The sequence below is a fragment of the Aplidium turbinatum genome, chromosome 3 (genome assembly GCF_918807975.1).
Source record: "Aplidium turbinatum chromosome 3, kaAplTurb1.1, whole genome shotgun sequence".
In the NCBI taxonomy this organism is placed as follows: domain Eukaryota; kingdom Metazoa; phylum Chordata; class Ascidiacea; order Aplousobranchia; family Polyclinidae; genus Aplidium; species Aplidium turbinatum.
In genome coordinates, this window is record NC_137474.1 from 39,528,068 (window position 1) to 39,589,015 (window position 60,948).

Below are 60,948 nucleotides of genomic sequence, written 5' to 3' on the forward strand. Positions count from 1 at the left end.
CACCCCCTTTGCAAAGTCAAATAAACTCGATAACGCAAATACGGAAAGCTTAGAGTGTTCTTCTTTCCAATCTGGTACAAATGAACCAGTGTCTTTATTCACTTTAGCAGCAAGTAATGCAAAACTCGAGTCTTCAAGTTCTCAATCAAATCCTTTCCTATCTTTTAGTTTGGACCCTGACAAAATTAAAGTTGCGTCCACTCAAGATATTGATAAGTTACATCGTCCTGATCAACAAACTTCAAAAGCAAACGATAACAACGTTTCGGATCAATCCAGTCATCACTCAATGGATACAAAAAAGCATTTGGAAAGCTCCGCAAAAGAGGTCTACATTAGTTCTTCAAAAGAGTCACACGTTGGGTTCCGGCAAACTGAAACAGAATTAGCAAGGAATGCGCCGTGTGGAGAGAAGTATCCAACAGAAAAGGATATTCTGATGGCCATGATGATGAATCAACAACGCCTCTTAACGGGAGCTGAAAGTGGTGATGCAGCAACTATCGATGTCATCAAACAACTGCGACTGTGTGCCACTGCGAATGCAGTCAACCCATCGCTTTCAAATTGGATGTTACCTTCTGCCATGATGATGCTTCAACAACAGAGAATGGCAGAGAGACCCTCTACTCCTGCTGAGTTCTATTTGAGCGGTAATTCAAGTGAAGATGAAGAAGAGGTTTTGGATCGAAATAAAACGTCGAGCTTCCCCATAAATAATATAAACATCACTTCGGATGTTGGAAAACGAGAAATGTCATCACTAAACCATGCCACTGATTTTGATAAAGACGAAATAAAGAGCAAGGACATGACAAGGAAGAAGATTGCAGAGCATCCTTGTGAAGACTCAACCAGACGAACCAGTGATAATCTCAAAGATAACAGCCACCAAAAGGAGCTCAACATCTTTCAAAACTATTCTGTAGGAAAAACTGAGAACAGCTTTCACAACTACGACAGCTACCCTTCCACATTCTTGAATCAATTGCATGAGGCAGAAAATGTTGCAAAACCAGGTAATGGTTCAAATAGAAAACGCACAAAGGTTTAATCCTAGGCTAATACATGTAACTATAAGTACTACACTGAACTATAATCTCCAGAAAGTTGATTTTAGGGCCGAAAAAGGATAGCAAATTTAATCGTATGCTGTGACAGTGAGATTTATTGCATTTTTTGTAAACATTTTGTATCGTGATTAATTAATTATTTTTGTGTGTCTCAAATCTTGCTTCATCATATTGTAGTATGGCTACCATGATGGTAGATAGACAAGATTAATTTCTTGTTCAAACAACAAATGATTATTGTTTTATACATTTACGTACAGCCTTCTCAACAAATTACAAATTTCTCTACATCTCATAGTAGCATAGGTTACTTTGGTTTAAATCACAAAACCTTAAAAAACAAAAAATATCATTATTGTCATGCAAGAACAAAAAATAAAAATTCAAAGAAATAACTTGAGTTTTTTCGGCACTATAGAGACAGAAACGTTGGGGTATCAATTATTCTGCAAAGTCATGTCGTATTCTACTGTATGTCAGTGTTGCCAGACTTCTCGTATTAATTTATAGCTTTGAAATTTCTTTTAATAATTGTAACATCAATTTACCATCACATTTTGAACGCAAACCTTTGCATTTATCCCTCAAACTTAAGGTTATCTCGACATCAGTGGTTCTTAACCTTTTACCTTGTCGGCACCATCTTGAAATTACCAACTAGTTCTCGCACCCCCTAATAGGATTGGCTGAAACGTAATAGTCGCCTACAGTTCGAAATTTTTGTTGAAATCTTCTAAAATCAACTTTGCTTCTTACGTCGTATTATAGCAAATCTTGATAATTCAGCGTCCCCGCACCGCCTAGGAATAGGTCTCGCACCCCTGGTTAACAACCCCTGCTCTAAATAGTCTTTACCTCATTTTGATGTTGCTTGTCCGCCAATTTCAATGTAATTTCAAACAAAAAACGTTATTGATCTTTTTAACGCTTTTTTTGCAAAGTTTTTCATCAGAGCCTTTCTCTACGCTCTTTCTTTTCAAAACCTAAAAACTTCTCTAATAACAATTTTTCCTTTCAAACGACAACGAAACTTTCTTAAAGCTTTCAAAACTGGCGAAAAAAAATACCATCTGGCAACACCGCCTTGTAGTAACGCTTTGTTTGATGTGTTTGTAATTTCATAGTCGAGTATAAACTGAGCTTTAACTCAAGTTTCAATTTCTTCAACAGACATGGAGAAGAGATTTTGGGAAGAGGAATCCAAAAACCCTCAATCTTCAATAAAAAGAAATTGCCGATCCTCCTACGAAGATTTAGGTAATTTATTGAGTGACAATATTTTTTGTTGTAATAATGCGGGTTTTCTGCATTACATAAGAACAGTGGAAATAATTTGTCGAGATTTTCTAACTTCAAATTTACATCAATAAAAACGTTTGGATATATTGCATTTAAATAGTTCAGGTGGCAAATAGTTGAGTGATTAAATGTCGTTTGATTAAAAACCTTTGCAACCAGTAAATGCTGACGTTTTTTTTTACAACAGGTAGGCTTTCGAAGCCGTTGGATGACTCTAAAAAGAAGAACCGTCGCAACCGCACGACATTTTCAACGATGCAGCTTTTCGAATTGGAGAGGGCGTTTGAAGACGGTCACTATCCTGATATTTTTTGTCGGGAGGATATTGCAAAGAGAACTAACTTGGAGGAAGTCAGAGTCCAGGTGGACATCTTTATTGCGTTTTTTTTTTGAATTGTTTGAAGTAAAAATTTTTCTTTTTGTCACATTGCTTCATTTGAAAATTTAGCATTTAATGAGGAATTTTGATTTTGTTTGTTGAGCGAATTTGAAGTTTCTTTTATACTTCAATAAATTTTCTTTAAACCATTTTTACTCTTGTACTGTGTTGCCACCAAAACTGTGGCCCATCAATAAACAAGAACGTGTCAAAATTTGAACTAAATTTTCGTCTTTTTAAAAAAAGTAAACTTTCGCAAATAAACTTTTGTAAACCTTCAAAATAAATTTTGAAATAAAGTTTTCAAACCACCTCCCCGACACTTCTCATTGAACAATGCAAATTAGGTTTCACCCATGCAAAATCATCGGCTATAAACATCTGACTAGGAGCTAAACAAATTGAGTAGAACTCTCCTTTGCAATTAACCATATAGTGGTACAAACATATTGTTGTTGTAAACAGCAAAATAAACTTAAAACTGGCAAAAACGACTCAAAGATCAATTTTATGTTGCAGCATTTTTACCATTGTTTATGGTTGATGCAAAAAAGTACTGTCATGAAAATGTTTCATCCCCTGACATTAGGATATGTGGATATTGAGATGCAACGATACAGCATATACAATGTTGTACATGTGCAGTTTACTATATTCGTTTAATACATATTTCTTGAACGCTGACCAATTTAACGCAAGAATTTTTGGCCTGCTGCCACGTATAACAAAATGACAATTGGCTTAATTTTCTTTTACATTTGCGGCTTTGGGTTGTTAGCCGAAGCTTAAGTTGAAACACGATAAAAATGCATCCCATCATTAGATTGACATAATCTCTATGAAATCAGTTTAAGCAACTCGAATTTAAACAACTTTGTGTTTTAGCCATTAGAACGTGGAGGTAAGTGTTCTCCATAATAACAAAGATGCATAATTAAAGTCTCAATGATTCAAGACCCTTATCATGACCTTCTTCAATACATTGTATCTGATGCCCTCACTGCTATCAAACGTTTTTCGACATCGAAAGAACGTACTAGTTGTAGTTTAAATGGACTTGAGACTTTTTTTATGAAGACTGTGCATTACTTTTTGCTATGCCGCCGATGATACATTCTTGGGGATAATGCTAAATCTTTATTGTAGCAATCTTTTGCATTAACAAACAACTTTTAAAACTTGTTGTGCATAATTCATTGTGTGTCTATTTCAAGTGAGGCTAAACAGCAATAAACAAGCAAAGAGATAATTAAATTTTCCCTTTCTGAAATTGAAAAAAAATATTGCGATGCAGAGACAGATAGTAGGCATATAATGTGAACTTATTATTAATTCATTTTTGTTGTAGGTTAAGCAGTTAAAATTGTCATTTCCCTACTGCAGACAAAGGAATGCATTCTTTTGAAAAATTAAAGAGTCTTTAGGCAGTTTCAATAGTTTTAAACGTTAAAACCATAAAAGTGTGTGTTTATTACAATAAACAATTAATTTCTCCTTCGTTTCAAAGTAGCTGTTTTCGCCAAATTGAAAAGGAGAGTAGAAAGCGATGGCTTAAAAAATGACTTCATTTGTCACCAACAACAAATACTTTAAATTTAATTAGTCTTTATGCAATTTTAAAATTTTTCTAAACAAAAAGATATCATAAGAATTTTATCAAGAAAATAAAGTGTCTTCTGACAGGTGTCAAACGCACAACAATGCTTGATATGAACGACTCGGTGTCCGACAAATTGTTCGTAAGCAATTGTTCGTAAAGCAATTGTTCGTAAAACAATTGTTCGTAAAATTAATTTTTCGAAAACAATTCTTCCTCAAGCATTTTTTCGTGCATGCAGTTAAAATTTGATGTATATGAAGAAATGCTTTACGAAGAATTGTTTTACGGATTTCATTTTACGAAAAACAGTTTACGAACAATTGTTTTACGAACAATTGCTTACGAACAATTGTTTTACGAACAATTGTTTTACGAACAATAGCTTACGAACAATTTGCCTATAACCAAACGACTCGGTTGATGTCTTGTAATGCTGACTCGTGTGAAAATAAATTCCTTTGCATAAGAATTTTAACGTTCTTTTTCGTTTGCAAGAAGAGTTACATTATAATCTATCCCCACATTTCTCGGATAACAGTTTTTCGATAATAATCAATAAAATCTTAGATTCGACAAAAACATTGTCATTGCTAACAAAACAAAAGTCCTTTTAAAATGCTATGTCATTTCATTGCTGAGTTTAACTTTCTAAAAGCATATATTTAGGCTACATGGCTTCATTACAGTGGCGGATCTAGGGGAGGGGTGGGGGGTGACTAAGGCGATCGCCTCCACTAAAACTCAGGAAAGTGACTGTATTTACCCAGTATTTGCGAAGTCGGATTAATGTAACATTCTAGGTTGGCCCCTGTTTTATTGAGTATCATTATTGAATTCAATGTTCTATAATATGTTATTGTCATATTTTTACTGCATTAAATTATGTCAGACTTGCTTTGACGGGTCATTGTTGTATTTGCTTGGGTCTGCATGGATATCAAGCCACACAAATATGTCGTATAATTATGTAGGTCTGGTTCCAAAATCGCCGAGCTAAATTCCGAAGACAAAGTGCCGGTAAAAGTGAGGACTGTCTCGAGAAAGATGGCCGCCACCATCAAGCCACAACCTTGAGTAAGAAACTTGTGCAACTTTCACAGTAACCTGTTATGTATACACAGACCTTACCAACGTGCGAACTTATAATAACTGGAGGCTGATGTTATTTTTTTATTTTAACTTTTAATACTAGGCTAACCGTACTTTGAATCTCTTTGAAAAGATAGTTTTGAAAGTTTAAGTTAGCAAAGTGTGATTCTGAATCTCAATTCACTACAAGGCTATTAGTTTTACTTGAAAAGATAAAATATCTTTCTGTTGCTAGTGTTGCCAAATGCTCTTTGTATTTTAGAAGGCAACATAAGGGCCAAAATCGACTTCATTGTTTGTATGGTCACAATAGCGTGCAAGTAGCTCAAAATACACACAGATGCATTTATTAACTGGTATTCAGACTATTAAGCTATACTATCCACTCTGACTGCTCTCAAACATAGAAGATTATCCTCCAGTCAAATTTGAAACTTTCCCATTAGTGTATCATCCGCATATGGATCACCATAACTGCGTTCAATGTTTTAGTGACCCTCCGCAATTAAAAAAAACAAAAAAACTTCATAAACTTTTACGATACATTCGCATTGGGATGACCCAGAGCATAACAATCAAAAATAGCTGCACATTTTGAAAACTTTAATATTTTAAATGTAACTTATGCAATTTGCTGTTCACTTCTTCACAAGGGTGCAGAAAGTTATTATTCGGTCTTTTGTTTCAAATTGTTCAGCAGATTTATGCTAAACGAAATTAACTTTGGTTTTATTTAAGTTATGAAACGTAACTTTATTTTTACAGAAGCAAGCCTGTCTTCTAAATCTGGATCAAGTATAAGAAATAATTCCAATTTTCATTTCGATTCGGAAGTGGAGAAGCAAACGTCATCATCTCACTCGTTTTTTCCTTCTGTTGGAAGAAGTTTTCAAAATCCTCACTTGGCGAATGTATCAGGCCAGAAAGGACTGTTTCCAACTCCTCTTTTGTCAGGAATGTTTTCAAATGCTCATGATTCAATTTTCTCTGCTCTGACCCCTTCACAAGCCCAAATAAATGCAATGCTGAGCTCTCTTAAGTCATCTAGCAGAGAATCTTTACAAAACGAAGCAGCGCTATATGGTGCGTTTGAGCAGCACCTCCGAACTATCCAATCGTCACAGGCAATTCCTTTTTCTTTACTCCATGGAAATTCAGCGCTTTCACCGAATAAATTTACGGAATACTTATCGAAACACTATTTTCGCTGTAACAAAGAAGAGTTGCACAAGCCGTCTGATGACAAAATTGAGTCCGCGGACAAACATTCTAAACTTAACATCGCAAAAGAAGAAAGTCAACAAACAACGCCCATAAGAGAGTCATCCAAAGTAGCCGTTTTTTCGAGTCCATAATACGAGTGAAATTAATTGTTTAAGAAGACTAGATGTTTTTGGAAATATATGAAAAAATATTTGTGTAGATGCTGTATAATGAGATTAATTTAGTTTTACTTTTTGTGTTCTATCTCCAAAGCTCAAACTTAGCCAATTTCTGCAACAAAATGAAATCGTTTGACCTGGTTTTAACACTTGCAAATATAATTCTAAACGATTTGATAGCTAGAAAATAAACAATTTTTTAATGTTGGTTCATGGTGTTTGAAGTAATATAATTTTTAAAAGCTATAAATAAATGGTTCATAGTAATAAATATTCTCCCCCTGCCCATCATATTTGCAGTATTTTTCACTATTTGTGGTGGGATGGCGCAGCGAATAAGACATTGGCTTTCCAATAATGCAAACCTGGTTCGACACTCACCTTAAGCTTAAGCTAACACCGACCCCCTTAATACCTGGGGTAAAACCGTGTAATAAACTGGGTGAAGGTAGTTGCTGAAAGAAGGCGGTCAAGAGAAAGAATCTAGCTCTTCTGCCTTTATTAGTTCCAAAGAATTAGTGCGATGAAAACTTTATCTTCTCGTTCCTTGAAGCTCGGTAACTGAGTATGAGACCACCCATACCTTTACAATATTTGTACACGCAGTGTTTGCATGAAAAATATTGTTTGAATCCAGGATCGTGGATAACTTGAGGTAAAATAGAAAAATATTTTCCTCGACCACTCGAGTGTTAAAAGGGGACCCTTTCTGCTTTCATTTCGCATTGAAAGCGTGACACTTGCATCAAATATTCTGCCTATGAGCTTCTTATTACTATATGTTTGCCTCTCTCACGCAAACCTAAACTATCTCATAGTTGCAAGCTTACCTCAAAGCTTCGAGATAATTTTTCTGACTTTTGAATATTACATTAACTTTATAAAAGAGAATTGTAAAACTAAATGCATTTTGTCTTGAATTAGTAGCCTATTATAGTATATATATTTCTTGTTAATTACTTAAAGTTCGTTGTATTGTAGGCCTATGTAGACTATTTTGTAAAGTATAGTAACTCTAATGTGTTGTTATAGTTTGTCTTAAACTGTCATAATACTCTGTTTTACCTGTGAAATGTAGGTCTAAGTACAAAACAATAATAATGTTAAGCACTCATGAGAGAGCAAGCATGAAACAAGCAGTGTATTGCTGAAAAACGGAATTTCTTTTCTCATTGTTTTTCTTTCGACTTTAGGTCTTAGAAGATGGTATATGTTCATCGTGTGATGTTGTAAACCACCATCAAAAATAAATGTGTTGAAAACCATGGTACTAATTATTACAACTGCATATGGATTAGATTAGATTAGTACAAACCACCATTTCTTAATGCTGGATGCTATTCTGCTCTTTGAGGCACGGTTGAAGTAATCCGTAGACCATGCCTCAACAATAGTTTTAAAATAGCCTTATAAAATAGATTATTTTTTGTTTGAAGATTTTCTATCCACACTTTTGTTTCTTATTCCTCAGGATGAAAGAGCGCTGTAGTAATGAGCCAGTGAATATGTGTGACCAGAGAAGTTATGCCCCTTCTTGTAGCGTATGCGCTTGAAGCAGCTTGTAGCCCTTGAAGCGCTTTGAAGAGCTTTACTTTTACAAACTTGACAATTTTTGTTTTAATAATTTACCGAAACACCTCCTAACGCCGCAACGTTTACGTAGAATGACTTTATGAAGAGCAATGGAGGTCCATCTCTTCCAAATTTCCAATGATCTTCCGCATTACAAAACACAAAATGAGATTTCATCTAAAGTTTGTTGAGACGCAAAAGTTGGTCACAGCAAAGTATCGGTAGGACAGGATGCCCATGAATACTTAAAGAAATAAAACATTTGAAAAATAAAGAATCGCTTTTTTTGTTATGCTCCTGCTCCCCTGTGTGCAGTAGGCCTACCCAGGGCCTTTAAAAGAACAATTTGGGTTCAGTACCAATTAGATCTTTGGGTCCCAAGTCAAGATACTTTCAAGAAAAACGCACTACTGTATATCTAAAGAGTATTTCGTCAAGTTTCAAGTTCTTCAGTTTTTTCAATTTTCCTCTCTTAAAAAGATTGCCGCCAAGAAATGTCTAAAGTTGCCTAATATCATCCCGGGCTTAAAAGTACCCCTGGACCTCCCTGTCAACGACATTTACATCCGCTATCAGGTATTGCAGTAGTTGCCAGTATGAATAGATGAATCAAATGGTTGATATTTTTACGCCAAGTCAGCTTTTTTTTTGCATTTTCCACAATGATGTGCCGCCAAGAAATGTCTGTAAATGAAACGTGTTGTGCTTTTGAAACGTGTACTATGGGAATTATAACAGATGGTGTCTTGACAAAACTCCCACGGTCCGCTTCACGCTGTGCTATAACTAAAATCAGTCATAATATTTGACCAGCCTTAGTAGATGAAGTCTAAAATTAAAACTTAATTCATCTTAAAAATTCGAATTTCACTTATTGATCCTTAGACTGCTGCAGTAACTTCGACCTACCTAAAATTGTGCTAATATTAAACCAGCCAGTTTTGTTGGCTTATGATTATACAGTAACTTGAGATACAGGTTGATTAGAAAGACTATCTTCAGCTAATTCGCAATTGACTTTTACGAGGATGGCCTGAATAAAACAAACAAAGTTGGTTACATGTTGTTACCGGAGAAACAAAAAGAAAAACATAAGATCACAACTGGAAGCAATTGACAACCAACCTTCGATGCAGGGATGATGATGATGTGTGGCATGACAACAGCGTACTCGTATATTGTGCAATGATTTCTTTATGTTTTTCCAAAAACTGAAGAAGCGTGTCTTCATTGTTTCTTCTTTGACAGGTCATAGTCTCTGGTTGTTGGGAGGCAATATCATCATCTTTTAGTCGAGCCATGTATAAATGGTCTTCCAACAACTGCATTTACAACGTCAACTTTGACTGATGATGAACTATTGGGACGGATAAAGCTTATTATTTCAATGATGGCATTGCACGATATTGCATGTCTGCCATGATTCCCCGTAGTCAAAAGGGCGTGAACAAGACAGCATGAATTACATTCCAATCTTTGGAGACAAACAAAACATAATTGTGAAATCAGGCTGCACGTGCGTTTTTTTAGTCAAACAGTTTTTATTTTAAAACCAAGTACTGCCTACGAATTAGTCACACCACTAAGAGAGATTACCGTTTCATGGTACAGCAGAAGCTGCATATAGGTGGTACTTTTTTCTGCTTTTTTAGTAAGATCGACGTCAGCATATGCAAAGCAATGGATGGAAAAATTTTACATAGATGAATGAAATTATTGGTTGTAAAAGGCAGAGCTTTTCGACCCTCAGAGTAACAACGAAAATAAAGATTCATACAAAGAAAAAGAAGAAATATGCCTAACTATATCTAGGGGCCATCTTAGAAATTCCTGGATCCATCGTTAAAAAGCAAACTCAATAACAATGACGATTATGTTAAAATAACTTCATTTTGTATATAGGAATATTGGATGAGTTTATATTTAATAACAACTACTGTAACACATTTTATTTTTAACTCTAGGGCAAAAGTTCTCCAATAAATTATGAAAACGAGCAATCTTAGATTCTTGCTTACCTACTTGAGTAATAATAAAAGCAATAAGGTAAAGCTTGATTATTAACTTTTCCTGAGCAAACAAAATGATTTCTTGCGAGAGCAAGAACACCTTGTGTTGTAGCTGGACCTGTATTGTATAAAAAATACAAAGGCCCGTCTTGTCGTCTCTATTTATTCCTATCATAGTTTACCAAAGACCAACAAACCCACGTTGTGTTAGCTTAAGTCAATACGGGCACTGGCTCAGCACACCGCGTTCTCCTGAGCACGATGCAGTTCTGTTTGCTTCTGCGATGAGGCGGTTTTCTGCTGAGAAAACGTGATCTGTTCAGATTGATGAAACGTCCCAAGACGTTAAGTTAATAAATGTAATGCAATTTTTTTTTGTGTTACTTGAACCTCGTGGAAAAGGCAACATTTTCCTGATGAGAACCCAACACGTGGCAGCCTTAACTGTGCCTATAAGAATGAGAAACTGGGTAAGGAAATTTATTTAAGCTCTTAAAACTGGTTAAGGCATTTACGATGATGCCTGGTGTCCACTTTAAGAGCATTCAGATTTCAGTAAAAGATATGTTGGAATCAACAGAAAAATGAATCGTAAGTACGTATGACATAATACCTAGCTGTTTAGCGTTACTCTTCAAGTGAAAAAAAAACAATAATTTGTGTGGTTTTACAAAGGTTTGAAAGCTAAAAAACAATCCAGCCAATCTTTTTGGAATGGAAAATTTTCTGTTAAAGTTATGATCTAACCTGATAAATTGATAATACAGTTTTCACCATCATTTTAGTGACTTTCATTTTCAAAAACTTTTAACATACAGCAAAATTTGTTTCAGGGCTTAAACGACTATATATATTTTAATTTGCAATTCAATGATTCTTGCACCAAAAATTAACTAGTTACCAAACCCGGTTACCTTTGGCACCCCAAAACCTTTTTAATTCAACGAATATGCTTTAAGCTTGATGGCACAACTTAAGAGAATAAGTGAAAAATAGACATAAGTGAAAGTAGTTCAGAAACGAGTCACGTCAATCAGCTCTTCGCTCCATATGCACAACACATTCGATCCTTCACGAGAAGTGTAATGTCTATGGAAGCAGTGGGCTGATGACACTTACAGCGATTTATGTAGCAAGTTTTGTAGCAAGGAAAAAACTTGGACAAGCACCTCTTCTTCAAAAGCATACTGACTATCGATGCTTTCTGTTGCTTGATAGTAACTTTACTTTAATTGTTACTGTGTTTGAAAAGTTTTAATGAGTCATACATTGTCTTTTGCATGAAAGATTACAAGACACCAATTTCCTGGCCACTTTGAAGGACGTTTCTTAAAGTCACATGACCTGGAGGAGACGAACCGATGCTTTTCATATCCGAGAGATATTTTCCCAGTAGGCCACGTATGTCTACCATGCAGCAAACTCAGTAAATTGAACAGTAACTTTGCAGCGAAAAAAATTACTGACTTACGACATCTAGCGGCAATATTACTTTCATAATTAAATTATAAGATAGCTCAGCTGATTGGCTCAGTTGGTTAGCGCGTGACTTCTGCAGCGAAGAATCGTCAAGATCAAGCGGCGCTGGTTTGACTTTCGGGGTGTGAACTTGAGCAATGTACGTTGACTGCTCTCCATTCAGCGGCACCTAATGGATGAATAATTCCCCGCAACAAGACTGCAACAATCGGAAACTTCACCCTGTCAATCTCGGTGACCGGGACACGAAGTTTTTTTTTCCCACGAACTTTCTGTTACTTCGCATAGAGTTTGTATTAATACCGTGTGAATGCAAACATTTTTCGTTGGCTTGTTTTGTTTAGTGGTTTCATTTAGTGCCCCTTATGAACGGTTCGATGCCCATCGAAGTCATTTTTTTTTCTTTAAATTAATTTTTGCGCTGCACAAAAGCGTTTCAAAAAGAGTAGGGTTAGCATTAATTTTTAATCAATTCGGAAAATCTTGCTTTGAGAGTGACCAGAATTAATTTCTTTTTTCAATTTTTTTAAACTTGACTAGACAAGGTGTGTCTCCAGGCTACGCTTTTTTTCAAGTTCAATGTTTAGATTTGAACCTGGAAGGAGAAAATTCGCTGCTAACTTTGAAAACCGTGCCAAAAAAATGAATCGGTAAAAACAGTTACGTGCGGTAACCAGTAATGGCTACACTTACAGAAATATGCAAATGAGGCAGAAAGTTTGTGAGAAAAAAATTTTGCAACCAGGCCTGCGTCAGTGATTTAGGCTAAAGCCTCTACAAGTATTGCCAGGATGGCAGGATTAAGCCTTGCAAGAAGTTTTTCTAGTCCGGGGATAAAGATTCAATCAATTAATTAACTGCACCGTTTGGTAAAATGATGACAACACGTTTGACAGGTTCAACAGATTGTCGCTCTGACAAGTGGAAAAAATACGGGGTTTTATCCAAGTAAGCACAATAGCACATGGTAGGAGTTTTTAGAGTGATTAAGCAACTTGAATTTTGATTTGGCTCTTGTTTGTCGCTTTGTGTGATTCTTTGTCACATGTTCGACCTAGGAAAATACTATGATGTCGATGTAATATTCAACGTGGTGACCTGCTGTGCGATGGTCTGACGTCTGATATCTGACCCGCTGTCACTGGCACGTTGGTGCTTTCAAGCGAATCAGGTCTTTTTTTTTAAACCATGTATTTGATTCAAAATGGTTGACAAATTGAAAAGTCAAGGCAGAAATTATAAATTAAAACTTTGCCAAAAACCGAGTAAAAGCATGCAGCGCTGAAGATAGACTTAGGAAAGTAAAACGAATAGTTGGAATCGGTAAAAACCGTCGGTTATATAATTTCCATTTTCAAACACGTACAATTTTTAAAAATTCCCTTATTCTCAAGATCTCATTGTTATTTCTATGACTATGTTTGTTTGTCGTATCCAGGCCTACGCCCGGTGATTGAAGATTTACATTAAGTGGACGGGAAGGCAAGGAAGCCAATCTTCGTGAATCTTCAGGCAGTGTGAAGCCAATTTTCAGGCATGCCTTTAAGCAGGAGCGGCTCGCTAGTGTGTGCTGCGGTGCTGCAGCACTCCCATGAAAGTTTTATCAAGAAATTTCTCAAATATCTTAGCATTTCTTCTGCCCAAAATGCATTTTATGTTCTCTGTTCACAGAATTGCTGACTGTTATAAGTGTAAATTATATTTGGAAACTCTGCGCGCTGCGAAATATTTTGCGCAAGGTTACAGCAAAAGAGACACTCGACTGTGATGTCATAGAGCCGCGTGATTTCTTAAATTGCCTGTACAAGCGAATAGGAAAGCGATGTGCTGTGTTTGAAGCAGCACATCGGCAAAAAGGCAAACGTTGAGGAAAAAAGGCGATGAGTGTCTGGCGTCGTGGTAACGTCAAAAGCAGGTTACGGCGCAATAGCGACACCAGTTTGAATCCGCCTTTACGTTGTGAAATTACACATTATTAAAGTGTTACGCAATAAACCAATTAGAAGTCTACATTTTCGCTGATTAGTGTTATGTTACAATGTTAGTTACAGAAGAACGCAAATAGGGAGGCACAAGAAGAACTGATACTTTTTGGGATAGGTCTACTTCCCATCTTTGGAAAAAAACTGCTTGAATTTAATATATCATGCAATAAGCAACGTATCTACATCCAAAATGTAAAGTGACATAGACCACGGGAGTCCGCAGCACCCCCATTTCTAGGACTCATCAGCCGCCACTGCCTTTAAGTGTCTTGCCAAAGACACAGCCGCATGCTCATGAGCGGTGTCGAACCGGCGCCCTTTCGAACATCGTTCCAAGGCTCTCACCACTCGGCAATGCAGCCGACCGAATCAGGTATCACAGTAAATCAGCGCCGCATATCAGAACGCGCTCTCTAGTGACCAAAATTACTCAAACTCTTAGACACTAGATGGCAGCAATAAATTACTAAAGCACTTCAATGAAAACAGTTTCATCGACGATGCAGAGGAATGAATGCAGTGGTTTTAAAGCAGTTTGCGATGGAAAATGCCGTTGTTCCTTGCCTTTGTCTTATTAATTTTTTTATACTCAAAACAAAATCAGAACGGTCGGAGATTAAAAAATTTACACCTGTTAATTATGACGCTTCAATAACGTATTAAAACAGAACAAAAACGCATTAGATCTTCTTCTTCTTCTTGCTTATGAGGATGGAGTTGCATAGAGCTTTGTGAGCTATAATTAATGTCTTGATTTGTTGTCTTTCGCTTGATTGCAAGAATCAATTACCAGGGCTCACTACTAGGAGGTTGACAACTTGAGCCCCAATGCATTAGATAATAGGATTAAACTTTAAAAAATATGATATCACTATTGGTGAGAGTTGAAAGGTCATATTGTGACATGCAGATTGAGTCAGCGACAAACATTACATTTGGATGAAGAAGGGGTGGATAAAACATAAAAATGGCATGTGGCATTTGAAGTCTTTCATTAAATTGTATTTAGTCCTGCGATAAATATAAAAAATCTCTTGACACGATGCAAATAGACGAAAAAAGATTAAGTCGAGTTTGCAACTTATTGTTAAGGTAGGATTTCTAACAGGTACAGGACACATGTTTAAAGCGCTTTAACTTAACTTAGATACTAGATTATGATTGAAACCAACGTTGAAGGCAATTTGTTTATAGCCTAGATTTAAATCTTAATGCACGCGGGTGCCGTTTGGTATAGGTTACTGTAGCCTACGTCTCTAATCATCTACAAACAAAAAACCTTAAAGAAGGAACGGATTCAGCATGTAGCTTTAGGAGAGGTGATTCCAACAAAACACAAAGATATGCAGGTCTACATTAATCCGACTTTGCAAATACGCCCATCAGTTGTATTACGCTTTGTGATGCTTTAATAACTTAATTGTGTCTTTATATAACGCTCTGTTGATCGTAGATAGCTATCTTTATTCTCACGCTTTTACAAAATAGGTAGTTGTCGGCGGAGTAACCGTAAAGACGTAGCTGAAGCCATTATCACGCTAACCATAGCATCAGTCTAACTAAATTCAAGCATGGACGAAGCCTCACGACATTTTGGTTAAGTTATTGCTTGGCGATTGATATGACTTGACGCCTGACGGGATATCTAACTCATATCTGCAGAAATGGACAGCTTATTGACTTAAATGAGTCTTCACTGCAAAGAGCTACTTACATATTGACTTAGAGTTTGCATTTTTTGAAGATGCTAAAAAGGTTTAAAAGAATAGATGTCAAATTTACATCATGTGCTCGATAAAAGAAATGTATCAAAAAAAATTGGCAAAAAAAATAATAACCAATAATAAAATAGTAATTAAAACAGTAGACGACAAATGTGACAAAAGCTATCAGATGGTATCACGCTACGACTGATGCACATTTCAAGGGTAGATGTGAATCTTGTGGTTTCCTAAGCGTCTGAGGTTAACTGCTCCTCTCTCGGGTTAAAATCACTAATTTTTTTGCACGTTTACGTTGTCGGGCAATTGAGGGTCAATTGGTGTGAAAGTAGGCTGCTGAATATGAATCGCAGTTTTTCTTTTTCTATTTATAGCACGACTGTTCTATTTCTTTTGTTAAACTTAACACCTATCATTAAATATAACCAAATTTAGAATAAAGCGTTTATGTTGACAAATTACTTCAATACTGTTTTTATGATCTGATTAGTGATTAATTCTGAAATAAACTAGATAACTATTATCAATCCTAATAAATGATATTTATTTTTAATGTTCTGCAAAGTGTTTAATCTTCATTTTTCCGCTGTCATGACTTTGGTTCTCATTGTTTAGATAAAAGTATAGGCTATAATGGCACAACAAAGATTCACGCAGTGTTTGGTTTCAGGAAACTTCATTATTGCAACAAAAATATCTCCCCAAAACGCCTTCGTTTCAAGACAAATCTTTGTGATTTTTTTTTGAAGTCGTTGTCTAGACTTCAAATCGGCATGCAGTCGTAAATGCTTTTCTTGGTATTATGAGTCATACGACTGAGCATGGCCACCCGCAAAAGGAAGTAAGTGATCTTACTGTTCTCCAAATCAATCGCAACCAACTTGAAAAACTTCAAAGACGATACCTTCCTTCCTAATTCCGGACATAAAACCACAAAGCCAAAAAAGAGAATGGCAACACTGACGATATAAACATCCGTTTGGTCTTTCAGTTCATTTATCAGTGAAGTGCACAATATAGCGCCTCATTGGAATACAAAAGTACGCTTACAGAAAATTGATAGGCCTTTGTTCTATTAATAGGTCATTGCACAATTTGTAAGCTGAAATTGACTTTTGCTTGATAAGGTAATGTGACAGAGATCTCTTGTTTCTAAAAACTGGATTTCCTTATCCCGGGTCAAATTTAATAAAAAAATTTATTCAAATACGAAAAAAACGCAAAGCATTACGGCTTCACTGAGGCACGTAGCCAATTGAGGGTTAGGGTTAGAAGAGCAATCGCAACCCTAAAAAAAGGTTATTTAGCCCCTCTAAACAAATAGGTTTTTAATCTTATTACAACGTTTTAATGACATTGTATCACATGTTGAATGACGTTCGATAAATGTTTGGCTGCATTCAGCAGCTTTATTTTGAACAAACCCTTGATTTTAAATATTAAAATGTTTGCCCCCCCCAAAAAGTTGCTTTCGCTCCCCTAATTTTTTTTAAACTACGTCACTGGCTTCTGTGATTCATTTTGCTTTTTTCGCAAACCTTTGTCGTGTGTTTCTGAGCACGGCGCTTTGTTCCTCAAGCATTCTACTCAGTTAATTATTGCCTTGTTTTCTACACGCTTTGGTTCTTCGCTTTCTTCAAAAATTCATTCTTTTAGTCCTGTTGTTGCAGCGTTGTGTACTGTAGGAAGGAGTTATTTATGTATTCTTTTCATTTGCAGAAGTAGTTGCCTTTTATTTTAATAAAGCCTAATCCAGGTTGTTATACATTTATACAAGCGTATTAAGTTCACTTCGACCTTACAAACCAGTAGCCAATATAGACACAAACACATAGACTTACGTATTGTTGTAAAACTCCGACACTGCAACTTCAATTGGAGCAGAAAAAATTCGCCGTGTGATCTGGCTGCAGATTCATATAAATTAAAATTTTATGTAGTTGTCAAAAGTAATTCGCTACATATTTTGTTGTGTGGCTATAAAGTTCCCAAAGTTACTTTCAACAAAAGCCGGAAAGTTGAACAAAGATTTCAGCAAAACTGCCGAGTGGTCACACTCACACGGACAGTATTTTAATTGCAGCATGTCATGCTCTGGACAACAAAATATCAGAAAAAACCCAAGCTTTAATATTTAGTTTGTTAAAGGGCACTTGTTCCTTACGCTCTATCATTTATGCCAGGGGTGGGGAACTTTTTTAGTATTGCGGGCCACATAAAATGAGAAATAACACAGGCGGCCACTAAAAATTTCGAAATTTTATTTACAGATAAAAAATGCCAATCTTAAATTCCAATCTTTCTGGAACATTCTGCTTTCATCACCAATCTTTCTTTTCTTTCCAGAAGCTATTATACAACGTAAAATTTTGCTAATTTGAGAAGTAGGCTACTCTGCAAACCACTTTTCACGAATGGCATAACTGACCGATTCACAATAACTGGTCACATTGTGACGGTCACAAGGTGACGTACACATTGTGACGTACACATTGTTGTTACAAATGGCCTTCTATGATGAATTAACTAGTCATAGAAGGCCATTCGCAATATACCGAGAATGCAGAGCCTACTCTTTTTTGAGCTGTTGTTTCAATATGTTTTGGGTAAAGAAATTTTGACGCGGGCCACATAGAACAATCACACGGGCCGCATTCGGACCGCGGGCCGCAGGTTCCCCACCCCTGATTTATGCCATTCGTTGCACGCTGCACTTATTTAAGAAGAAAAGTGTCAAATTCATCTCACTAATACGTCAAATACATGGTAATTCGATGACGTAGAACTAACAGGTCAAGTGAGTGCTTTCTCTAAATGCATTTTCAACAATAAAATTTTAAGATTAGATCGACAAATATTAATACAACCTAACATTTGTTTTCATTACAATGCTAAATTGATTTGATTTTTTTCATATCTCATGTTCAGCTCACACGGACCGAAATTCATAGTGTGAATTATTGACTGAACAGTTCTGAATTATTAATTATTGAAAACACAAAAATGAGAGTTCACTCTCAACATTTCTTCTGCTCTACATTGCCACAACACCGTGAAATCAACAAACTACTGCAGATTACTGTTAAACGTAAAGAGAAATGACATCTCGAAGAAATCAAAGTTGCAGCGGTCGCCTCAGTTCGATGAAAGCAGTTAGTCGGAACCAAACATAAGGTTTTGGTAAAAAAACGGAATTGATCATAATGGTGGATCTACCAGCGCTTAATTTCATGTGGAACAAGGAATTTCAGTCCAGAACTTCCGGTGTTGTGACGGAAGCTTTTCCTTCTGAATGTTGTTAAATTTAACAGTTATCACAAGTACTGCAATAATGTGGTGATGTTTAAATGATGTGCTTATATTTTGATAAGGAAATATTGTGCATCTGGCAAGAACAAGTGCTTGGATAAACCAAGCTAGCTATGAAGAACTTTTTCAAACTCATGTAATGTAAAAACTAAATAATGTAAAAACCTTTTTTTTTCCTTGTGATGGTTAGAAATAAAACAAATTGAACTGGACCGAAGTTACCAAAATCAATAGGCTATTGTAATTTGATGGTAGTTGATGGCACATGATTGGCATATCTTCTTTGCAAAACAGAACACTTCCGATAACATATCCTCGTTTGAAATAGTTTCAACTTGCTAAGGAATGATTTAAGTTTGACATTTCTTCTATACTTTGGATCTGTTTTTTCTGCAGACTGCTATTTTTTGCAGTTTTAATTGGTTATTATGTTCTGGTTGGGACACAGCGCAGTGCCGAAAACAATCGAATTTGTTGCGTGTCAGTTCTACAAAGTTTGATTAATGTGACTCACCCGATTACTTCATCGTCAATCACCTGTTCACGCACGGAACAGCAAAATTACTTCTCTCACAAAGTGAGGAAAACTTAATTTTATGCTTGTTGCTAACATCCTGAGGCATCGTGGGATCTGAGTTCATCTGATAGTTTCTTTTTCCGCCATCCTAAGTAGCAAAATGTAGCATTGATTCAACGTCTACAGACGTTGATTCAGTGTCAAAGGCACGAATTTTGAGCTGGAAAGACGAAGATAAATCCGATCTTTTCAAATAACTTTTTGTTTCTGTTTAAGACACAAGTGGCTGCTTTGTTTAGCGCCATGTCGTAATCAAGATACGAAACCACCTGGACGATGAATCGGCTTGGAAAAAGTGGAAGTGAAACGAATGCAAGAGACCATTTGCCAAGTTGACCTTTGACCCTAAGCAACAAGGAAAGGTCAAGAGGACGATCACCTTCCCTAAAAGGAAGTGAAAACAAACTCAATCTGATGAGCTTGGAATTGAAAGGTCTTTGTCTTCTTTAGTTTTAGAAATTATACTTACGTTTTTTTCGTCAGCGTCAATTTTTTTAAACTTACCCGACATTAAATATGTATATTTATTGTCTATACTCTATGACGTTCATGCTCAATCTCGACTCTACCTAGAGGAAAAAGAAAGCTGCCATTGTTGAACTGCTATTACGTTATGTCAACAAATGTGGTCAAAATGCCTTCAACATTTCTCTCGAAGAGAGACATGGTCTTTACTCTGTTCCTATTGCCAACTATCAAACTTAAATTGTAGTTATACGTGAAACGTTGTATTGTCATACCACAAAATATTTCATATTTTCAAAATCATAACTTTGTATTGTACGTTAATGTTGCATTGAATCATCATCAAGTTCCTTCCTCTCGTCGAGAGTAGGAGGTAATAAAGGGTCAAGTTTCTCTGTTGTGAAGTTTTGTAATTGCAGTTTTGTTATAATTTTGTAATGTGTTTAAAAACAATTGAGTATGTGGATCTATTGTTTTGACTTAATAAACGAGAGACTGATTTCTCACAAGAAAAAGTTTTTGGAAATCATTTTATTTCCATCAATTGACTCCAGAAGATCATCATGCAATATGGCACTATTGGTTTTGTTTTTGAAGAGGAAAATTAAATAATCTGATTGAAAACTGATTGTTTCGCAAAATATTTTGAAAATATAAGCTACGTATCATCGTTGTTGGCACTGTTGCTGAATTGCAATGGTTACTTGTGTAATTACCAGACTTGCGTGAATGATCAGCGAAAAAGTATTGTACTTTAGCTTTTTGATGGCCAGTTAAATGTACTGTGTCTATAATCAAGCCATTTATACTTGCTAGAGAAAATTGATACTTTCTAGTTAAAATCCAGACAGCAAAAAATCATTTTACATTGATTCAACCTGTGCAGACGTTGAATCAATGCAAAAGTGACCGACTTTGCTGTCTGGAAAGTTCTTTCTAGCCAAAAGAGTAGTATCACCAGAAGTCTATCAATTATTACAGTATCAACACTGAAAATATCAATATTATTGTAATTGTTGCCTTGGCTTCTTGGTTTCTATAAAACTAACCACGCTGCGACAGAAAATCGACATCCGATTTTCAAGTGAGCTGGTGTTTATCTAAGCAGCTTGGCAACTGTCAAGACGCCTTGGGGGAACAGACAATCAGACAGGCGGCCTCTAACAATGCCCGTCCACGAGCAATTTTGGTCACTGTTATTATTATTGACATCCGATGGTTTCCTTTTTCAAATTGAACAAAACTCGCCCAACCATGACAAACGCCGGTATATAAACGGGCTCGAAAAGTTTTTTCTTTAATTGAGAGAAAACAGTGCAGCAGTAAAATCGACATCACAAAGCAAAAAGAGTGTGTAAGATTGTTTTGGCAAATAATTAGGAGGCAGGTTATTTGTTTCCAGGATTTGAGCAAATTAATTTTCTGTATGACGAAAACACCTTGTACACCAGGAAACTGCATTGCTTCAAATAAACATCATACATGTAACGTTTTGAACAGCATGCAGATGCAGGCAGTTGGAAAAGCCCAAAAAGTGTTTCTTTTGTCAGGAGGCAAGTTGAAGATGACATCTCTCAACCCCCGTTCAGTAAGCTTCTTGACATAAACCCATGTGCTAGTAGACCAGACCCACAGCTAGAGCATGATGTTAAAGGGGTAATGAGTTTTTCAGGTGTTAGAAAGTCTCAAAATACAAAAAAAAATGTAAGTAAGAAAGAAGGGCAAAGCAAATTTTTAATACAGTAACTGTTGAAAATCATCAACCGCTAGACGTTGAAATACGATTGCATGAATTAAAAGCTAACCAAACTTCCAAAACAAACTTGCTTGGAGTTTTTTAGTTTTCTTTTTAACTTGCTTTGAGTGATTCGAAAAAGATAATGTGTCTGTTTTTATGTGACGAAGCAAAGTGCAATTGACATACAAAGACATACTGGAGTGTAGAGTCTACAATTCTCAAATCGCCTGCAATCAGACATATTTATTGAAAACAATTTCCTGACAGCTAAATTTGACGTTTTTACATAGTTTCAACGTGATTCGACAATCCACAAAACTTGCTCGTCTAGTATAGTGCCTATCTTTGGTCTGAGGCCAACTAGCTTTTTTGAAAAAAGCCCCGACAACTGTGAGATGCTCTTGAGCCGCATAATCTGGCACGAGGCCCGTAACATAATAGTGATCTCTGTCAGGCTAACTAGGCGTAGCTAAACTAACAGGTTTAAATCTTCCCGATGGTTTTCATCTCTGTCATCTTTCGAAATCGCAATGTTTACTGTGATGAGCAGCAATGCAACTGCCTGCTTGTAGAGTAACAATCTAAACGCCTGATGAAACATTGCCTCTTCCGTTATTCGTTTGGTTCTCGGATTATTTTCCAAGTTTGGATTCTAAACAACTGTTTTTGAAACCTTTCCTAATTAGTTACTTACGGAGGCCTTTGTTATTAGACTATCAGATATTTTGAAGTCATTAGGATATACAAAGCTCGAAGATTTTAGAGCCTATATCACTAACATTGCGCATATTAACGTACAGTACCCAGACAAATCAATTGCTTATAACAGAGCTCGATGAGTCAAAATGTGGGTGAGTGTTACATGATTGTTCATATTTAACCGCAACTTCATCCTCATTCAAGTAACGCGATGATTAAATGTTTCTGTCTGGTACGAGTTTGTGTGTAAATAAATAAATAAGCGCCAAGCGGAGGATGATTTAATCATTTATGCAGAAGCTTGTTTGATTGGATTGTTTCTTATGATTTCATTTACGTTAATTGAAACAAAACTATTTGGAACAAATTTAGCCCCGTTTCGAAGCACAAGTCCTTGTTTAGTTGCATTTCTGCCCAGACAGCAAAATCCGTCATTTTTACATTGATTGAACGTCTGGTCAGATGTTGAATCAATGTAAAAATGACACATTTTTCTGTCTGGGCAATTCCGCTTCGTTTTTCGAAATGATAGCGATGTGGTTTTGCGCTCGTAAAGAAACAAGGGAGGGTCACCGACTTGATGATGCGCATGACAACTGCGTGATCTTGTATTATGTTCTTCAAAGAAGTTGCAATTTTTCAGACAAAGGAATATTCGAACACTTAAGCAGTTGATTTTTTTTATACGAAACGAAATTATTTTGTGATGACACAAAATGTTTTACATTGATTTGGGTTCGATTCAATTTATGTGGAACATCATTTTGTTTCCTTTCAAACTACAACTCATAGAGTAAAATTTCGATCAAATTCTTTCTTTTCGAACAACCCCAACTTGCAATCAACCTCATTCAATTTGACTCTGAGCTCTGAGTGTTGGCGCGAGAAAAAAAAATCGATCGAACCAATTGTCTGTGGTCGGATCAAGCAAACGATCAGTGGCGATGACAGAAGGGTCCAGAAGGTACTTTTGACCCCGGGCCAGGTATGATTTTAGGAGCCGAAAATTTAACAAATTACTTCGTATTCCTTGGATATGGTGCATTTTTTTAGAAGTACGTTTGTTTGAAGTCATGGTGTCATTGGTACCGGGCCCGAATTCTTCTCAACGACCTTGCAAACGATGATTAGATTAGCTCAGGGATCGGGAACCCATGGCTCGCGAGCCATACGTGCAGGGCCGGATTTAGCTGATCGGGGGCCCGGGGCACTTTTAGATCGGGGGGCCCCCATGCAAAAAATTTTTTGCGCCTACGGCGCGAAAAATCATCTTTACGTCTACAGTAGCATCAGTTCAGTACTGCACAGCATTTTGCAGAAACTTTAAAGGCCAAAAGGAAAAAAAATAACACAAAATCACATTTTAACCACATAGGGGGGCCCTTCAAAAGTCGGGGGCCCGGGACAACTGCCCCCTCTGCCCCCCCTAAATCCGGGCCTGCATACGTGGCTCTTTTGATGACGGCATGTAGCTCGTAGATAAATCTAATCTTTTAAAGTATAAAACACGAAAGCTTTATTTTAACTTTTCATTACCATTTAGAGCTGAAAATACGCTTAGAATGTACCAAATTAAATGTATTTTTTTAATTTTTTTATAGTGGAGACCCCCAGACCCCCCGCTGTTTTTCCCGCCTCACTTTTACAACTCACCAGCTGCCACGACATGTTAGTTGTAATAAGTGTTTAAACATTATATAGCTCTCACGGAAATACATTTCCAAAAATGTAGCTTTTATGGCTTTCTTACCTAAAAAGGTTGCCGACCCCTAGATTAGTTTCATGATCGTAATCCTCAAATGCCTCAATGTGGAGATAAACTAGTTATCAATACAGGAGATCTAGAAAAAAATGAAGGTACCACGACCTTGGTTCCTAAATGCGCGTTGCAAGTAAGGGCAGAGTAAATGCCAAGGACGCTGAATGGTAAAAATTGAGCATTTACCTGAGAGGTATAATGCCATGCACCTACACAAGGTATACCCTTATCTTTTCTCATTCCATAACATAGGCTACTGTATGAAGTTTGTGCTCTTTTCCTTTCGGTCCAATGCGTATTTGTCAATAAGGTTTGTTAATGAAGCTATATCGCAATTACAAGAGAAGTCTATGCCACAGCTTACAGAGTTGTGAGTGCATGCATGTTGTAGAGCTGTTTGAAATCATGATTCTTATCGAAACGAAATTAAACGAATTTTTTGCAAAAAGTAATAATTCAAGAGCCCAAATTGAGTCAAAACAAGAACTACCGGTACCTTGAAACACTGTATGTTTGTTTCAAGCAACCATCGCTTATTGTAGCCTAAAATTAATCCTGACTTTTTTTGCTGGATTTCAAAGCTTTCTGGCTTATCCAAGATAAGGGACAGATCCAGGTGTCATGACGCATTTTTAATTAAGACTGACTCTTCAAAAATACACTGTGAAATCCTCAAACGAAATTGAAGCTATTCATATAGCGAGCAAACATTGGTCATTTTGCTTTAAAGAAAACCGTTTCAACGTAGTAGCATAGTTTTAAGCACAAATCACAACATGTTAATCATTTAAGCCACAAAAAATTACCGGTCCACTTCAATGCTTTGGGGTGATTATGCAGATTGTTTCCAGACTATTTATTGTGTCGTTATTTATTTTAAACGAGGATTTTGCATGACCTGTCCTTCTCAAAGATGAACTGACACAAAACATAGATCGTTTGATTTCTATCAATATCTTTGAATTAAATCTGTCTAACAGATATTATGATAACAGAGAATAACAAGACATGATTTAGCCACCTAAACCACAAATATGTTGAATTGCTCACGTTGTCATACCATGACGCTGATTTATACAAAGTAAAGAAATTTCGAGCCTAAAAGCAAATTCGAAGTAGATTTTGTTCATTTCTGCTTGGTATTGCTCTGCGAAGTGATAGAAAAAGGAATAGTCTGAAATCTCTTTTTTGGTAGAATGTATCAACCAACGCAGGGAAGACAAAGAAATGCGCAATCAGCGAACAGACTTGGTGACTGATAACGCAGTTTGGCAACAGTGACGCTGTTTTGTGGTGCATTGATACCTCACAATGCTGTGCAGTGCAAGTCAACTTGAAGACCACTTCGAGCAAACTATTTCTCTTCTCTGTGACACTGACAGCGTTTACTCGATTACAGTTGACAAGTCAGGCAAGAATGCGAAGTAAGCTTTGTTTGTAAATAAGACGTCTATTGAAGTTGCAGCGTGCGCCATGTCAACAGTTTTCAAGCTCAGCATGTTGTGCTAGGTTAGTCAGCAAATGATAAAGTGGAAAGACAAGGCTGTTTCAAGAAATATTATTTAAGTGTGTTAATTCAACGACAAAAGATGCTGAATTTTACTTTTGAAAAGTCAAATCAACTGGCCTAACCAAATGTCAACCTTGTTGTTGTTTTCCAGTAGCTTTAATAACCACTTCAATAATTACACGATGCCTTTTTTCAGGCGCACTTTGATTGATAGGCAAAATTTAGTGTGCAAAGTCAAGTCTTGGCACATTAGAAGGCCAGTTATTTATGTTTTATCTACGACTTTTTAAAGGCAGAGCGCAATGGAAAACTCGACATTTCATGTCTGAATGCAGAAGATTTTGAATACTGTACACTGTACAGTGGTTGTAGTACAAGTATACAAACTTTGTGGTTGCATTGAGTCTCACGAGTATGGTTTTATTGGGAAGAACAGTTTTAGTCAACGATGGACTCAAATACTTTATTTGGGTAAGTAACACTTTCAAAAAAGTTTATACACTGGCTTATTTCGAAACAAACTTGTTTTCCTTTTTAGTAGGCCTGAACTCTTTGCAAAGTAATTTTTTAAGTTGCACGTTTGGGGGTAGGCTAGTGTTTTATAGGCTAACTTTTTTCGGGTTTTGAAAATTGATTGGTTTTGAGTTGAGTATGATATGCAGTGTCGAAACGCAAATACAGGTCACCAGTACACCAGACCTTTTACATGTAGTGCATTAAATGGAGACATATTATACATAAAGTAGCCTACTTCATTAAGTACTTAAGTTTGAACATTTAATGTTCAAACTTGTTTCTTCAAAAGTTGCGCAGTTCTGACGAGTAGAATGGTGACAAGTTTGCAAAGAAAAAAAGAAAATTAAATCTTTCAACTGTGTTTTTGCTGCTCGTGATTTATACCGCAGAACACACATGAGGAAACAAGCTGGCAAAGCTGTAAACAGCCATGTTATGTAACTTTCCCCGTACACCTCACGTGGTCAAATCTTTGTTTTCATGACCACTCATTTCGAAATGTTAAGAGTGTTACTTTTTGTATGAAATCACTTGCTTTGATTTGACAATCTTGAAAAGGTGTTTGCTCCTTTCTCAATCAACTTAAAACAGCTTTTTGTGATGTTAGCGAAAACGCTTAGCAAACAATTACAAAATACTCGTTTTACTGTAAAAAATGCTGAATTGGCATGTAAAAGGTGGTTGTGTTTTTGATGCGGCTATCTCTATAAACAAGTAGTGTGTAATTTTAAAGCAACCGTACATTACTTACATGTTTTAAAGTGCTGCATGGCTAAAGAGTTTGGCTACACGCAACCAATCTGTCATCACATACTGTTAAGCAGTAATATCCCTGAGATAAGACAGACAAACGAGAAAGAAATGTTAGATCAATTGATAATGTGCAACTGATAGTAGAATTTAATAAGAAAGATATGAAAGGTCAACAGATCACACCTAAAGTTGAAATTTAGAATGTTAAAATTTAAGGCTATTGCCAAAGGTCAGCCACAAATCATAGTGCCAAGTGGGCTACTTGTAAGCTGAACTCCTTTCAATATCGTATTACCTCGGACCTGAAGCTTAGCTTGAACTTACACATGATTGACAAGGTTAACTATTTTTGCTTTCAGGTATTGGCAATAACCATAGAAAATTGAAAATTTACTGATGCAATAAAAACGTGAAACACAGCTTGTTATTATGCAAATTTGACAAGTGTGGCCCATTCAACTACTGCAAACTGCATTTCTACAATTTTTAAATAGGTTTTAGAGAGTCTGCATTCCCTATTTTATTTATCCCAAAAAACTGCTTTGTTTATAAACCCGAGAAGTAGACATATTTTGACAATACATTTACACTAAATTTCAATTAAAATAGTTTAAGCATAGCCACTTTAAAGCATAAATTTGAGAGATAACGAATGCCCTGGATGAACTTGATTTTGGGAATAAATTTTGCCTCTTTGCTTACGTGTTACTACGCAGAACGTGAAGAGCTTCTTAGCGATTGCTCGTTACCTAAGCCAGAGAGCCTGTGAAATGAGCCATGCCAAGGTTAAAAAAGCGCGCATGTGGCCCTTCACCTCTCGAGGGCATTTTTAACTGCTTACTGCAAAATAATCTTAAAGCAACCAGACACCTTTGAGATGTTTCAAAAATAAAATTTCCATTCCCTAATGAGTGCCAGAAAATGTTTGACATAATAACTTATTTCATCGAGTCAACCTTTACCAGGTCAGTGGTTGAGTTGTTATCACCTTCGACTGTAGTGTTGGTAGGACTGGATTCGATTCCAGGTCGGGTCATAATAAAGACTTTAAACCCGGTACCAATTTCGTTCTTTCTTACATATGACGGTGAGGAGGTCGGTTAATAACGTGATGGCATTGTAAATGTGATATGAAATTAAACATGAGCCCTGTTGCTAAAAGACCATAGCAGTTGTAGAGCGACAACAAATAAACTATAACATTATTATTATTATCCATTTAACCGGCTTACTATAACAAAACCGAGCAAGAGGGGGTTGTTCAAATATGATATGACGTCATTTTCTCTTATTCACCCCAAACATGACGTTTTTGACAGGCCCATATAAAAAAAATGTGACGGTTCTGTCCCCCCACGTGAGCGTCACATAATATTTAAACAACCCCCAGTATGATAACATAATGACACCCGTGTGCGCCCACAAACAAGGGTGTTAAGTGATCTTGGCATGTTTGCAGATGACTTCTCCCGCACAGCATTTAGCGCTTTCTTTGTGGGTGGCTAAGTGGTCGGAATTAACTACCAACTAACGAAAGAAGACCATAAATAATGTTAAAGTACGGTATTGCGCTTTTGTTGCTTCAATTGCTCTCCTGTCATGATCGTGTAACTCAGGTGTGCTTTTTTGGGTAAATTCGACATCAATTCTTACAATATTTAAAAATGATTCCATTTGTAACATTATTCAATGTGCTCATTTGTGCATGAAATTTAATATTTACTTGGCAATATACAAAGGTTTTTCAATGGCATAACCTTGCTGGAGTTACATTGCTGCAACAATAAACAGATATTGCATTTTGGGTGATCACTGTAATAAGAAACTCTTACAAGGCCTTCTCTTTCGTGACGTCAGCGTGAAAAAAGAAAAAGGTCCAGATTCTGTGATTTTTACATTGTGTTTGTTTCTCATTGATGCCTATCATGGTCATATGTCAAGCGTTATGTAAGACGTTGATATTTGGTAGAACGCTAATAAACATATTTTTGACTACGCAATGTTCCGAATACGTCAAAATCTTTCCCATTTTTACTCTCCCAAAGACTTTACAATGTTTCAAATATATCAACCTTGGACAATAAAATCCTTTCGAGACCACAATTTGGCTGCTGTGGATTGTCGCTTGTTGAAAGGGAAATCTTTTGAAAATTAATCGTTTTTCTAACTAGCACGTTACAACTCCTCCAGATCAGAAAACGGTTCAAGCTAAACGAAAAACAATACAAGAAATAAAACTAATCCTCTCAAGCTTTTACTAATTGTACGTAAAATTACCAACCATTTGGTTTAACTTCTTAGATTACGAAAATTACATACTAGAATTTTGCAGATCTAGGCCAACTATACGTCCAAAGTTCTCAGAGTAAGCCTATTGTCTCAGATTACTTAAAATCCACTTCAGTATTGCTGAAATTTTAAGTGCTTCTCATTCACCATGGGCCGAGCTGGCAGAAGGGATAAACTCTCCTCCAAGTCAATCAAAATGTTAAAACTATTCTCCAGATATAACTTTTATACACAATACACATATACAGTATCTTGCGCGAAACCCTGCCTGAGAACTACTTCTAATTATTATGGTTATTGGTTATTCTTCTGACCCAAAATTTTAATGCTTTACTATTCACTGCATATTGCATAATAATAAACTCACTTGATTTGTTATGTCTAAGTTATGCCTGTCTAATGTCTGAGATTGCAAAGTAATATAAGTAGGCTAATATCAGCTCTTGTATTGACTATCATGTTTTTATTTTATTTTTTCAGACAACTTGGCTAACCATCAATGGAGTGCTTTTCTATTACACATTTATGTATTATTACACTGGACCTGAGTTCTACTACTTGCATCAAATGCTTGGGGTACGTCGATTTGAATGGGTTGTATTGTATGTAGTATGTTTTTAAACGTTAGCATGATAAAGCTTACAGACCCACAGAATAGCCGGATTTTTCATAAACGTGTATATTGTATAAGCAGTGAAACAATCTTCTTGCCACGGGGCAAAGCGTTGCAATGTTATTAACACGTGAGGTAAATATTGACGTTTTAAAGGTTTTTGAACTTGGTCGTTCAAAATGGGAGATTGAATCGGTTTTAAGTGGCATCAATGACCTCACACACACTTTTACGCTTTTACGTTGGTAGAAGTAGGTTAACTAGGAAAGATATTTTAAATCTTTGAGTCGAATTAGTTAAGTAATAAATGTACATTTCTTGTTACAAGTTCTCGAATATTCTAAATGAAACTTCTTGATAGCACAGTGTGCATCTTGATTTGCAGTATGGACTATGCATTAGTCGGGCCAGTGCTGCCTGCATTAACCTGAACAGCAGTGTTCTTCTTCTTCCGATGTGCAAAAGACTGATCACGCATCTTCGAGGAATGAAATGTGTAAGTTTTAGTTCTTCTTCGTCGTGTGAGCTTCTCGGGGACGAGAGCCTATCATTTTAACACCCCAGATTCACGATGTTCCCGGACTACATTGAGAGACTGCTTGAGAGTTAATTTTTATTTTTAGTTATTGTTTAGGTGGAATAATTACGTGTTCCCGGACTACACTGGGAGACTGCTTGAGAGTTAATTTTTATTTTTAGTTATTGTTTTGGTGGAATAATTACACATTCAAGTTATTGTTTCTTGTTTAGAAACCGTGGCAGTAACCGTGTGCTAGAATTTGATCAAACATTGTATGTTTTCCTTTTGAAGTAATTAATATGACCGTGTAAATCAGAAGTAGCCTAAGTTAGTAGGCTACTTTTAGCTGGTCTATTATGATTGAGACTCTACTCCTATCTTTATTATTTTGGTTTACTAGTCTGTATTAAAAGGGATAAAACAATAAATCGTTTTTTGAACATGAATATTCTGAAGACCATACTTCACAGTAAAATAGACTGTGGATGCAATAACGGATTCAGAGAGGCCTTGGTCACGTACCCTTCCACAACAACAAAAAAATCGTGCAATTTTTTTCGTTTTGTTTTAGTTTTTCCTCGCTCTGCTGAAAAGACTATATCCTACAAAACAATATAAGACTAAGTTATACAAACCTTTGCCAAACAACAAAGTTATCGAAGTCCTTCTGCGGCCATGAAAACACTAATTAGAAACTTAGTTTGAATTTCAACGAAACCTTGCAGCTCCTCCTACAACATTCTACAAGGCATTTTTAATTTGACGAATTTCGTTAAATGCAAAATGTACGTATTAACTATACAAAGTTATTGGGTTACTTCGCCGCATGCGTCGTTGCTGATGCAGCTTTTGACAAACTAAACGCCGAGCTTGTAAATTTTGTTGTGTTCCCGGTGTCGTGCAGTGTCCCAAAGTGTTCTTGGTTGACTTATCTTGTCGAAAATTTTATAAAAATTTTAGTTGCTCTCGTTTCAATGGAGCGACCCTTCAGAGAGAGGTCTCCGTATTTTTTTCCTGATGGTATGCCATCAATTTGAATTGATTTGGAGATATGCTGTTCACTAGTTTCTTGTCTTGTAGTACGAGTTTTAAAACTTCTCCTTTTGTAGTATGGACTGCGCTGTATTTGAAATCCGGAGAATTCGTCTGTAAAACACGTTTGAGCGGCGTCATGTGTCAAACCTAGTTCCTGTTTCTACAATATATGTATATATGTAATATATATGTATATGTAAAATATATGTAAAATATATGTAAAATATATGTAAAATATATGTACAATATATGTAAAAAATGACCAAAACAAGATAAATTTGTCAAAAATCTCTGGGGTGCAAGTTCTCCAACTCCCAAATCATTTGCTTCTTAGGACTTCAACTTTTACATTGTTCATTTACTCTTAAAAATTTGTTTCGATAAAACTCTAGTGCCTCAGTTTTTTTGATACTCGCTGCTGTGCTGGTATGAGTTCGACATTGGTGATTTTATTTAGCCTTCTCCATAATGATTAAAATGTTGTAGTACACCATCTTTGCAACAAACTACAAATCCCAATAGGCTTAACTAAAAATATTGGATGAGTTTCAAGTATGTATCAAGTTTTTTTTTAAACGTCATCATTTTGTCACGTCACAACTTTTATAAATGCTTGTATCATTTCGCATCATGACTTAGCATTAAATTTGTTTAAATTTAGCAATAACTATATTTTTACGGTGGATGTATTACTCAAAAAATTATTGGAAAATAAATTTGAGCCTTCTTTGTCTAAATTTCCATCTGCAAGTTAATAATTTCATTTGCGTGTGTTTTAGCAAGATTAATCTCATGGGAAATATTTGATCTGTTAGTCATGTATGAAGCACGCAAGACTTTTCACTTGTTTAGACAGCTTTTGATCATTTGACATATACCTCTATGAAACATGTCGTCTTTGTAACTCATGTGGTCATTTCTCGATGGCTTCTAATATCGACACTCGTTAATGCTACTTGAATGGCGACTTAAATCTTTTGCACTTACAGGAAAGTGTGCAGTAATGAATTCTTCAATTGCCTTAATTTTCTTTTGTTATTGTTGTTTGGACTCTGCCACATATCAGAGTGCTCGACTTATGCCAGCCGTGTTTATTGAAAAGTTGTCCATCCAAATATTGTTCATTATGGCGATGATCGTTTTCATCAAAAAACGCTGTTTAAACCTGCACATAGAAAATATTTGCGTTATACAAATGATTGTATTTCGTTTAGCACCGCAAGCAGGCTCCATGAAAAATTTATCGCTTTTCTTCGCTTGAGCTTTTTGCTCCCATTTTTTATCCAAAATAACTGTGCTCACACTTGTCCAGTCACAGACAGTTGAGTAAATAGTTTTAAACCTGTAAAGGAGAGATTAGGTAATTGTCCACATGTCGCTTTTGAAATAGGCTACAGTATAATATACTCCAGCTTTTTAATGTAGTGTTAAAATTTTTTATGCAACTGATCCAATTACAGTAGCCTACATTTAATTCATTCAGTTTTTTAATGAAAACTTTTTACTGTAAAATAATCTTAAGCGAGCGAATACTTCAGTCAGCAAAGCAAACTTTGCAATCCATATTTCATTTCCATAGGTTTATCACATTCACAACTCTGTTTATTCAGAAAGGAGAATCGTATTGTTTGCTTAAAGCGGTCGCTGAATGGTGGAAGCCAATCAGCTGATTAGTGAACCTGGGTTAGTAGGCTTGTCGTGGACCAACAGCTACAGTTTTAGCAAAACAAACCGGAATGCTTTGTCTTGCAAAAAGATGGGCATTTAGTGGGCTTGCTGCGGCATTTCACATTATAGTCAACCGTGCAGTCAGTAACCCATATGTCTCAGTGGCAAACTTTGCTATTTTTATGATGAGCGAAACTGCTGAAATTGCAAATTCCTACTTTATAGCCAGCCGTTTATACAAACGAATTTATTTTCACACAAGTCAGTTCAAACATAAACAGCTAAAAATCGATTTCGATCAGCTAGTAGCTAGATCTTCGATCGAAATCGATTTTTAGCTGTTTATGATTGAACTGACTCGTGTGAAAATAAATTCGTTTGAACCAATGTTTTACGTCAAGCAAATATCGCATCAGACTTGAATTATTGTAACTTATAGGTAATTTAAATAGATTACCAATCTTAGGCTTTCTGGTTACTATGCTGTTACACCTTTAGTGTAGAATGAAGGCAACCTTACCAGGCATATGATTGATGAAGTAGGGCATGCAACATATAATTCTGTATTGAGTGATAGTTGTCTATGAAAATCCTGGACCAGTGCTAATATAAGTCTTTTGAACAAAAGTTTTTTTAAATTGGAAATTTGTGACATTTGTTTATTGTGTTTCCGGATTATTTCAAGCAGTTTAAATACTTTTAAAATTTTGATGGAAATTACACATTCAAATTTGACATTTAATTTTCGAAAACTTAACTATATTTTTGAAACGTCATTCCGTCAATTTTACATCGATTCAACATCTTCAATCTGGTCTGCAGACGTTGAATCAATGTAAAAATGACGGATTTTGTTGTATTGGCAAACGTCTTTGACACCATGCAAGCACGTTTTCCTATTTCTTTTTTTCTTTTCGTACATCGACATTTTTGGCCATGTTCAGCGATAACTGTCAAAATGTATTCTCTCTCATGCGCTTAGTGTGGTTTTAGTCGTAATTCAACTTAATTGCATTTGTAAACACCAGTCCGCAAACCGTTGTCTTTGCTTTGTCGGCCGTGATCCCTGAGTCATAATGCGAGATTTAAACATTTAGTTCATCATTTATGTCAGAGCTTTTTTTTTGTTCAACCAAGCCTTAGCATTGCCGTGGCAACCGGATTTTAACAATTAAACATGTCTGGCGTAGAAAAGTTGTTGTATTTCGGTTTCCGTCAGCTATTCACAGTCAATTTCAAGGAAACCTATTGAATAAAACAGTGTGCAAATGACAATTTCCAAACAATGTCAAGCTAACTTAACCTAGTGCAAATCGTACATTTCCAAACCTACCATTCAACGAAGCGACACAGATTTTGACAGTTGCGTCGTCTGCTTATGTGTTTACATAAGAAATACTTTTCTACAGTTATAAACGTTATTTACACTGCCTCAATACCTCTTGTGTTTGTGATAAATAAAAGAATTCTTACATAAGAAAAATAGAAAATTTACATCTAGGGTTAGATGCACCAATAGTGGATGTTTTAAGCGTCCGATTGAGCTAACTATCTGATTAGTTCTTTGGCAATCAGTTTGTGCGAAGTTTATATGTTGGTCAGTAATCAGCGATTTTAATCAGCGGATTACAGTTTGCACATACGCAAAATGATTTAGTCTGCTGGATAATTGGTTAATCGCAGATTAGCGTTATGGTTAAATAATCCACTCTTGGTGCAAACAACCCTTGATGTGGCTAGCTAATCAAAACCAAATTATAAAAGGTGTTTGTGATATTTTTAGTCTCTTAACTTTAACGCAGTCAGACTTTGTTTTGCAAAGTTTGGTTTTGCCAGATTTCTTATTTCATCATCTTTATCTGTAATGCATGAACATTTATAGCATTTTGTTGCACCACAAGACATAGGTCTGCAGTTGACTTGACCTTTCTTGTGTTTGTGAGTTGTATTGTTATGATTTGTAACAAAAATTTATTTTGCAACGTTGCCATTTTTATTGCAGTTTGTTGGAAGACAGTTTCGACGCATGCTGGACAGAGGGAGATCTTTTCACATGTTCTGTGGACATGTAGTGTGCCTACTGGCAGGTGAGCCACTTGGTTACATGATGAAGATACTGCAACAAGTTAAACGTGTTATCGTAACATTAGATTTCTATCTTTTTGTAAGAAATTTGCATAACAGTTAGCCTACATCTTTTCCCTAAAACTCAATTGCAGCCCACGACAACTAATTTGAAAGACATTCAGAGAGTTCTATACACTTGGCTACACCGCAACATTGTTATGCATCACCACTAGACTAGTTGTTAAACCAGTCTCGCCAACTTTTAAAAGCATGATATTTGGTAGTTGGTGTTTATTTACTGTAAGTTCTATGATGGTCAGCAGCATGTCAACGCTGATGTGCTGAAACCGAACTTAGTAGACAATGCTTTTCTTATATATCCCCGTACCAAACACGTATGATATCTTTCGTCAAAAGTTATCTGTATGTATTGTTCGTTTATTGTAGACTAAGGTATGGCAGATATGACTATATTTTGAAAGACTTGCAGAGCCCATAAATAAAGTGGGGAGTTTATTTTTTCTACAAAACGAAAAGTAGCCTACCGTTTGCATTATACTTTCTGCTTTGTGAAGAAGAGAGCGTTCTTCCAGGCTATCAGCACAAGGCCGAGTGCTCTCTAGTAGTGCAACAATCGGCTGCCGAGAAACTTTTTGCTTTGTTGCTTTTATGCCTTGGCATGTCTTTAAAATATCTGCATAAGCAGCTTGTGAAAAATAACAGTTAATAATACCGTTGCAAATTAACACCTGTCTGCTGTGCAGAGAGAGCGTCTAGATGACCTCAGGTCGATACCACTAGAGCATGTAAGCTGCTTAAATAATATGTTTAAAAGTGAATATGAAAATGGCTTTCTTGCCGTCCACCTAATTTCCCTAAATCTTTGACTCTCGTTTGTACCGTAAGCGAGCGTGGGAAGCGAAAATAAACTTCACAAAGGACCGCGTTTTTATACCGACTTAGAAGAATGTTATTTGACATAAAAAAGCAGTGAAGCACTAATTTGTTCCAATAAAGTTTTTAGTCTAATTCAATGCAAGACCTTTCTACGAAGACTGCTTATGAGAAGCACTTCTTGGAGGTGGTCTTATTTCAACAGAAATTAGTTTCGGTCCATTTGCTACAAAAATTGCGAAAAATAAATTTGCGTTAAAAAGAAATCGAAAAGATAAGTCGTAGAAATTCTGACAAAAAAAAATTAACAGCATTGGTGGTTTGGTGAAAACAAAAACCTGGGTGTGGCTTAAATTGACAAGACAAATAGATTCCTTGATTTCTTGTGGCAAGATGTTACTTGAGACATCTTAAAATTACTCTTTGCCATCAATTTAGAGCTGCCAATTACATTTCTTCTTTACTACTAAAATTGGATAAGTTGTATTTTGTCTTGAAACATTGCAACACTACAGCTGCTGCTGCAAAGATCTTATCGGCTAATGCGATACTGTACTAGCCATCTTGACCTCTTTAAGCTTGTGTAAGATGCTTAAACTGTCAATTACGACGCGTTTTGTTTTCAGGTTACAAGACTGGCTTAACCTACTTGTGAGGTCATATGTCATGTGTCAAATATTTGATGTCTCACAACAGAAGAAAGCTCACACTCAGCGCAGACATAACCACTCGGCCAGAACAGTGTGTTTTCAAACAAATTAATTTGTTGATAGGCTAAACGAAAATTGCGAATGCCTATGAAACTAATACAGGCGGTCTAGCCAAATATCTTCTTTAAAACATTCTTTTTCATTTCAGTTAACCTTAAAACGAAAACCAAATGACATGGTCTACATCTAGGGTTTTTGTCATACTACTTTTATGAATGTTGTACTTTTATGAATGTAGTTTCATAAACCAAACACTATGGCCTAATGTGTATGCTGCCGCGGATCATCTTTGCGTGCATATCGCAATAATAATGTAGCCTACAAATAGGCCCAAAACTGAAAATAGAAGTTCAAACTCAAAGGTCGTTTGAATCACGAAATAAACATGAAAGTTTTTTTTTTTCTGAAAATCGCCAAAGGCAAGCTGGTAGGTAACACTGATTTACTAAGTGTGCTAAATTTAAGCCTAAAATTGTTTAAGCCAAAGTTCAAATCTGACCTGGCAGGCGGGCAGCCCATCCCAATTTACAGCTCTGGTTCCAAGACCTTCAGTAGCAAGCTTTCAACCAGAAATGTTTATGATTTTGGTCATTTCACGCTGCAATATTTGACAACCTTTACTTACGTTAGCTTAATCTAACTTTAGTCTAACTCTAACACTATCTAATTTAAGATTATATTTGTCTTCAATTAAAGGATATTTTATGTTTGATTGGTAGTGACTTATACGTTGACAGTTATTATCTCTTTTCAGACTGCAAATCAACCGTTTTTTACATTGATTTAACGTCTGCAGACGTTAAACCAATGTAAAAAAACAGTTGATTTGCTGTCTGCCTTGGTATATGATCTAAAAATAAGATCTTGCTATGAAATCATTGCGTGCGTCCAACCGAACATTATACGCATTCTATTGCTATTTAATGAGTTCGAGGTTTCAGGCTTGCATGCTTTTATAATCCGTGGCACGCGCACGAATTCATTTTAAGAATTTTATTTTAACATGTTTTTGTGGCTTTTTTTCTTAACAGTGATTGAACAGTGTCTGCGTGATTTGCTTTGTACGTTTGTTTACCTTTGCCAGAAGAGAAAAATTTGCTCGTTTTTGGACGTTGGTTCAGCGGTCAATCAAGATAAAAGGTTAATCCTAAAATATTAAACAATTATAAAAAAGATATTATAAAAGACATTATAAAAAAGATTCGTTATAGCGAGATTGTACCACTGATATCCATCAAACTAGGTTCAGCATCAGCCGCAGTTGAGATTCTAATCGAAAGTCTTGGCTTGCAGCCCTCCCACAGACGTGATACCCGAACGTTTTACTTTATGACTACGACGTAACGTACAGTAATTGTGTTTAGACTGGAAAAATGCAGACCCAGCGCATAAACAATAAATAAAATTGAATAAATAAACGAAAAGTTAAAAATAAATTAAATTTTTAAAGTAAAAAAGGGTTGTAGAGCTACATATGTTTGAGAAGTTGGTGATTTTTTATTTCAACTAGCACATAAACATTGCACAATACAAGAGATCGGTGATTTTCAAGAACACCGGTTTTAGTAGAAGGCATAACAATATCTAATGTAAATGTGGTTCAAAGTATGAAAAATATAAACATCACGACATATCCAGGGAACATGCAACAACCCACACATTGTTTTAATTTTTTCTATTCTCATTGTCCTTTGTTCGGTTAAAAGGTCAACGCAGTTTTAATAGAATGTTTTGGTTAATTGTCAGCATATTGGAGCCTCCCTTTTTGTTTTATTTTGATTTTGTTGATCCAAAAGCAATAATAGTTTGTACTGGCTCATGCTGCTGAGGTCGTACTCCCGGATAGCAAAGTCCAATGAATTTACATTAATTAACGTTGTATCGCTATAAAAATAAACGGATTTTGCTACCTTGATACTGGGATCTGTTTTGTATGCTTTTTATATTGGACGGGTTTTCTTTTTTTGTCAATTTACGAACAAATAAGTCCCGGAAGATTTTTCCTACTGATTAGAGTTTATTACTGTTTCATGGTTGTCAAACTTCAAGTACCAGAGTTGATATAGACGAAAAACAAAACGTTTTTGCACAGACTCTGTTTTTTTTGCGTTTTGAATAGAAAAACGAACGTAAAAAGCAAACAACTGTTTCAGCGTCTTGCACCTACTAGGTTAGTTGTCTGACACAGGGTTTTAAAATCTGGGCAGCGCAAACGTTTTTCTTGACCAATTGGTTTACAAAAAGGTCACTCTGTTTGACTTGGTGATTCGCTGCCACTCGTGCGTTAAGAAACAAATTTAAAAACACAAAAAGGTTAAGCAAGCAAACCGCTAAAAGACACTTTTACAATCTTGATGTGGCATCGACAAGTGTACACGCGTGCTTCCCATCGATCAACAGTCCTTAGTTATTGTTGATGGACGGCGATCTGCCGATGCTGCATTTCCTGGAAAATATTTTCGCACTAATTTCAGTTTAAAAAACAAGTACCGCAAGACGGTTTTTATGTTTTAGTCTTGGCGAATATCAAAGTATGTACTACACTGAAGTCTTAGATAAGTAATTGGACGACTAGGCCTACTGCTAGTCTAGACTCTACACAATAGCCCACACTAAAGTCTGATGCTCCTGTATCTCTCGATCTTTTCAAGGTACGAACTGACGGTACGAATTGTTCATGGTACGAATTAGGTTGCATCCTGAAACTGGATGTTGTAAGAAATTTGTTCAATGAGCAGCTACATAAAAGTGGTTTGGTGAAGCGTAATGCCTTTTTGCGGAAATAAAAATGCCGCATTCGATCAATAGCAGTCGCCGATCTTAATTTGATTTCACCTGTTATCGACAATGTTTATATGCAGTATTCTTGTTTCATGTTGGCAAAGTATTGCATAGCTGGATGATGAGGATGCTTCACAAATTCAACGATTTTTAAACATAGTTAACAGCCTAGACCGAGAGTGACGAACCTTTTTGCTGTCGCGGGCCACTTTGTCATTTTTAATCGTAACCTACTATGAAATGTTTTAGAAGCGACTCAAGATATTATTCTTGAAAAGTAACAAACGGCAAATGAAAGTAACAGTTAACAGTCAAGGCAAACACCGTTTTTCCTAGGCTAAGCTTGCTTGATTGCTATTAGACTATTGGTATTTTTGTGGTTTTGCATAAAGTAGTTGAGCAAAGAATGGTCACCATATAGTAGCTTGATACATCTAATTGGCCGGATATGATATTTAGTCGGGTCACACTAAAAACCTTCAAAAACAATTCCGCTTGTTTTCGGTATCGGGTAAAGAAGGAATTGAGTCGAGGTAAAAATGCGTTCGCATCTTAAGTATGATGGTAGATTGAAACACTTACAATTACTAACAACTTTCAGCTGTAAGACAACAATACAGTAGCTGCCAGTTCAATTGATGCATCACACTATCACAACAAAGAACTTTGACATGAATTTATATTGACAGTAGTCTTAGGTTATGAGCATTTATCTACTGACACGCCGATGTGGCCTCACAGTGTTTGATGCTTCGATTTTCTTACTGCGGTTGACAAAAAAGATGTTTCAATATTTGCTCTAGGATTTCTTGACAAGGTCCGCCACTTAAACATAAACCTTTCCATCACCTGATTTCTTTCTTTTGGCACAGACAGAAAGTCCCTTTTTAGTGGTAGGTGTTTAACCCAGACAGATCCGGAAGCCTTTAGTCGACCAAAAGTATGACTAGCATCAATTCTTCATCGCTTTTGCAAACAGTTTATGGTTACATGTTGTCCATTGCGCGTACATAACCTAATATGAGATTACGTAATTGTCACAAAAGAGACATCTCGTCATACAAGTGGCTGTGAAATGATAAGTTTCATTGGTAAACTGACAACCGGGCATATACAAACCCTTTGTCTGATAGCTTATCAAGCAGAAAAGTGTTTACATCTCAGTTGTAATTTGATAAGATATTATAAACAGGAGGCTTGCATAATTTTCCTGAAATTGATTCAGAGAAGTGGTTCCCACCTCTTTTTACTCACAGACCTTTTTCAAGAACTATTAAATTTGCGAGTCCTTGTGCTTCTACAGTAAAAGTAAATCTGGGTATAATGTTGCAAAATTACTTCTGAAAATATTAATTTTATTACTTTTTCTCTGTGTCAATGCATATGCGGAATCTCTCAAACCCTTTTAGGATTTCTTGGGTAAACCCTAGGTTGACAACAACCAATTTAGAGCTTTATTTCAGTAACGTAACAAACAAAGAGGATTTGTGTGGGATTTTACCCAAGTTTTAATATTTCAGTGAATCAGCTTGTGTTGTCTCTTTGTTCACATCTGGGATGTGGAATTGGAAATGTTAGTAGGTTGAGTTGGCTTATGCTTTTGTTGCCTTTGACCGGTTGCATGACGATAGTTTTGCCATGTAGAACCTTAGGGAGGGATTTTGCAGGTAGCTAATTGCTATCAGAACAGAAAGTTACAGCATGTACGACTTGTACGTTGTTTTTTTTTATATCAAGATGATTTGGCCGTCTTGGGAAAATTAATTTTGTTCGTCTTTGAAACACCTCTTTTACAGCCTCTTTGTCCTCATCAAAATAGAGTAGAAATTAAAACAATCTAAGAATTTCAAAAGTTATTTTATTGTAAGCTGTTTCTCCAGGATGCTCTCGCAGAACTGAAATGATCTCTGAAAAGATGAATTTGAAAAATTTGCTTTCGGTAAAAATGGGGTCGATCATCAACAACTGACTTTAAAAAGCCACAGCCGTGTACTTGGCGACGTTGTAGTTTCTATATTTGGCCTATGTACTGTAGTTCACATAGTATATATAGTAACTTGATCAGCTGTAGAGCTCTTCGCTTTTGAATAAAAACAAACATGAACAAACAGGACCGAAAGAAGTATTGCGGTTACAACCACATGCTATTTTTAATATTTGAAATGATAACTACTTGGTTTGCACTGTGGGTTGTTGAAATGCAGCTCATTTGGCCCAAAATCAACTTTCAAATAAAAAATGTTAAAAAATAGCCGCAGCTGCGTACAAGGAAGCAAGCTAATTATGGAAAATGAATGAGGAATCTTTACAGTAAATGCTGTTTATCAGTTTTAGGAGGACTCATTGTGCAAACAGTCTTACACATTTCTGCAAGCTAGTCAGTGCAGATCTCTGACCATAAATGTTGCAAAGTGAATTGCCGTTTTAAGATGCTAAACCCACTTAACCGTACCGCCCTCAGCTGCTTGTCTTAATTGGAGTTTGTTGTCATGCAGTTTTGTCTGAAAATACTATTCGGGCTTCTTATTATAGAAACGAACTTCCTGAGGCAAAGATTGTTTTCGGAAATTGAAAACTAATCGGTGGTAATCGTGAAGTTGTGATATCATTTTGGTAACTCGTTTGGCGTCTACCCAAGGTGAAGGTGATAGGCCTACTTAGAAAACCGATTGACCTCTGTAGTTTTTTCATCCCAGTTTTTGACATAAAATAAATTGCACAGTAAGCCTACTTGTCTTTAATGTACTGTAAGGATGTAGCAGATGATTTTTTCGGTCATAGGTCAAAGTTAAAAGAAGTTTTTCACAAACAGATGAATTAAAAAATAAATGAAATGAAGACAACGATTTCTTGTGTTCAAGTGAAACGAAGTACTTCGGAGTTTCGAATTCTATTTGATTCGAAAACCCCTTTTTTAACCCTTTCCTTCCCGAATTATTTTCCCGTATTTCAAAAAATTTTAAATTTAGGCCATATTTTACTTTTAACTTCCGAATATAAAATTTTTAAAAAAATTTAAGAAATGTTGGTTGCTATAGCAACAGCGAAATGTTGCCGTTTGGCAACATTGGTAAGAAGTGGTATGGATATAGGACATAGGTAATATTTCAAAAAAACACTTTATTATTTCTGGAGGAAATTTCAATGTTTCCGTGTACTGCATGTTGAGAAATTAAACATAAACACATATAACCGCAGTGTGTACAGCAATTAAAACGAATTCGGTACCAGTAGGCCTAATATCTTTCGTCAAAGGGTGTCCCGCTGACCAAAATCACTTGGTGTGAAAGGCCAAAAAGCAGTTTTTTCTTCCATTCAAGCAGAATCCCTAGAGTTATATCTTCTAATGGCCCTGCAGTTATATCTGGATCTGGATTATAATTCGGGTCAACAACATCATCATTACGATACATTTCCCCATCCCCATCTTCCACATCTGACTCGATCCCATCAGGGAGCAAAATGTAATTAGTCGCATTATCAACTCCAAATCTCTTCGCCATTTTATATAGGTAGCACTATAGTAACTAAACAGTAATTTTAGACAGATAAGCTGCAATAAACAAAGCTAACATCAATCCTTAGTTTCAGCGAAACACTTACATTCACTTGCCTAACTTACCATTGTTGCCGATCGGCAACGTCGAAAAAGAAATAATTCTAGAAAGCGCAGCACATGAAACGGAAGTGTGCTCTTCCGATTATGTACTGTACCATCACTAATCAACATGTTCTCAAACAAAATTGCCAAATAGAGCCTGTTTATCATTCACAAATTATCACATACAATATTGCACTTTCAGTAGTTTCAACCACCACAGTGAACACGTGTGTTTGATGAAGCAAAACATAAAAACGAAAGACCAGTCAAGCGAAACAAAAGTCTCAAAGCAGTTTAATTAAGTTCAGTTTGTGATCTAATCTTCCCAATGTTGCCGAATGACAGCAGATAAGGGAGAAAAACATCACAAAAGTTGATGTTGCCGTTCGGCAACGGTGGGAAGGAAAGGGTTCCTGGCTGGGAACAATCAATTGAAGTTTAAAACTAGATGCACCCCAAGAAACGCTGAAGACAAGAGGCATTGCTTTTTCAACAGTATGCCTTTGTTAGTCAGTTGCCTTTTTACATCATGTAATTTGAAAAATATAATGCTTTTCTTTTCACCTTAGAAAGGCTGCAAGATTTTACGCAACATAAAAGCGTCGTTCGAATAATACCGCTTAAAAATTTTGTGTTACTCTCTTGTTTATCAATTGCAACAAAAGTGATTTGTTCAATTTCATCATACATTTTCATCTCACCATTCTCAACAAAGCTACGTGAGTTTATTTTAGCGTGCAATGGAGGGAAGACAATTCCACCAAAGCGAGTCAAATCCACGCACTTGTCACTTATCAACTATGAGCTCTGATTAATGAGCGATGGCGAAATTGTAATATTAAGCTATTTTTCACACAAAAACTTACAAAGGTATTATTTGAAACACACAGTCATGGCTTATTACACCAAACCATGACAAGTTGTTTTTTCCTATTGTAATCACCTCACTTCAAAGCTTGGAGTCACAAAAATTCCCCAATTGGTCTTTTCTTGGTCAGCAAGATAGTCCTTTTAAACGTTGATTCATCGTCTGTAGAAGTTAAATCAATGTAAAACAGACTGCCTTGATACCTGATTTGGTTCATAAGCAATTAACCCATTTGCCCTCTGCAGATTTTGTAATCCGCAAACCAAAGTTGTTTCACAAATTTACCTTGAAAGTGATTAATTTCTGGGCCAAGTTTGAATAACATCCCAGTTGACGATTTAAGAAGTGATTACGTAATGTTGCTGTGTCATTTCCAGCTGCTGAATCACCAAGTTACGGTGCGTCAAAAGCTTTTGAACAAACGTGCATTGTGAATACCAGAAGCAAACCTCAGCTTTTTGTTACAGCGGTCCATTGCGGAGCTCATGCGTACAACGCGGTATATTTTTCAAAATATTACAATCCCAAATACAAAGAGTTGAATGTGGCAAAGTATGCAAACCAGGTAAAAGCTTGATATAATTTCTTGGATGGTGTATTGTGCATAGTGTAACAGCCTTTGTCTTTAAGCTTTTAATACCAAGAGTCTATTCTTTTTACCACCTCCCTTTATATATATCTTCGGGCTACACAGCAAGACCACTGAAAAACAGCCAGTGTTTTGTGTCATCTTCCAAGGCACACACACGCTCCGCTCTATTTGGGAGACGAATTGATACACTGTAATCTTTAAGTATGTGATTTGCCGCCTGTTCCTAATCACCATAGATACTTACACAGGAACAAAAATCAACGACTATACCTCTTGTTTTACAGAATCCTCTGCTAATGCTTGTTACCTCACTAGCAGGAGTCACGGGCCTGTTATTGGTTGCTTCGCTATCAATGATTGCCGCCTTTGCTTCAAGACCACTGAGGTATTTTCACTAAGATGTTTGGATTTGTAAAAGTTGCTGTTTTTACGGTTGGGTTTGTTTTAGTGCAAAATTGTACCATTATTAATGTTGAGTTGGCAAAATGACGTACTTGTCACTTTTTGTCACAACTAAGCTTAAACCTGGTGATTGCAGATTTCGATCGGGTAGACTGATCGGCAAAGAAGCCAATCTTTATGTTCGATTTGCTGTAATACTAATATTATGTTTTGTCAAGACTCGGCTGTGTGAACTCATAAGATATCGAACTGACGTCCCTTTGAGCGCCGAGCAAACGCTTAAACCGCTTTGCCACACAACCGATGTTCATCACTTTGTCGTGGTTGTGAAGTCTCCTTCAGACTCATTCGTTTGAAGCAGAGTAGTACACTGAAAATGTTCAATTGCTCATGAAGCAGCTGAATAGTTTTTTTTTGTGTGTGTTGCCATCGACATTGGGCCTTCATACAGATATTGATCCGTGGATAAGCGTTGGATGATGTAGACTACTTTAAAAGTAAAATCTGTTGTTTACCATCAATAGAAAAAGAGAGAGAGAGAGAGAGAGTTACAAAACTAGTATAAAAGACAGAAGTGAAAGATATGCTTAGAAATTTTACAATGACGGATTTACCTAGATGTTAATAAATTTGCTAAACTAGAGTGTATTATTATTTTCACTGCACCGATTAGTTTCTTCATCCAAGAAGTAATTGTGATATCTTTTTGATTGATGCAGGGAACAACATAACCGATTTTGGACCACGCATCACATGTTCATCGTGTACTATGCCCTCTTGATCATCCATGCAATGGAGTAAGTCGGACATGATTTTTCTGTACATACCCTTATATTGCAGGCAATGTCAGTATTTCTTTGACGGTGGCTAGAATTTATGGTCTGTAGGTTACTTAGGGATTACACCTTGCAGGCTTGATGTAGCCTGTTATTATTTCATCTCAGCGCGTTCGCTACCACACTCTCAAAACGCAAAATTGCCAAACTTACAAGCTTAGAAAATATTGGGTTTAAAAAACTGTCTTTTACGATATGTATTGCGTTTTTTTGTGTTCCTTTAAGTTTTGGAAAATATTACAAAAAATTACAAATATATATATATTTTTTTTAGTGGAGTTATAAAATACCAAACAAACTTGCATGAACACACTCCCGGATGCTTCTTGGTTGTGCATCTAAACTCCAGCCTAGATCCGGAGAACACCATCATTATTCCTGAGCCTGAACCGCATGGAGAACCCTATGCGCTTCCAGAAGCAATGCCGAACATGAAAAAGACAATGGGAAGATTCGAAGACAATCATTTGGACAAAATCAAAAACATGAAGCTAAATGTCAACATCACTGCCAATAAAGAATCGACCATGTCCAAATCATCGGTCGATGATCAGTTGCTCCACCAAGTTATTATACCCGAACCAGAACCGATGGCGCACGATGGCAGTAAAGATCCATCAAAAGCTATGTTCAAGGACATGGCTCATTACGATCAGCTTTTGATAAATGGGTCTTGGGTCCATGTCAAGCAATGTGACCAGCCGCGAGCGACGTTCCATGCATGTCCCAAAGAAGCAAGTACTAAATAAATCTATTACAAAATACAGCAGAAACTAAGATTTTTTGCTTTTTTTGTCACGTTACGACAAATGTGGGCTGCATCGCTTCAGAAAGGATGGTATGTGGAACTATAGACCCAGTTGAAAAAAGTACTTAAAATAAACTGAAGCGTTTCCTGTTCGGCATTTTGTCTCAGTCAGAAAAAATCTACATCTAAAAAAAGCAAAAATATTATTTATGTTTAAAAATAATTGCATTGTTATTTTCTTCAAATGCAGTTTAATTACTTTCGTCATTAAGTTATTTAGTTGAGGCATATCAAGACTACTTCTCCACCAAAGGTACAACTGTACTTCTCGTAAAAACCCTAATTGCAGCAATTACTCGATTGTATAACCAAGAGCATTTTATATACCGAAGAGTATGCAATATAGTCTGCAAAGAAATTTGCAGGCCGGCCCAACTAAACCAGATAACTTGCATTGCAGTCTTTAGGTCTGCCATGATAAGCTACACAACTTGACCAACCAAAATTCATGATTAAATAACAACTGTTTACTTAGTAAGTTAGCCGATTGTAGCATCGAATAGACAGCGATAGACACGTGTTTCGCCCATGAGGCTGGGCTCATCAGTATCGCACCGTATTCTTGCCACTTGAGTAATCGACCGCCGCTTTACCAGTCAGTTTAACTCTTATCTTTGTGGAAAGAAAGAGCCAACAAAACCAGCAGGTGCCAGGGGTAGGTCAATGTGAAGAAAGGCGTTCTTCCCGGCTATCAGCACAAGGCTGATTACTCACTAGCACAGCGAGCAGCAGTAACGCTTCGCTAACCAGAACGGTGTAGCTTCCACGCTAGCCATTGAGACCTCCAATTAAACGTTTAAGTTATTTTGGCAGCCGATTGTAGCATCGAATAGACAGCGATAGACACGTGTTTCGCCCATGAGGCTGGACTCATCAGTATCGCACCGTATTCTTGCCACTTGAGTAATCGACCGCCGCTTTACCAGTCAGTTTAACTCTTATCTTTGTGGAAAGAAAGAGCCAACAAAACCAGCAGGTGCTGTGTGTTTCAATGGCTAGCGTGGAAGCTACACCGTTCTGGTTAGCGAAGCGTTACTGCTGCTCGCTGTGCTAGTGAGTAATCAGCCTTGTGCTGATAGCCGGGAAGAACGCCTTTCTTCACATTGACCTACCCCTGGCACCTGCTGGTTTTGTTGGCTCTTTCTTTCCACAAAGATAAGAGTTAAACTGACTGGTAAAGCGGCGGTCGATTACTCAAGTGTCTATCGCTGTCTTAAACGTACGGTGCGATACTGATGAGCCCAGCCTCATGGGCGAAACACGTGTCTATCGCTGTCTATTCGATGCTACAATCGGCTGCCAAAATAACTTAAACGTTTAATTGGAGGTCTCAATGGCTAGCGTGGAAGCTACACCGTTCTGGTTAGCGAAGCGTTACTGCTGCTCGCTGTGCTAGTGAGTAATCAGTAGGGTGGGCCAAAATTGGCGTTTTTCAAATTTATCTTTCAATCGCTTCAATAAATTGGTAAAAGTTGCCATTTTCTATATGGTTAACAATGGCAAAAAAATTTTTTTGAATAAAAAAGTTTTTAGGGTCCCGCAAACGCCCCAAAGTGATCCAATTTTGTTAAATTTCGCAAAAAAACGAATTAAAACGCCAATTATACCATTTAAATTGTCGCCGATCATTCTTATACTTGACAAATATATGGAGCAACTTGATACACAACATGTAAAAAAAAATTGATTAACATGGCTCAGATACTTAGTGAGATATTCATGTTTAAAATTTTGAAAATTTTAACCACATGGTGGCGCTATAATTTTATATTTCTCTTAATAACTGGTGACACACTGAAGCCACCGACATATACAAGGTATCAATGGAAAGGTAATTAGCACGGCTAAGCGATTGTGTATTAAATTTGGTCATGATAATGTTTTATGACGTCATTATGACGTAATATATTGGAAATTGAGTTCATATGAACGATTCATTTGCCTTTTACAGTATATCGAATTCTTAAAGTACAACTTTTAATTAGTGATATTTTCGTACCAGTTTAAAGTAACATTTTCTTTTGGATGCTGGTAATCGGAAGTACGTGGTGTGTAATTATACACTTATACAGACAGTAATTGATACTAATGCACAACACTATAAGTCAAGAAATCAGCCAAAGTTTTTTTGGTTACTCGTTCAGATGCAGTAGCTGCAGATCGTTGGAATTTTCTAACTGCATCAATCACTTAATATGTTGCTTGTAGCTGTTTTTCATTTTTTGGCTTTGTAGGACCATGAAGAAATGTTGCCATGCCAAGTGCTCTTTCGGCACAATCATTTACCACTGACAGATTCTTGACAACAGATACGGTATATTGATAGTCTGGTAATTCAGGCCATTTAAACGCTGACAGTTTTAGCAACTCTTCAAGGAAATGTAGAAGATCAAAAAGTCTATATGTGTCGGCCCCAACAAAATCTTTCAATTGCTTATTGGAGAATGAAGAGCATTGTGGCATCTCCTGACTTTTTTGAAGAGGTTTGCCTTTATATTTCAAGAAAGCTGAGCGCATTGCTTCTTTGGTTGAATTATCCACTGATGCATCGAAAAGAGCAAGACCTACCAGCCGTTCACTCAAGTACCAAGTGTGATCTTGAATCTTATCTAGAGCAGGTTGGACAATCTTTAAAAACTCATAGGGCAATATTCCTTTAGCACTGCAGATTTCCTCTAGTGCTTTGATGAAAGCCAAGTCATTTGAGGGAGCTTTGGAAGCAAACATGCATGTTAGCCACGCTTTGGCATAGTAAACGCTGTAGAATGTTGTCAAACTCCGGAGTCTATGTCATGGCAAAATATGGCTTAAGCATTGTTAACTTCATAACGTAAAGAACTTTAGACATCCATCTTGCATGATGGTAGGCAGACGGTGCCCGCCGCTTAAATGGCATATATTTTCGTGGAAGAATACCACCAAGATAGGCTACACGAAGCAAAGTTGGGTCGTTTCTAAATAATCATGCCTTAACACTGTGTCATTTTCCAACCAACTTTTCAAAAATTGTTTAGCTTCTTCAATGTGGCGGAATAAAGTGCGTGAAAGTTTCTTCTTATCCAAGAGTTCGAGATTTTGTGTATCTGTATTAATATCATTCCAAGCAGAACACAGCTTCTTAAAAAGTGGTTCATAAGGTGCTGTGGTCTTCTTCTTATCTCCAGTTGTAGACAATTTTCCGAGGACGGATTCACTTGCTGCACCACAAAGCAATTCGTAAACATGATGCCGGCAGGCTAATTCCAACAGTGCATGGGATAAGGAAGTTTCCAAGCGTTTTACAATGCCAAATTTTACACCAGTATTAACTGCGGTAGTGTCAAATACGCATGCGATTATTTTGTTTAGTTCTATGCCCTTTTCTATTAGCAGATTAAGAATTTTGGAGTGCTCTTCAGCTGCAGATCCATTTTTCACAGGTATTATTCCGAGTAATATCTCGTCTCCCTCAGAAGTGGTTGGTAGCACGGCCACTCGCTCCTCCTTGTCAGCACAGTGAGTGAGAGCTTTGAATATTTTCCCGTCCCAGTGAAGTGTGAAAAAATCAGTAGCTGCAGCAAGTTCATTAGCTAAGAGATTTCTTTCTGCTTCAGTAAAAAATTTCATCCGCTTTCAGCGTACAGTATTTTCAGAGAGAATTTCGCTATTAAGACTATTTTCTGCCGTCGCGGCACCTACCATTTCAAACACTTGCCTGTTCGACAAAGAATATTTGGCTGCCAGGCTGCAAACTTGGGGTGTAAGAACTTGCTTTTTCTTGGTTTCCGTTGTCTGCTTGTTTTTGCCGACAAATCCCCCAAATAGGTTTGATCCAGATTTTCTCCACTTTCTTCTGAAGAAGTACTGGATTGCAACAAATCTTGCGGAAGTGGTGTATCTAAAGCATCTTTAAGTTTACGTTTTATACCTTGATCTTGTCTCGTTTTCTTTCTTTTCATTTTTATTTGCTCTTGAATATCTAAAGAACCCAAAGTGGCTTTTCGATTTTTACCCCGGATTGCTTCAAAATAATTCCAGTCCTCCATTTTCTTAAGGTTAGTAGACGTTCTCAAATCGTCTTCTACGTTTTTCTTAACAACCCATAGCGTATCTTGCAGATCATCAAAAAAATTCTTTCTGTTTCTCTTTCTTCTCCTTCTCTGTGTTTGCATTTTTTCAAATTTTCATACCGGTCTGTCAACTTCTTGACCATGTAAGTTATAGCATCTGTGGTTTTAAGACCGATTCCTGTTTTCTTCCACCATTGTTTAATATCTTCGACAGCTAGAATTATTGCTTCTCGTTTCGGGGAAGTACCTTTAGATTTTTCTTGCTTAATTGTGTGATAACCATGGAACTGAAAAAAGACTTCTTTCCCACATGGAGGATACTTTCCAATAAATCCAAGTCTATGGACACCAGCGTTGAGATTTGGCAAAGGTGATTCGTCAATTAGCCATAGTTTTTTTTGAATACATTTTATTTGATTAATTGCAGAATGGCAATTTTAAATAGTATGACGTCATAGTGACGTCATCAAATATTAGTTCGGCCAAGTTTAATACATGATCGCTTAGCCGTGCTAATTATCTTTCCATTGATACCTTGAATGTGTCGCTAGCTTCAGTGTGTCGCCAGTTACAAAAGTAAATATAAAACTACAGCGCCACCATGTGGTTGAAATTTTCAATATTCAAACATCTTCTCCACATGAATATCTCACAAAGTATTTGAGCCATGTTCATCAAATTTTTTTAATATGCTGCGCATCCAGTTGCTTCATACGCGTATCAAATATGAGGAAGATTGATGGTAATTTAGAAGGTCTTATTGGCGTTTTATGTCGTTTTTTTTTGCGAAATTTGACAAAACTGGCGCACTTTAGGGCGTTTGCGGGACCCTTAAAAGTTTTTTAATCAAAAAAATTTTTTTACCATCGCTAATCATATAGAAAATGGCAACTTTTTCCAATTTATTGGAACGAAATTCCAAAGTCGTTTTTTTTGGCCCACCCTAGTAATCAGCCTTGTGCTGATAGCCGGGAAGAACGCCTTTCTTCACATTGACCTACCCCTGGCACCTGCTGGTTTTGTTGGCTCTTTCTTTCCACAAAGATAAGAGTTAAACTGACTAGTAAAGCGGCGGTCGATTACTCAAGTGGCAAGAAAGGTACCTCGACTCCCCAGCCTGGCCCTCGCGACCTAAGCTGGTGGACTTAACCCTCCGGGTGCATCGTCACCCCATAAATCACGCCGCTCCCCGCCGCCGCGGGGTGTGGCAGGCCGGTTTCTGAAAGTCTTTGACCTGGCTATGTTTGTTTGTGCTCTCTCGCCGTGTCAATTATTTGTACCCGTGCGCTGTTGATGCAAATAAAACAGTTTAACAAAACATACGGTGCGATACTGATGAGCCCAGCCTCATGGGCGAAACACGTGTCTATCGCTGTCTATTCGATGCTACAATCGGCTGCCAAAATAACTTAAACGTTTAATTGGAGGTCTCAATGGCTAGCGTGGAAGCTACACCGTTCTGGTTAGCGAAGCGTTACTGCTGCTCGCTGTGCTAGTGAGTAATCAGCCTTGTGCTGATAGCCGGGAAGAACGCCTTTCTTCACATGTTTACTTAGTCTTGTAAATCACTAAACTCACTAGATGTGCCATTTGATCATTATGTGGGTTGTTATTTCAGGTATGGAAATGGTTATGCTTCCCTCTGTTATTATACGTGATTGAGAGGGCTTTGAGGCTATTTCACGCTACTCGAGTCTTAACAACGATAGAAGACTTCAAGTTACATTCTTGCGATGTAATTGAATTGAAGTTATCAAGAAACAACTTTAAAGCAAAGCCGGGGCAGGTATTGCAATTTTAAGTTCAAATAAGTTGTCCAATTTGACCAAGCAAGAAGATCTAAGATAGAGAATACATGCAACAGGATCATGTACTGTAGCTTAGACTTACTGCATTGACAAAAATGAACATGAGTTGCGGTTATATGTGGTTTTGCATGTGTAAGACACCAACATCCTTTTTAATCTTAATGTTTTATTTTGTGATACAGAGCATATGGGTGAGATGTCCTTCTATTTCACATGTGGAACTTCACCCATTCAGCCTGACATCGGTTCCATCTGAAAATGATCCAACTTTTGGAATTCACATTGAAGTGAGAGGGGACTGGACGAGTAAGTTAAAACGATCAGAATTTTTATACTACTTATTTCAAAAGAAACTTTGTAGTTCGTTCCAGAGGGGCATGTTCCATTGCGCATTGCGTTGCTCTCGGCATCACAGTAGATCTTTTTTTATACTACTGACGGTTTCAGTGGACTTACAGCTATGTAAGTGTTACTACACTACGTTCATTTTTCAATGTTAAGTGCTAACGAAAACTAAAGTTCAGCACCATTTTTTGCAATATTTGGTATGTTCCGAAAGGGCTCCTAACTCACGTCCATGAAGAGGAGATAAGCCTACCTTCAAATGCCTACCTACCTACCTACCTACCTACCTACCTACCTACCTACCTACCTACCTGCCTACCTGCCTACCTGCCTACCTGCCTACCTGCCTACCTGCCTGCCTACCTGCCTACCTACCTACTTACCTATACCCTTACAAATGCTATTCCTACCCACTCCAAATATGCCTACCTTCCTTTGCCCATGGTCTGGCCAACTCAATTTTGTGTTCTTGTTGCAGGTCAGTTGCGTGATCGCTTAGTTAATAGCCAGGAATTGTTGCGACAATCAAGTAATTCAACTTCAATCAAAACATCGCATTTGAATCAAATTGAAATGCAGTTATTGGAAGTTTGTAGCAATCGTGAAGACGCTACTACACCAATCGTCGCCAACCAAATAACTCAATCTTCTTTTCAAGACGCCAAAACTAAATCGTTTCAAAAACAGAACACAAACAGGGGAACAAAAACTGTTATTGTATCATCAATGTCTAAAGAAAAAGATGTAACACCTGAGAAAAATTCTTCTAATCTACCTTCAAGAGTAACAGTGGAAAATAGTTCTAACAACACAGTCGATGTTTGCACGGGAAACGCTGATGCTAAAGCAAGGCATAGAAATACTTGCGAAAGTCTTGATCATCTCCAGTGTAGCCTCTTTCCGGACTTGTACGTTGAAGGTCCAGTAGGGAGTGCAATGGAAGATATTTATAAGTACAAGATTTCGCTTTGCATAGCTGGGGGAATCGGAGCAACACCATTTGCCTCAGTTTTAAACTCATATTTGTAAGTTGATCTTTCAGTCTCTTTTAATTTGCTATATAACGTCATATCGCAAAGCTTAAACTACAGTAATTTTCCAGTCAATAAATCAATTTTTGCATTGATTGTACGTCTGTAGACGTCAAATCAATGCAAAAACAATTGATTTTCTTACTGGGCCTGTTTTTAAAAAACTGTGTAACCTTTGAAATATGCTTAATGATCAAGATGATTAATTGTCTTTTGCTGTTTAGAAAAAATCCAAGTTTGTTAAAGACTTTAAAGCTTCGACGTTTGTATCTGATTTGGACTTGCAGAACTTTAAAGTCTTTTGAGTGGTTTGCAAACTTGATAGAAGAGCTTCAAGCAAAGGTTAGGATTTATTTAATAGTCACCTAACGCGGTGGGATGGCGCAACGGGTAAGGCGCTTGCTTTCCAATCATGCAATTCTGGTTCGACTCTCGGTTTATGCTGGTCGTTGACAAACACCGCTCACCTCTACCCAGGGTGTAATAAATTGGGTGGGCGTAATTGCTAAAGTAAAGGCGGCTGAGAGAAAGGAACTGGCCACCCTACTCCCGTTAGTGCCAAAGGCCATAATGAGAACTCTTATCTTCTCATCCCCCGATGCTTGGATTAAAGTATGGGACTCAGTTCACCTTCAATAGTCACCTATAGTATCCCATCTATAAGTAGTGGCAACGAATCAAAATGCGATTGCTCTGTGATATTCGTTTGAAGAAAGAGATGTCTGTTAAGTTAGACTGTTCTATGTCATAACGTATTTATCGCTATGATGAATATGAATATAGTGAATTAAGTAGACGAGTCTTCTAGCTCTCTAGCTGATTGTGCATTTATCTCTTTAGCCCATTTTCAGCAGGCAAGATCTTGCCTTTGTCCTAGTTAACATGGTTTTGCTAGTTAAATCACAGGATATATCATGTTATTTAACTAAATGCCTGGTGAACAAACTCATTCATTTTTAACCCTGGTTTTGCTAGTGTCAACTTTAAACACTCCATAGTTTTCACACATAGCCTACTCACTGTTTCTATGATGTATTCTTGAGTAACCTTATTTACGCAGTGGTGCCAATAAGTAGAACGGGTGCACTGATCTTGGAATAACAAACTACTGTCGTAGGCGAAGAGGTGTAGACCTGTTATTGAAAAATATGATTAGCTAAACATGAAATTATTTGTTTCTAGTCAATAGTCTCTGCTTTTAAGGCGATCTGTTAAATGTTATATCTTTACAGCTTTGGGAAAATAATCTCCCTGATTTTCTCAATGTTTATCTTCATATCACGGGGGTTAATATGAACAATATGGAGGCCAGTTCCTCGGACCGTCTGTTGCCCCAAACCTTCCTCAGGCAATGTAGGGTGAGCTTCTGCCGGCCAGATATGAAGGAAGTGGTTAAAGACATTTGCAACCGTCATTCTAAGTAAGTTTAACTCCAATCTTCCGTTATTAAATAGTTTCTTCAAAATCATACTGTGATAAAGCACGAAAAAGCACTTTTTATCTATGCAATGGAGAAGTGGACCTTCAAATCAACATAGAAGCCAATGACATGATACTTGAAAGTTGATTAACCAACGTTTTTGATAATTTGCTTTGTAGTTTTCTTTCTGCATCTGCTTGACTGTGCATTTTACAGTTGGTCTACCGGTACCCTTAGAAATTATCAAAATGAAATAAAAACTACAGCTGAAATAAAAAAGATGTGCAAATATTTTTTTTGATTCGTGATTATATTATGCTTTTACAAATCGGAATAAATTGGTTTCTGATGGTTTATCTGATGAAAGAGGTCCCGTTGAAAACATATTTAAAGAACTGTGCGACTAACAAAAATGCTATCTTTTCTCAAATGGTATGTGTTTTTACTAAACTACGCTTAGCAGCTTCCAAAAGACTTTATAAGTCCATAAGACCACTTTCTTTTGGTTTCATACACTCACAAACTATGGTAGTCCAATGTCAACAAATTATGATAGCCGAGGGCAGCTTAATTCAAAAAATCAATAAACAACTCATTTTCAACAACCCAGACAGCAAAATCTGTCATTTTTACCTTGATTCAATGTCAGCTGACGTTGAATCAATATAACATGCGGATTTTGCTGTCTGTGAATGCGCCAATGTCTAGCATAACCTACTGACCTTATGCTTAGTGAGATTATTATTAGTTAATTGGAAGTTTTTTGTTTTGTTATTTAGATGCACGGTTGGGGTCTTTTGCTGTGGGCCGCGTGGCCTTTTGTCTTCAGTGAGAAAAAGCTGTATGAAACCACCTTGCAAAACCTCAATCAAGTTTGTTTTCAACAAAGAATCGGTTTAATCTTGCCATTGACCATTTTTTACCATTAGCCCAATCGTAGCCAATGTTAAACTTTAAAAAATTCTTTCGCCTCTGATGTGTCATTAATTTTTTAGTATAGACTCATTGAATTTTCGTTCTCTTAGACGTATTTAGGCTTTGTAGGAGACACATTTTAGTATTTTGTGTTTATAAATCATCATTGTAATGAATGAAATGATGAAATCTTTTCTTGTTTTAAATAGTGAATTTTATACCTAGGCCTATGTAATTTTATACCGTCAACATTTATTTATAGTTCCGAATTTATTTCATATTGAGCCTTTCCATGCAGCATACTTCCAATTAATTACGTATTTTTACTTCTTAGTAGCTTATTTTACGTTTCTTTTATGTGTCTTTGTACAAAGTTAGACTTTTAGGAAATTCTTTTCGTTTTATTTTTATTTATTCATGCTGTATTCTTACTGTAATAAATATGAAATCATGGAATATTGCTAAAACGGCTAGTCTGCAGGGGGGGGGGGGGGGGGGCAAAACGAACATGCTAACTGTAAAGTGCTCAATTTGAGAAATCCAATCAGATATCATGGTCCTATTGCATCACATAAGAACAACTGACCAAAATATAAAACTTAACGTGTTTTTATTTCTTTGTTTATTTACAAAAAACGATTTTTATTTTAGCTGTCCGTTTGCCCCCCACCATGGGGCAAAACGGTCAAAGTGTAACCGCTTTGTTTTGTAGTTTATTTTGTTAATTGTCAAAATCAAGCAATTTTTCGTGAATTTGTTTTAATATCCATACAGTATATGAAAAAACGGTTTGGTTTGGCAACCAGTAAATTTATTATAAAAGAAGCTTTCGTCCTCGTATAGGCGGCAGTGACGTTCGGTGGCTTAAACCGTTGGGAAAGCAACTTGGAAATATGCTGCAGCAAGGTAGTAGACACGAAGGGCGTAACCGTCGGGCGAAGCCCGAAGGCAACACTTCCAGCGGGGGGTCTGGGGGGCCTCCCCCAGAAATTCTTGAAAAACACTTCCAATTTGGTGCGCTCTGAGAGCATTTCCAAAACAAATCAAAAATAAAAATCTGTCAAATTGTGCTTCGCCTATGTCGTGATCATACATCCATTTAATGTTTAGAAGTCATGAACAATCTTAATTTTAACGTTGCAGGACCAAAATCCTGTGTTAGTCATGGAATAATAGTTGTCTAATTGTTTAATTCGTCATGAATGTTCATTCTCAGATATTCAGTTAAGCCTACACTACAAAAACTAACACTTAGGCCTAAACATTACAACCGCAAGCAATTTGTACAAAAAGCTGGATAAGTTTGCATCCTGCGTATAGAAGCTTAACAAACTAAATATTGCACCCGCACCTGAACGTTCATTGGCGAAGTAATGTTATATCAACGCTGTAAAAAGGGCAAAGGCATGGCTATGAAAGCTAGTACAGTAGGCTAAAGTACATGGCGAGGAGACATCAAAAAACAGCAACAAGCTTTTTGGCATTGTGATGCTGTGCGTGTACCGTGACGAGAAACCATTCTGACGAGTTAGTCTAGTCGCTCTAGCGAATGTACGCATTGACGTCATTGGGAAAGCACAACTAACCTACCATAACCGTCCATAACACATCTGATTGGCTAAGCAGCTGGTGACGTTTTGCAAAACGAGTGAGGATTGGATAAAACGAAGGCGTTTTTTGACATTTTTGAATCTGGGAAAGCAAGTTTGATAGTTGCTTACCTGGAGCCTCAGTGATTGTTGCTGACAGAAGCGTTTGCGTCAATTGGCATTTATAGGCAAGACATGCGGTTTGGTAAGGACTTAGACTACTCACAAGCGTTACGAGTAATTCTAGTCACGAATACAGTAATTTTCAAGTTATAATAAGAAGTTAAACCTAGAATTCAGTCATTATATTTTGCATAGTTTTTGCTAAGGTAAGCATTGCTTTCCCTCACTGATAGGCGGCTACTTATTTAAATAGAATCAAACTGTTTGTTAAGCATTCCTTGACAATGCATTTTTGCTGTTTGCAGGTATTCAAAACAGGCTATAGTTATCTGTTTGAAAACAATTTCCACGCTAAAAAAGTATTCTGTTTTTTAGGCTGTGTTGCAAGTGATATCCATATGTTTGCTTTCTCCCAATCATCCATTGTCCGTTTTTTCCCCAAACAAGTTTACCAAGAAAGTCTGTATTTATAAGCAAAAATGAAATATACAGAAAGCTCTATTTTGGAGGGTAGTTTTCTTTCTATTTTCTACTAATGTTCAAAACTAAAAGAGAAGCTAACATTTTACAAACACACCTACCGGTGGGCCTAACTATCATCATATTTGAGTAGACAAATTTTTATAATAAGGAGCTGAGAAAAGTAGGCTATTTCTACCTCTTGGCCACCGAGTGTGGCACGTACGTTTCCAATTTTTTGTTTAGTAGCCTATATTTATTCAAGTATAGAGTAAGAAGATAAAAAAATGTGTTATTTTATCTGTATTTTTTTTAAACAGCAAATGTCCGTTTTGCCTCTTCCCCTAATCTAGGCTCGGTAGACTACGATTCCAGTGAGATCACAGGGACCAAATAAAAACGTTGCAAGAAAAAACGCACTACGGTAGGCTATATCCAAAAAATACTCTCTGTCTTCAAGTTCTCGATCCCCAGTACCGACCGCGCGTTTAAACGCGGCATTGTGATGTCATTTGACGCCCCATGATGTCACAATGCCCCAAAAAGGCTTACTGTGTTGCCAATCTTGAAGTTTGACAGTTTTATTTTTTAACCCCAAAAACGATTTTATACCTAGTGATCCCCCATTAAAAAGTGAAAATACAAATTATCCGCCAGAGGAGCTGCAGAGTTCCATGCTGTTGTTATGCAAAACTGTAATTTCAGGTCCTGAAAGCTTAGACTGGTTTTTATGGTAGGCACTTTAACATTACCCACTCGTCGAAGAGTGCCTGCTTTTCAATGTGAAATTGCTTTGTGTTTTAATCACAATTTTCCTTATGAACTCCATTGATTGCAGTCATTAAGATCCTTCTTGCACTCAGTTCAGTTGCAGAAGAAAAAATAGTATTAGCAGAAGGTGGGAATCGAACCCACGAAATCGAAATTAATACTCTTCTGCCCTAACCATTAGGCAACGCTGGTTGTAGCGAAGCATTTAGTTAAATTTCTTTGTATCAAAATTTTTCGATCAGAATATCACGTGTCGAGTCACATGACTGAAATCAGCCGAATCGCGAGTACGCTTTTCAACGAGTGGGTAGTAATGTTAAAGTGCCTACCGGTTTTTATAGGCTGCACAACTGCATTGTATTCAGGTAATGATTCTTGACAGTGCTGCTGTCAGGGAATGGGATGGGATGGAATGGAATGGAAGATGGAATGGAAGACAGATTTTGGGATGGAAGATGGAAAAAGTCAAGGATGGAAAGGAATGGAAGATCTTGATGATGGGATGGAAGACAATCTTCCATCATTCCATCCCAATTTCATCTTTAACTTTCTAACTCTTTATCAAGGCATGCAAAATATTACGTTGCTTGCTGAAATAATTCGATTTTCGGTTCGTATTAAACCAACGGGCTGTTGCCTGACGCGTATTTGTCAAACCTACTATCGTTAGGCAGAATTGACTAATCAGAAAGCAATAAACGATTCACATTTCTCCCAAGAGGAGGAAACTTCTTGTCGTTTGACAGTATTCCATCATACGACACTTGTGTTCTATGTTTGGAGATTCTCGTGGGTTGGTGCTGTTATTACACCATGTGCTTTATTACACCACAGTGGCGTAGCCAAAGGGGGTTTTGGGAGTTTGAACCCCCCTTGGCACGTGTGTGACGTCACGATATTGAGAATGATGATTTCAGTCTCTTTATGTCTCTAAAACAAAGTTTGCCTAATTTTAAACAAAACTGCATTAAAAGATCGAGTTTTGCCAATACCAAACATTCAAATATCTCAGTCAGGAATTTGCAACAAGAAAACATAGAGACTTAGCTTTATTTTCGAAAAATGCCGAAGAAAACATGATCTTATCCTTTTGCTATGCCACCGGACACCACCAGTTTGCAGGAATATTCATACTCACTTTTTTGTTGAACATGCTCTCAGAATGCACCAAATTCAAAGTAATTTTTCAAAATTTTCTGGGGGAGGACCCCAGACCCCGCCGCTGGGGTGTCGTCTTAGGCGGACACGCCGTCAAAACCCCATCTTTCAAAATTCCTGGCTACGCTACTGTTACACCATGTGCTTTATTATATTACACCTTCTGCTTTTATTACACCAATTGTCTGCGATGCTTCTCAAGTATTTTCGTTACTTTTTTATCTTCTCCAACGTATTTGCTATGCATTGTTTCTTTCTGTATTTATAGAATCAGTCTACGCTTCTAGTTCTAACACCAAACGGTACGTAATCCTTAGGAAAATACTGCTGTTAAATTTTTAGCTTAAATTTAGCCTATGGTTTTTATGTTTATTTGTGGCATATTCAACGCGGAGATCACAAAATGTGAAGATGGAAGATGGAAGAAATTTCTGAGATGGAATGGAAGATTTCTAAGATGGAATGGAGATGGAATGGAAGAAAATCTCAGGATGGAAAATGGAAAAAACGTCTTCCATTCCATCCCATACCCTGGCTGCTGTGTAAGTTTTTTGTTTTTGGTTTAGTAAGATCATAAATAATTTAAGGTTTAGTTAGATGGAGTGGTCGTTTAGGATCAGCAGGTAGCATAGCCTATAGTTTCCGAAGCCTAGTTACCGTAGCCTAGTTATCTCGACCAGCA

The 60,948-nt window shown here is 36.9% G+C and overlaps 1 protein-coding gene across 1 annotated transcript; it reads left to right on the top strand.

Annotated features, from left to right (window-relative positions):
* Positions 1-25,899: 25,899 nt before the first annotated feature.
* On the top strand, positions 25,900-57,090 carry LOC145766898 (NADPH oxidase 4-like). Its single transcript, XM_082578605.1, has 14 exons — positions 25,900-26,116; positions 29,684-29,779; positions 30,202-30,312; positions 35,042-35,126; positions 44,428-44,525; positions 44,837-44,937; positions 45,674-45,751; positions 46,065-46,524; positions 52,266-52,433; positions 52,638-52,761; positions 53,279-53,825; positions 54,056-54,173; positions 55,064-55,251; positions 56,031-57,090. Exons 1-14 carry the CDS (start codon positions 26,060-26,062, stop codon positions 56,149-56,151), a joined length of 2,352 nt encoding a protein of 783 aa, XP_082434731.1. The 5' UTR covers positions 25,900-26,059; the 3' UTR covers positions 56,152-57,090.
* The last annotated feature ends 3,858 nt before the right edge of the window (positions 57,091-60,948 follow it).

Bases quoted from the DNA above. Each gene is read 5' to 3' on its own strand.
- LOC145766898 (XM_082578605.1), top strand. From the start codon at position 26,060: ATGGTTTTATTGGGAAGAACAGTTTTAGTCAACGATGGACTCAAATAC. The intron at 44,526-44,836 runs GTAAAAGCTTGA...CTTGTTTTACAG, and splicing joins TGGCAAAGTATGCAAACCAG to AATCCTCTGCTAATGCTTGT. The intron at 52,434-52,637 runs GTATTGCAATTT...TTTGTGATACAG, and splicing joins TTAAAGCAAAGCCGGGGCAG to AGCATATGGGTGAGATGTCC.